The sequence below is a fragment of the Tiliqua scincoides genome, chromosome 1 (assembly GCF_035046505.1).
Source record: "Tiliqua scincoides isolate rTilSci1 chromosome 1, rTilSci1.hap2, whole genome shotgun sequence".
Classification (NCBI taxonomy): Eukaryota; Metazoa; Chordata; class Lepidosauria; order Squamata; family Scincidae; genus Tiliqua; species Tiliqua scincoides.
The window spans coordinates 224,051,684-224,123,772 of record NC_089821.1 but is presented as its reverse complement, the minus strand read 5'-3'; the positions used below and the strand labels follow the sequence as shown (position 1 = coordinate 224,123,772).

Below are 72,089 nucleotides of genomic sequence, written 5' to 3'. Positions count from 1 at the left end.
GAGGGAATGGGGAGGCAGGATGCGGATCCTGTCCATTTAGGACAGGATCCTGTCCGTTCGTGCAGGGCTCGGCGCCCTACACGAACGGCTTTACTTTACTGCTGACCTTTAGGTTGTCGGTAAAGTGAGTAGCCCCATTGCGGGGCTGCTTCCCTTACCCGAGAAGGGGACGAAAGTTCCCTTCTCCCGAGGTGCTGCCTGCCTTAGCCCGAGGTGCGCAGGATCTGGCGGCAGCTGTTCTCGGTGCTGCTGAAGCTGGGCGCCCTGGGCAGCTCAGGATTGGGCTGTCAATCAGCTCAAAATCAACTTATTTGAGTGAGTAAATTCTGAATACACATTAAGTGCTCTTTCATACAATCAGTGTCACTCAAAAATAGTAAAAGGTCTAAAGATCACCCACTCCTCCACACACATCTTTACAACACATTCATTTGTGCAGAGTTTGATCTGTGTTACACGGGGTGAAAACAAAAACAGAAATTGCAATTTCTCTAGACTAAGGGCCAAATCCTAACCAACTTTCCAGTGTCAATGCAGCCATGCCCCTGCAGTTTGTGCCGCATCCTGAGGTGGAGAAGGCAGTCACAGAGGCTTCCTCAAAGTAAGGGAACGTTTGTTCCTTACTACGTTTGTTCCCTTACTTTGGATTTGCACTGCAGCTGCATCAGTACTGGAAAGTTGGATAGGATTGGACCCTACACTAATCTCAAATAAGAGAATTTAATATTTACTCTTTGTAATTTGTGTTTTACTTGCTTTTAGACTTTTTAATATTGTAGGAAACCTTAAAAAGAAGCAATTTCTAATTTTCTCCCATAGAATCATAGCAAAAACTAAACTAAACCATAGCTTATATATCCTGCAGTGACAAATTTAGGCTGAACAATTCTCTGCACACATTCCTGGGAGTCAGCTTCACTGAATACAAGGCTTACTCCTGAATAAGATTGCTCTGTTAGAATATAAGATCACAACATATATATTATCTTGTACTTCATGAGTTTTGACCAGACATTCAAGTGATGATTGTTTGCCCAAGAAAAGGAAGAGAATTAAGAATCTATTTTTTTCAAGATCCTCTGGCAGTCTGTAATTAATCTATTACAGTGTCTTCATGACTACAACATTCCAGCATTTCTAAATTAGGATTAAATCCTATGCATACCTACTCTGAAGTGTTCAGTGCAGCTTACTCCCAGGACAGTGTATAAAGGACTGAAGCCTTACAGCGCAAGCCTATACGCATCTATTCAGAAGCAAGCCCTACTGAGTTCAATGGAACTGATTCCTAGGTAAGCATATAGGATTGCAGCCTGATTCAAGGTAGGATCCAGAACATTTTTAGTTCTTAATGTGTTGTAGGAAATGCTAAAGATATTAATCACAAAAAATTTCTAGCATTTTCAACCACCATTCATCACCATCCAATCACAGCCAATTTCTTCTTCTATATTGTCTACCTCTCTCTAAAATGCTTATATGGTAGGGCAGGACCACCAGACATGCAAAATGGTTCTCTGCTGTATCTTTAGAGAGAGAGAGAGAGACTTCTATGAACTACATAGCCTATCAAAATAATATTCAGGTGGTATTCGTATTTTCTAATGCAAAATATGTCAAATGCATTATGGCATGACTTCTTCACTCACAGACATACCACAAAATACAGAACTTTTCAGAAAACAGAAGAAATAGAATTTATTTTAACTTTTAACCAGTGACATATTTCACTGAAAGAGAAATAAAACTGTTACCTGGAGTGCTAGCCAGACTTGATCCTACACCAACAATGATTCCATGAGTGAAAAATAGTACACGTAAATCATATGCATAGGATGAACTCAGTACACCAATGATGACAATGAGAACTCCAATTATTGCCACTTTTATGGCTCCATATTTCACCAGAAGTTTTCCAGAAACAGGACCAAAGATCATAATGAAAGCATAGCTGATAGATCCAATCCAGGCTAAAAAGGACATATAGCTGTAGTCAAATGCAGGAAAATATTTACATTTGACTGTATCATCAAATCAATTAGGATGTACATCAGGGGCATAAATTATTGTAACTCTTGAGGTCTATGAAAACGTATTGACATACGAGCAGCTGACAATTATTTTTAAATACAACAGCAAATAAGTTAAGGAAAGTACTAACTCCCCCAGCTTTAGAAAAAGTCTGCAATCATGGGGGAAAGGCGAGTTATAAATGTATTAAATAAACTAAATAAAATATTAAATCAACACCAATTCCAAGTCACACTTAACATACTTCAGTAGGTTATTATCTACCTACCTACTGCGGAGTTACTTGACTTAAAAGTCTTAAGTAGGGACAGCATATAAACACCAAATGCACTGTGGAAGCCATTGACAAACATGGAAAGAACAACTGCTGCCAGTACCACAACCCAACCCCAGCCCCCGTCTGGAGGGGGAAGGTAAAAAGAAATATCATCTGTGATCTGAGATGTAGTCTCCTTTCTCAGCAATCTGCGCCTACTCATTCGTAGAATTGCACGGAGTTCAAACAGTTTACACATGACAGGGAATGATGACCTGTGAAAAAATGAATGCTTGTTGGTCTTTAACAATAGCAAGTTTTGGCATACATATCTCAAAGTTGAAAACTCTCCTTAGTATTGAAGCACAAATACTAATACACAAGTGCTTAGTATTGAAGCACTTCAGAAAATGTTGGAATTTTTACAGAGGGATTGTCTAAAGCAGTGGTTCCCAACCTTTAGGAGCTCATGCGGACCACTGAGGCAAAAATTGGAATTGTCGTGGACCACATGCAATGTCAGCTGTGGGCGGTCTGTTTTCTGCCCTCTCTGGTGGTCTCCAAGGAAACATTTCCCAAGTGAGCACTCCCCCATGAACTACCAGAGAGGGTGGAGAATGGACCACCCACAACCAGCACTGCAGTGCCTGCTGTGGACAGTCTGTTTTCCGCACTCTCTAGTGGTCCGTGAGAGAGTGCTTGCTCGGCAGTATGCTGGAAGTGATCAAAGGTGACTTTTCCTGAGACCTCGAGGACCACTCCATGGACCACAGGTTGGGAATCAGTGGTCTAAAGCTTGCATCACAGAGACAATTCACAGAAACCTAACCCTTATTTTCTGACAATAGAGCTAATTTCATGAGAATGTGCAAGTATCTCTATGAAATATTCATAAAGTTATACTGATAAAGTTTTTTTTTAAATTAACTGTTAAAGAAATGTGAAATAAAATCCAGTATCTTCACTGGCTTTGTCATTTTTAGTATTTTAGAATTGCAGTTCTATACACAATTACTTAGGAGCAAGGCTCACCAAATTCAGTGGCACTTGGTTCTGAGAAAGAATGCACAAGATTAAGGGTCCAATCCGATCCAGCACAGGAGTAGATGCACTAAATGCTATTACTTAGCAGCTGTTTTTCTTCTTCCCAAGCTACTCTTTGCAAAAATAATCTATGAATGAAATTACCAGTACACATATAAGGGCATGTTTCCACACACTTTGTAAATATATCAACCCACTTGCCTGATACAACTTGCTTGGAAAAAAAGTCCTTTATGCTTTGATTATACAGACTATAGTGTAAATGGGGAAAAAAATAGAGAAAATATCATTCCATAGAGCCATTTCTTTCCTCATGTTTCCTAAATAGTAGTTTATTTCCTTTTCATCTAGAAAAGAAAGACACAATCAACCAAGAAATAGAGTTTAACATTATTATTTTTTATACCTCCTTATTTCTTAATGTACAAAGTCTAAGAAAGATTTGTTTACAATAAGTGCTAATCACCACTTCCTTTCCTCCGGACTGGAGTAAGGAGTCTTTGTTCCAGAGGAAGACTTCTTGTTCGGGAGTAAGGGAATGGTGAATGTATCTAAGAAGGGGGAAATGAAGACAAAAATTGTACTGCCGGTTTGAGCGTCAAACTAGACATTTGTGGGAATACATTTCTGAGAGGAGTGCTCATATTCAGTCAATCTCATCTTTTAATAAAAAAAGTCATGGGATGGTTGAGGATGGGTTAACTTATTTCCTGTGGAGCCCAATCTTAACTTGTGCTGGAAACAGGCAGGCTGGTGGGCCTGTACTGTATACAGAGCAAGTTTAGGGCCGAAAGCAGCACAGCTCGAGGCACGGGGAATCGTTTCCCCTTACCCCATGTCACACTGCAGTGGCCCCAATGGGTCTGAGCCACCGCAGGAGACTTACACCGGCCCAATTCCCCCTTAGAATTGCACTCTTAGAGACTTATTTCCTGCCAATTATTCCCCCCTTCTGTAGCTGCTACTGCCCCCCCCCCAGCTCTTTGTAGCAAATAGCCATTTTAGGGGTGATTTTGGCAGGAAATGGAAAGAAAGGAAAGCAATAGCCTCCTGCTCCTTGCATGCTACGGTCCAATGAATTATTAGGCCTCCATGTCTGCTTCTGAAAGAAGCAGTGTTTCTGATTAAACACTCAGGTTGATCCTAACCCAGTATCTGAGAATGACATTTAATTGTTCTCCCTTACTGTTCTACTAGACATGTCCCAGCACAAAGCCACAGCCTTTGTCCTCTATAGATATCATCCCATCCTCTCCGTTAGAATATCTTCTCTAACTGAAGCCTGTTTTCATCAACATTCATCAATACTATTATATCTATGGTTGAAATGTACCATAAATTACAGCTGTCTTTGGCTGTAATCTTATGCATATATACTTGAAAATAAGCAACCTGGGATCTACTTCAGATGGATATGGAAAGGAGTGAGTTGCATGACTGTTTCCACACTAGGTAGTCCTTAACATCTTGTTTCTTAACACATTGCTACTTATTGCCCTTGCATAGCATACACAACCCTTACAAAGGTGTTCAATGGGGCTTACTCCCAGGAAAGTAGGCATAGGATTGCACTGTAAATGTACAAGCCAAACAATAGGACAGTAAGAGCAGATCCTTCTGCTTAATTCAATGATCCAGTAAATAGTGTGTAAATTACAGCACTGAACTTAGTTCTGATCCTCACTGAGCAACAAAATGCCTTGGAAGGCAACACTGAAACACAGTATTGCTTGTCAATATTGATATAGGTCCTTCCATGTGTTAGGGCTGTGGCAGCTGTCCTCATTTCCCTGCTACCTAAAAAGGGAAGTTGTACTTAGCCACTGTTTTAATGTGTTTGATATACAGTGAGGTGCAAAAGCAGCAAAGGGGAGAACCCCTTTGAAAACTGGCATATTTCTGATCTCCCAACAGTGAGTTGGAAATCAGGTCTTCGGTGTGATTTCAGCTACTGACCAATTTTTCTTGACTTTTACTTTGTACTGCCAGTAGTTTGTGTCTAGAGCTAATAGCGTACACAGTATTGTTTGTTCTACTTCTGGTCTTTCTGACATAAAACTTGGTACTTCAAAAGATAGCGGCCACGATTGTCAGAGCACACAGAGCACACAGTGCAGAACAGTAAATTCCACTCACAATGGGACTTTTTGTTTATGCAGCAGTCCACAGTTCAGAAACCACTAGTTTACCAACCACAGGTTGGTTTTCTAAGATTCTGAATAGAGCTAGTGTGAACGTATTTCTTAAGTAACTGTGTAAGGAGTTGTCATTGTAGAGTACATAGCAAAAAGCAGGTTGACCTGTTGACTAAGTAGCAGGGCAGCAGCAGAAACAACCCAGTTATTTTTAATGTTAGCTTTACATACAAAGAGTTCCACAAATTTTGTCCCACTCTGCCAATACTTGCTTTACACTCTACCATAATCAAGAAACTGAATGGAAGGCAGGATTATGCAGGAAGGAACAGGCTTGATTCTCAGTGGCTGAGGTTTCTTGGGATGGCAGGCTTAACCCCATTGGTGACTCTTGAGGGCACACCTTCAGCTTTCTCCCATATAAGTGAATAGCTGCTATTCATTTCTATGAGGGAAAAGTAAAGCACTGCACTGGGCCAAACTTATAGTAAAGCCCACCCACCCCATCTGGATTGCCCAGTCCACAACAACAGGGGTTCCCCAAGCAGATGCAATGCCTCCATTCAGAGATGTACCACAGCTGAAGCAGTGTTTGAATTAAAGAGGGGCCTGGGCTCCTTAGCTATTGTTCTTAGAATGCTGCAAGGGGAGTGTGATTTGGTAAAAACTGGAACAGGAAGTCAAGAAGGGTCATGATTTTCATTAAGGGCTTGTCCTACCTACCTTACAGGGCACACATACACACACCATAATTCCTCATAACAGGGTGTTCCTAGTTAATAATAAGAATGATATTTCAACACTTCCCATTAGATATTGCTTTAACTCCTTCCAAGTCACTGATCCTCTCAGCCCAACCATGAAAGCACCTGAAACATTTACATGGACTGGCACCCTTGGAGATTCCCACCCTTTTGTCTGTCACCTCTCCAACCTGCTGCTACACCTGGTGCTCCAATCTTGACTTGCTGGGAGCATGTTGGAAAAAGATTGCAGCAGTGCCCCCTTCTTCCTCCAGCACTGCTGGCTGAAGGGGCGGGGTGGAAGCTTCCACAGCTCCAGATCACTTCTCCCCAACTACTTGGTGCTTAGCAAGCAAGTAATTTGGAGCCCATCCACCTGCCCCTTCCTTGTACTTATCACTGCATGCACCCTCCCCACTCCACCTGCTTACAAGGAGCACAGACCAGGGATGCTGGATTCCCAGTATGCGCTGCACCCATTCATTTCAAACAGAAGAAGCCCAGACCAAAGGGACTGCATGGCACACGCTTCATAAGTAAAGGGAAGGGGGGGGATAGAAGCACACCCACACGTTGGTCCACCCACTCTCCATGGGAGGGATGCGCGCAGGTGTCAGAGCCCCATCCTATGCATGTATGTCTACTTAGAAGTCAGTCCCATGATAATCAATGGGGCTTACTCCCAGGAAAGTACAGATAGGACTGCAGCCACGTGTCACCACCATCATTTCTACCCTGCCATGAAGGAGAAATTGCCTCGACCCGTTGAGTCCCTCAAGCCCTTCACTGATGCGCCCATCGTCCCACTCCGCATCCTATTACCAGCGCCCTAGAGATCCTCGATTCTCACGCCCATCTATCGTAGGCCACTCCCGCAGGATGAGGTCCCATCGCCCTGGGACGCCTGGACGAGCATCTTAGCCCATGGAGTTCCCTCCCCTCTCCCGAATGAGGCTCCTTCTTCAGCCCCTTCCTTCCAGCGCGCCTGAGAGCGCAGCCAGGCTCCCCCGCCAGCGTTCTGGTCCAGCTTTAGAACGCCCGCTGCTAAGGTAGCAATCCGGGCTCCGCCCCCTCCGAACGTCGAACAGGCAGAGAAACCTTTGGGGCGAGAAGGGCGGGGAAACAGGCGGAGCCTCTAGAGGGGGCGGGGCTTCCTGGAGCACAGTGGGATGCTGATGGGGGTAAATGCAAGGGAGGGCACCAGGACGCCAGTCTCTTATTGTCTTGGGTGCTCCCTGAGGTCTCTGGTGGGCCACTGTGGTATACAGGAAGCTGGACTACCTGTCCAGCCAGGCTCTTCTTATGTTTTTATGAGCTTGTTTCTTGGTTGGACTGTGGAACTCCTTGCCACAGGATGTGGTGATGGCATCTGGCCTAGGTGCCTTTAAAAGGGGATTGGACAAAGTCCATCATGGGTTTGTGCAACCTCTTGATTTCAGAACTAGGCTACCACAGACTACCAAATGCAAGGATGCAGGTCTAATGTTGTCTTGTGAGCTCCCTGAGGCATCTGGTGGGCCACTGTGAGATACAGGAAGCTGGACGAGATCCAGCCAGGCTTTGCTTATGTTCTGCCTGTCTGCCAGTTTGCTTTGCAGTCTTTCCTTTCTACTTTACAAAAAACCAAAGGTGCAGCAACACCCCTGCATTCGTAGAGGGCCAGCTTGGGGGTGCAAAGGAGCTGGAAGGGACAATCTAAGGCGAATAGCCTTGCTTGGCTACAATCTAACCAGTGAGTTTGAAAGTGATGCCACATTTCATTTCATTACAGGTCATTTGGCTTCCTTCCTCTCCAGTGTTTTAAAAGCCATCTCTGCCCAATGTTGCATATACACAACAGGGATCAAAAGTGTACACCTCTGGGCTGGGCAGAAATGGCTTAAAGGGCAGTTGCGGGGCTTGTGGAGAACATAAGAACATAAGAACAGCCCCACTGGATCAGGCCATAGGCCCATCTAGTCCAGCTTCCTGTATCTCACAGCGGCCCACCAAATGCCCCAGGGAGCACACCAGATAACAAGAGACCTCATCCTGGTGCTCTCCCCTACATCTGGCATTCTGACTTAACCCATTCCTAAAATCAGGAGGTTGCGCATACACATCATGGCTTGTACCCCATAATGGATTTTTCCTCCAGAAACTCGTCCAATCCCCTTTTAAAGGCGTCTAGGCTAGACGCCAGCACCACATCCTGTGGCAAGGAGTTCCACAGACCGACCACGTGCTGAGTAAAGAAATATTTTCTTTTGTCTGTCCTAACCCGCCCAACACTCAATTTTAGTGGATGTCCCCTGGTTCTGGTATTATGTGAGAGTGTAAAGAGCATCTCCCTATCCACTCTGTCCATCCCCTGCATAATTTTGTATGTCTCAATCATGTCCCCCCTCAAGCGTCTCTTCTCTAGGCTGAAGAGGCCCAAACGCCGTAGCCTTTCCTCATAAGGAAGGTGCCCCAGCCCCGTAATCATCTTAGTCGCTCTCTTTTGCACCTTTTCCATTTCCACTATGTCTTTTTTGAGATGCGGCGACCAGAACTGGACACAATACTCCAGGTGTGGCCTTACCATCGATTTGTACAACGGCATTATAATACTAACCGTTTTGTTCTCAATACCCTTCCTAATGATCCCAAGCATAGAATTGGCCTTCTTCACTGCCGCCGCACATTGGGTCGACACTTTCATCGACCTGTCCACCACCACCCCAAGATCTCTCTCCTGATCTGTCACAGACAGCTCAGAACCCATCAGCCTATATCTAAAGTTTTGATTTTTTGCCCCAATGTGCATGACTTTACACTTACTGACATTGAAGCGCATCTGCCATTTTGCTGCCCATTCTGCCAGTCTGGAGAGATCCTTCTGGAGCTCCTCACAATCACTTCTGGTCTTTACCACTCGGAAAAGTTTGGTGTCGTCTGCAAACTTAGCCACTTCACTGCTCAACCCTGTCTCCAGGTCATTTATGAAGAGATCATCTGTGATGGAGTTCCTGGCTTTCTTTTCATTTTAAAGATCTTGCCTACTTTAGGAAGACTGGGAAGTTGGTTGGAATAACAGCCATGGAAGCAGGGTGACCAAATGTCCTCCTTTTCCAGGATATGTCCTCTTTTTGTAGTCTCCTATCCTGGAAAATGTCCTCCTTTTCACTGTGAGCAGGCCCCTGCAGGCAATGCTTAGTCTTCTTGTAATTAATAAATTATATGTAATAGTTTTAAATTTAATAATAAACATAGTGTTTAAATTAAGCACATGAAATCAATATATGAGTGTTTTTTAACTTTTATTTTGTTATGTTCTACATTTTTCTTGGTTGTCCTACATTTTTGGCTGCCTTGTCCTCTTTTATGGTTATGACATCTGGTCACCCTGCATGGAAGGAACGGATGGATTCCAGTGGGTATTTGGGGGATTGAATAGGGAAAGGGGATTCAAGGACTCCTGCAGGTATGAAAACAGCTTGTAGGTGATTTGGATGTTAAAAAGAGACTGTGCAAGGAAAAGGGGAATCACCCCCATACAGCATTACTACTATAACAGTGATTTCCAAACTGTTTAACACTGGGACCCATGTTTTAAAATGGTACTCTATCAGGACCCACCTAGCTTTATGACCCTACAAAATAATAATAATAATAATAAAAGTTTCACTTACCAGCCACTCAAGCCTCTGTTTTTATCCTTTTAACAGTGGTGTGGAAAGACTGCCTTCTGGAACATTTGTTGAGCCATTCTAGTGGCCTAGTGTTCCCTTTTGCTTGGCCTTTTTTAAGAACCAAGGCACATTTGCCTACTTGCAAGTAAATGCACACTTGTGTTTCACTTTCCATAGGGCTCAATACATTTCCCTGATCAACTTGTCAGTTTTTCGACCCAACAAAATTTGGATCATGATCCACTGGTGGCTCCTGACCCACAGTTTGGGAACCACTGTATTAAAATTATCTTCATGCTCCCCTCAAGATTTATTGTGGGGACTAAGAAGACAATCAAGCATGAGGACAGTGACAGCCCCACCTCCAGTCTGCAGTACTAACAACAGTGGATTAAAGGCCCACTCCTAATCAACTTTCCAGGGCCAATGCAGCCTTGCCAATGGGGCATGCACTACATTGTGCAATGGGGGGACAGTAACAGAGGCCTTTTCAAGTTAAAGGACAGTTTGTTCCCTTACCCCAGGGCTGCATTGTGGCTGCATCAGCACTGGAAAGATGGATAGTACTGGCCCCTAAATTACAGAGTTTTGATAACTTCAGTATCAGCCTGCAATATAGGGATAGTAACTAATCTGTTTACATTTGCACTCACAATTCAATTTTGAAGACATTTAAAAATTAAACACACCCCTTTACCAACAACACCGTAATAAGTCCTGATCGAGAAGGAACATCAACACCTGTCCTTATGTCTTCCACCTTTTGTGGGGGTGGAGAAGGAAACATAGGCATGCTGCTGCCCAGTAATGCCCATTTCAAGTCCTGGACTTCTTTGTTATGGGCAGCTATCATCTCTGCCTGCAGGTAGAATGGGAAAGTAGCATCAAAAGACCTAGAAGTTTTGACAGTAGATAATGGACTTGCCAGTCTTGGTTCTTTTCAGGTCTGTGGGTAGAGGGGTTACTAATCTGGATCAGTCTTGCAACAGCATGTGAGATCATATTAATGCAGACAGGTAGACTAACCAAAGAGTTGGATTAACTTAATCATAGGTCTTGTTCTCCACAAGAAGTAACACAACACAAGATTGTTACTGTTACACACAAGTAACAGTAACACAAGAAGTAGTTATGGCATCTTGACTGGATACCTTTAAGAGGGGATTGGACAAATTTCTGGAGGAGAAGTTCATTATGGGTTACAAGGTATGTGCAATTTCTTGGTTTTAGAGGCAAGGCTGCCTCTGATTGCCATATGCAGGGGAGGTCACCAGGACACAGGCTGTGTCTATAGACTTGTGTGCTCCCTGGGGCATTTGGTGGGCCACTGTGAGATACAGGAAGCTGGCCTAGATGGGCCTTTGGCCTGATCCAGTGGGGCTTTTCTTATGTTCTTAAATGCACAGAAACATAGATGGACAGCAGATGAGTGGCATGTGAACCACCTGATAAAGGGTGAGTGAACAAACTGAAAATACCAGACTAAAATCTCATCTGGAAGTTCCCTTTCATGTGTTCAAGGATCCTGTGTGCACAGACCCTAGAAGTACATAGATTTATGTGAAAACAGGTACATTTATTGATACTACGCAAAACATGGCAACAGTTACATGAAAAACCATAATCCAATAGTTATTTATAAAATGCAGTATAACAGTTTATAAATTGTAATTAATATACCATTCTGATTTTAAAGTAGCTTCGCTTTTTACTACATAATATATGGTTATTTCTGCTATTTTTAAAGTCATAATACTAAGCCAAACATTTTAGTTCTGCAATTCATAATTGTAGGTAAGCAAATACAGTTAATGGTATGAGATAGTCTACTAAAATATTTGCACTGGAGATGGTTGTTTTTATCTGTAAATTACTCTCTGATCAATTGAAGAAGTCAACAATATAATCCTAATTTCAAAATTCTGCATTTAAACAGTTTGGCCCAAGAGAATCCTCATCCCTTTCTCAGTGATTAACTGGTGCTTTTCAAATAGCAATTATCCAGTCACAAAATCAACCTGGAAAGCCAGAGTAGCACACTGGTAATTCTGCTTATTCAACAGTTGAAGTGCTGCTAACAAAAAGCAGAGAAAATGGGCCCGTCTTGCACATTTCAAGAAAAGAAGGTCTCCGTCTTTCCAAAACGTGGCAATCTTTTTTTCTTTTTCTAGAGTGCCTGAACGGGGGTGGGGTTGGCAGAACCCCATGTACAACTTGCATGTACATGCAAGAACTTACATACCTACATAAAACATGTGCTTGAACTCCTGGTGTCATAGTAGGCCAATGAGCATGACCGAACTTCTCTAAAATCTGTGAAACAATCCAAAGAATGAGTTTCTACTTTTGAAACTATCTGGATCACTGTGGTATAAGCGTCTATAGGCAAGATAAAAGAATTGACAGCACAATTCAAGAGTGTTGTTCTTACTCAGGAGCCAACAACACCAGCACAGAGGCGTGCGCCAGCCTGCCAGTGCCAGATATGCTCCCCATGCTGGCCAGCACAGGTGCCTTTGCACCAGGCAGCGCAGGGGGTGGGAGAGGGTGAAGGGAGAACAGAGAGGGGGTGATTTTGGGGTGGGGAGCGGGCGGACGAGGAGGCAGATCAGAATCGGGAGAAGGGGTGGGGTTGGCAGAGGTTGCTGCCACCATATCCTAACCCCCGCTCCTGGGCTGGGCAGCCCTACATGGGCTTTCTGGATTTGTGCTGGCTAAATAGCTGGTGCAGATCTGAGAAGCCCCATAGGGATGACTGGGGCTTTATTCAATGTAAGGGGAAATATATCCCCTTGCCCTGAGGTGACCTCCAGCCACCTCCTAACCTGCACAGAATACAGCACAGGTTGGAATTGGGCTATAAAAAATATGACATAGTCAACTTCTCCATCAATAGCATGCATATTACCAGGTCCAATGATGTTGCTGTATACATAGTAGCTCCACCATGTCATTCACAAATTTCACTTGTCTGTCTAGAATGGCCAGTATCAGAACTTCTCCTTGAAGTAGGCATGGTTCCACGCTTCCTGTGCCCCATGCAGCACAGATCCTCCATGAGTTTCACAAAGTAATTTCTGAATTTCACTCCAATAAATGCATAGAGCACAGGGTTCATACAGCAATGTAGAAAGGCCAGAGTTTCTGTCGTATATTTTGCATAGGTCGTTTCCTTTTCACTCTGACAATTTTTGCCCTCCTTTCCCATTGCGATTGTGTTTCGAAGAACCACTATGTAATACGGAACCTGACATATCAGAAAAACAATCACTATACAGGCAATCACGCGTATGGCTTTGTTTCTTTTGGAATTCTGAGCCTGCACCAAGGTTTTGACAATGAAGGTATAGCAAAAAATCATGAAGAGCAAAGGAATGAAAAATCCAGCTAAAAGTTGGACAATTAATATCAGTAACTTCCATGTTACATTGGAGTCTGCACTGGATTTGTGTTCACAAATGTATTTTGTTTTGTTGCCTGAATGGATGTAGCTTTCACTGAATATGAAAGTAGGAGTGGAGATCAAAACTGATAATACCCATACAAACAAACATATAGTTTTACTGTATTCTAGAGTCCTTGCCCGAAGCTTAAATGACTTTGTGGCTTGTACAATAGCAATGTATCGGTCCATGCTGATACAGGTCAAGAGCAGCATGCCACAATTGAAATTAATTGCATAGATACCTCTGGTGAGCTTGCATACGAAATTGCCAAAGATCCAGTTGTCTAGAGCATAGTATACTATCCAGAAAGGGAGAGTGAGAACAAACAATATGTCTACAACGGCCATATTGAAGAGGCACATGTCAGTCATGGTTTCAGACCTCTTATACAAGGCAAATGTCATAACTACAAACATATTGCCCACAAGGCCCAAAATGCATATTACTGAGTATGTAAAAGGAAGAAAGATTTTTGTAAAGTTTCTGACGTCAGCCTTGTCGCATAGTAGTTCAAGTTGCTTATAAAAATCCGTAGACATATCGTAGAAATAATCAGTGGTGGCTGGTTCTTCCTGAAAGGACAATACAATCAGTTAAAGCTTCACATTTCAGCAAATTCTGCTGTAGGCAAAGAAACATGTATGTGAAAACATTTGGTCTCCTGTAATTTTAGGTATTTGAATACATACTTGTTAAATCTCCTTGTTTCTTTTCAATGATCATTGAGTTAGAGCAGTGCTTTTCAGTGTGCGCTCCTAGGGAGCCCTGGGGCTCCCTGAGGCCCCCTCAGGAGTTCCACAAGCACACTATAAATGGCCACCATCTATCCCTTTCCATTTGCTTGTCCACCTGTCCCATCTCCCCTGTTTGTGGCTCTCTTTCCTCATTCCACTCCTGTTTTGGCTCTTCATTGACGTTGGGCTCAGCACTGCGCCACTCTGTACATGCGCTGGCACTCTGGGCGTCCACAGGACTCTGTGCATGTGCCTGTTGAGTTCCCTGAGTGTAAAGGGCTTTGGAGCCCAAGACATTTGAAAATTAATTAGAGGGTCAAAATTGTGAAGACAAGTCTTACTTGGTTTGGCTGGGTAGGCCAATACTGCCAGATTGCCAAACCATGGCAGTCTGTAACATCCCATGTGCATGTTTGATGCTTGTTCCCTGCCTTCTTCCTTAAGCATCCCCTCTCCTTCCCTTTCAGTTTTGGAAGTAACTATGGTAAGTATTAGGAATGTGATATTTTTTTTTGTTTGCCTCCTTTGTTCATAACAATCTTTTGGAGGAATACAAAAAAGATTTCAAATTTCCTAAATAAAGCAGTTAGAAAAAGTTGGTAAGTGAATGAGAAGACCTGTCGATTCCATTCTCAAGGAAGAGTCAGAACATGTCCAGCAATTCAGGACAACTCTGTTTCTTTTGAGGTGAAAATTGAAGAAATGTATTTGATTCCCCTACTCAACTTTTGGCTTTTCAAATTTTTCCACCTACCAAAACTGGTTACTTCCCTGCTAGGACAAACAAGTTCAGCATTCACTTTTAGAAAAGTAATTCCCTACATCAGTGTTTCTCAAACTGTAGATCGGGACTCACTAGGTGGGTCATGAGCCAATGTCAGGTGTATCCCCATTCATTTCAATATTTTATTTTTAGTAGACTTGATGCTACCATGGTATATGACTGCATTTGGGAAAAGTTACAGACCTGTACGTTTAACCGGCTACTGTGTATATTCTTTTAACAAATGGGACTTATTCCTGGTTAAGTGTGGGTAGGATTGCATCCTACAATTGTTAAACATTTTCCTGCTTGATTATGTCACGGTCATGAGATCACTTCCAGTGGGTCCTGACATTCTCATTCTAAAAAAGTGGGTCCCACTGCTAAATGTGTGATAACCACTGCCCTAGATCTTAGAAGAGTTAGAAGGATAAGCAGAACGGTTTAGTTTTGTTTGACAAAACTGATAAGTAGAATCAGTGACGTCATTAGGGGGTGCGGGCCGCACTGGGTGACGCGCACGGGAGGATATTACATCTGCTGTAGCCTGCACTATCCACTCTTGTTTATGCATCAATAGTTATAGGTGGGTTTTTTGGTGATAACAAAATAAAACTACTGTTTTCTGCTCTTCTCATTTTTGAAAGAAAAAAAAAATAACCCAAAATTTGCAAAAAAACCCATTTTCTAACACCTCTATGTATTGCTAATTACTGTGGATACATCTGCTGATGCAATACCACCTATATCACCTACTTAGTCCACTTTTAAAATGATTCATAATTTATAAAAATTGAATAAAATCATGAAAAATCCATGAAAAAATAAACCTCCCACCTCTAATTTTAGTACACAATGTTGCTTGCAAATATTTTATCTTGAATTTGTGGTACAAATGTAATTGTCAAAACTACACTCTTGCTTGTTCACCTGTACATTTGCTATATGGATTTTCATTTATCTATACTGCGCATATTAAGACCATCCCTTTTTATCTATGCTGTACCAAGATTTTCAATATAAGGTGTGGAAAAGGTGTGGAGGGGGGATGGAGATGACAAAGCCCCTTGCTGAGGCTGGGTCTACCTCTCATTTTACTCAATGGGTAGGCCTTTTCTCTGCTTTGAGTGCTGGAGATGGAGAAAGGGATGAATTTGCCTTACTTGCCCAGGAGTTCCAGGAGGTGGTTCCAGGAGGAGTTCCAGGAGGTGGGGCTGAATTTTTGATTTCTCCCCTGGTAGGACAGAGGTCTAGAAGGGCCCCCTTTCCTTGGTGTGCTCCTACAGACTTTAAAAGAAGTGTTCTTCAGGAACGCCTTCCCTTGTGTGAGATGCACTACCTAATGGGTAGCATGTTCCCCAACTTTCAAGGAGAGTGCAACAGCAAAGTCCTATGCATGTTTTCTCAGAAGTCCCATAGTGTACAATGGGGCTTACTCCTGGGAAAGTGTAAATAGGAGTACAACATAAGGCTGAAATCTTATACATATTTACATAGGAGTAAGTTCCATTGAACCCAAGCATTTTTTTTTTCTGAATAGACATGCATAGGGTAGAGAGCATAGTTCAGCAGTCAAAAGCTTACCGTAGTCATTTTGGTGATCTGTCTTTCTTCTGACCAGAGAAGATAACAGTGACAGAGAGTAATTACAGAGTCTCTGTAAAGAAAGGACATGGACTATGAAAGCACAACAAGCAAGCGCACAGAAATGTATCTCATACGACTTCAGCAATTTTCAACCTTTTCCATCTCATGGCACACTGAGAAGGCACTAAAATTATCAAGGCACACCATCCATTTTTTAACAATTGACAAAGCACACCGCATTGCTGAGGGCTCACATCCCCCAATGGCCCCACTAATAAATGACCCTATTTGGACAGTCCCCAAACACACAAATAGCCCATCCCACAAAAATACATCTCCCCTCCATGTGGCCATACTAGACAGTCATAAAGTACTAGACAGCCCCCCTTGTCTTAAAGAGTAGCCTTGTTGTGGACAGAACTGGCAGGTGGCTGCAGTTCTCCCTCATTTTTTTCTAGGGCTGGAAAATTGTTCTGCTACTTTTCTACCCTCTTAGCTAAGGTAAGCGGGCACATAGCCCCAAGAGGAAAAACAGAAACACTGGGGAGCACTCCAATTAGCCAAGTACCCAGGCTTTATTCAAGCCAGGCTACAATCATCCCAGAATTGCCTCATTTGCTCTGTAAACTTTCATATAGTTATGTATGTTGGTTCTGAGGAAATGACTGATTTTTTTGATGCCCAACCTCAGGGACAGCCCACCCACAAGGCAGCTGCCTTAGCAGGCAGCAGGCTGGTGGGGGTGTCCCACATGCACACCACCACCTCCACTGACCTAGCTCGGCCCCTCCTCCACTGACCTTGCTCGGCCCCAGCCTGGCCCAAGAGGTGGCCAGGATTCCATCCAAAATAGCTGCAGCAGCCATCACTGCTCCCCTCTCGCTCCCCAGGCCAACGTTTGGCCCAGCAGAAGCTGCTCCCACTGCCATAGTTTATTCTTGCCACTCACTCTTTAGACTTTGAGGAGCAAGTCAGTGGAAGGAGGAAGTGTGTGGAGAGTCACATGGGAATGGTCATAAGAACATAAGAACAGCCCCACTGGATCAGGCCATAGGCCCATCTAGTCCAGCTTCCTGTATCTCACAGCGGCCCACCAAATGCCCCAGAGAGCACACCTGATAACAAGAGACCTGCATCCTGGTGCCCTCCCTTCCACTGGCATTCTGACATAGCCCATTTCTAAAATCAGGAGGCTGCACATACACATCATGGCTTGTAACCCAGAATGGATTTTTCCTCCAGAAACTTGTCCAATCCCCTTTTAAAGCATCCAGGCCAGATGCCATCACCACATCCTGTGGCAAGGAGTTTCACAGACCAACCATACGCTGAGTAAAGAAATATTTTCTTTTGCCTGTCCTAACTCTCCCAACACTCAGTTTTAGTGGATGTCCCCTGGTTCTGGTGTTATGTGAGAGTGTAAAGAGCATCTCTCTATCCACTTTATCCTTCCCATGCATAATTTTGTATGTCCCAATCATGTCTCCCCTCAGGTGTCTCTTTTCTAGACTGAAGAGGCCAGTCCTGTAATGTCAAATTCATTTCATACAGAGGGTCAAAGTTAGCATTTACGCTGCCTTGTGTGTGGGGGTGGGGGTGGTGCTGGAAGCAACATCATTAAGCAGGAAGAGGCATCATTAAGCAGATGATGGCCAGAAATAAGCACTTTGTTCTAACACAGAAACTCATTAGCTGCAAATGACAGAAGTGAAAATGTGCAAATCTTGTTTATATTTTCAAATATCAAATATGTTTATATATGCCAAATATCAAGCTCAATTATAATAGGGGCCAGAAAAATTGCTTCCAGGGCTGCATTTGGCCTGAGGGCCTTAGGTTTGACATCCCTTGTCTAGTGGACCCCACTTGACTCTGCACACACTTTCTTTTCCTGCTTGCTCCCCAGGCTCAGTGTAGAGACTGAATGGGAAGAAGAGGCATAAGCAGAGGGCACCCCCTGTCAAAAATGGGCAGTTGTTAGGCACATCACTGCTGGCATGGTGGGGGCTTGAGCCTGCTCTGCCACCCCCAGAAATCTGGCTATCCGGACCTACCAAGGCAGGCTGTGGAAGCAGGAATTAGATGAGAAAACAGTACGCAGCTTTTCAGTCACAGCAGATATAAAGTGTTGGATCCAAAGAAAAGGTAGTCAAGAAGAATTCCACAGAGACTGATGTCTCATTGTTCCACGTAAATGTTGCGACAAAGCTGTGCAAGAGTGGGTTCTTGTTCACGTTACAGGAATCTAAAGTGCTTACAGAGCAATCCAAATACCACCACCCCAAGCAGGTGCAAGTTCCTTGCCCCAGCTCCCAAGTGTCACAAATGTACCAGAAAGCACATTCATGGCTACTTGAGAGCAGGCTAGCCCAGTGCAAAGACATGCTCTGGCCTAGCAGTGCTGGACCTGTGACCAGAGAAGGTAAGTTTGCATTGGCCAGGTAGGCCAGAAGAGGTGCGTGTTGCATGCAACAGTGGTGGGGGTGGGGAGAATCAGGAGACCTGGGAGAGGTAAGTACAAATATATCTCCCTTTCTGTAGCCTTCCTGTTGACTTATAGGTCTCCTTGGACCCACATCATTTATATAGTCAATGTAAGTCTGAGAAGAGAAAAGATGTGCTTCCTGTTTCACATCTGTGATGCAGTAGCATCAGCAAAAGGAAAGGCCAGCCTTGCTTTGTGCAAGGCCTTTTATAGGCCTTGAGCTATTGCAAGACCTTCATTCCTTCATATAAGTTCATCTTTAATATATTCATTTATGTAAACCTATGTAAATTTATTCAAATTTTAAACATAAATTAATTCCCCCCCCAGCCCCTGACACAGTGTCAGAGAGAAAGTGTGGCCCTCCTGCCAAAAACTTTGGATACCCCTGCTCTAACACAACGGTATGAAACTGGAATACTTTCTTCTACGTAATATTTAATTATACTATGGAAATTACTGTATTGTCACTGATTTTTCATACTGAAACTGTCCAAGAGCACACAGTTGATGAGTAATCTAATGCATTTCTAATCTCCAATTTAAAATAAAGATGATACCAAAGCAGAACTCAACATTCATGAGTCATAACTAAGCACTACAGAAGAGACACGTTAACTAAGCGTGACGTACCGTGGAAGTTTATTTATGTCTATTCAGAAGTAAGCCCCACTGAGTTCAATGGGGTGTACTTCCAAGTAAGTGTGCATAGGGTTGCTGTCCTAGTTATGACTAATTTTCATTGTGTTTTTGTACAGTGCAAAGTAAGACTATGCAAACATTTGCATGGAAAAGAATGAAAACACTGAATCAAAGGGAAAAAATGCAAAGAAAATTACAAGATACAGATGTAAGGCAAGAGATGAACCAAGTACACAAAATAACAAGACTAAAGTGGTGAAAAAATACCTTTCAGTGGAATTTGTTCTTTTTGTACTGGTCACAGCTAAATATAATGTGTTGTATGCAGACATTTGCTTAACTTCAATTGTTCAAAGAGAAGGATAGCCCAGTCTTAAGCTTCCCGGTGCCCAGAGGAACAGTGGCATCAAAATGACAACCCCTGTATCCTGCAGGCACTGGAAGCTGCTGGAGGTCTCCTTGGGAAGGGGACATTGTTCCCTTCCCCCAAGTAAGAGAGCAGGCTGCACAATGGGGCTTCTCAAGACTGCACTGGCTATTTTGCCAGCACAGACTTGAGAACCTCCGTGTTGAGCTTTTTAGCTTGACACAGAGGATAGGATCTGACGGAGGAGGGCTCTGATGATCCCATCACTCTCCTGGGCTGGTCCCCCTCCCACTCTGGAACACTTCTCCTCCACCCCAAAAGCCTGCACCATTGCCCAGCGGTCTCCTAGTAGTCTTGAACTCAATGCTGGCGCCAATGGCCCATAGAATTGGGCCCTAAGTCTTTCTAAGTACAGCTGGAAAATTAGAGAGGGGTAGAAAGTGTTAGAAGAACAAAAGCAATAATAATGCTAATCTATTCTGTCCAAAAATATTTATACATTACGTTTTCCTAAATTCTTCTAGCTAGAGTAGATTCTGATTCCCTTCCTATTGCCTAGTTCTGGGGTCTGCAACCTGTGTTTTTAGAGCCGCATGCGGCTCTTTCAGTGGTCTGCTGCGGCTCCCAAGTGGGGGCTGGAAGCGGGGCGCCTTCGCCGCGGCTGCCGCCCAGCCAGCCCAGCCCTGAGGGTGCCTCTCTCTGGCGCGATGTGCTGTGGGCGATGGCTGCTGGTGAGTGCGAGGTCGGGGCACCGCCCTCGCCCACAGCAGCTCCTTTGGCAGGCAGGGGCAGCGGCGCTCTCCCACACCTGCTCTCCGCGCCCCATTGCGAGCAGGCGCTGCAGGACAGGGCCGCTGGTGGCGAGTGTGGGGGCGCTTTGCAGGGACCCCTGTGGCCGGGCAGGGAGAGCTGGCAGCACTGGCGTGGCTGCGCATGGGCTCAGCGGGGAAGGGCATCAAAGGAAGGGGCAGCAGCACTCTCCCGCACCTGCTCTCCGCGCCCCACTGCAAGCAGGCGCCTGCAGGCGACCCACTGCGAGCAGGCGCGGGGGCAGCCAGGCACCTCTTCCCTGCGCCCTTCCTTCCTTCTCCCTGCAGCGGCAGGGGACTGAACGTGCGGGGGGGGGGCGCTTTGCAGGGACCCCTGTGGCCGGGCAGGGAGAGCTGGTGGCGCATGGGCTCAGCGGGGAAGGGCGGGTGAAAGTGGCAAAGGGGGTGACAGAGTGCCTCTCTGTCACCCCCTTTGCTAAACTAATTACTATGTAAAAATACAAAGGCATTTCTGAGGCAGATAAACTGCGCTCCGAAGCCTCCTCCGACCCCTCCCCGCAACTTGGAGTGCTCAGCCCGAGGTGCTCGTGCACCTCCCCTGCGCGCCCACCCTGGCACCGTTCCCCCCCCCTCCGGCACAGAGCAGGCAGGGGGATCCTTTGGCTCCATCCCTCTGAGTCTGGCAGGCTTCATTACGCCCTTTGCCTTAATGTTGCCCCCCCCCCACTGCAGAAGAGATGGGGTGACTGACCCTGGAGCTCCCTGGAGTGCGCCTGCAGGGAGTGCACACTTTCCTGGGAGTAAACCCCATTGAACTGAATGGGAAAAATAGTTTTTTCCTATTATAAAAAAAAAAAAAACCCCACAAGAAAAACCACAAATTGAAACATTTTTAGTTGTGATTGCAGTTGCAAACCAAAGAATAGTTGCTCTGAAGAGCCTATGAAAATAAATGGCACTTCCTTCTGAGTAAGGAGAATCACATGACAGGTATTCACTAAATAATAGCAGCATCATTAGCATTTTAAGGGCTGTTTAATGAGTCACTCTTTCTAGCATGAGGCCCAATACAACCAAATTAAGTTCCATTTATTTCGAAGGGAGAAAGTTCAGCGCATTCTTAACTACTGTTGCCATATACAAAAATATGGCTTCTGTGTCCTCAGTAGCCATTTTGAAAAGGCAATTTCAGCAAATGCAACTTGCTCCCTCTTGAATGACAAGTTTCACCTGCCATCACCCCTGCCAAAAATTGTTATACTGCCTTTAAACAAACAAACAAAAAGTAACAAGAAAATAGCTCTTTGTCCTGAAATCTTTTAAAAAGAAAAAGACACACAAGAAACACCAGCAAGTAGTCCCTGGGAGTGATATTATGAAAAACTGAAAAGGGACCATAGCTCTCCCCCTGCTAAATATGAGAGCCACCACTTCAATCATTCATTCATTCCATTTTTATCCTGCTTTTTTCCCAACTGGGCCCCCCAAAGTGGCTTATAAAAGCCTTTTAAAATCCATTGCATTATTTGTATTCTTTATTTTACACCGGCTTGTGCATAGGAAAGGTGGTATATAAATCTTTTAAATAAATACATCAATGAAATATACCCAAAACAGTTCAAAACCATTAAAACCAACTAAAAACAACAGACATAAAAACAATTCATAAAATTAATTTGGCTAAAAACAACTAAAAAGCAACCAGTGCAATAAGAGCAAAATATACAAAAATGGCAAACACATCCATAAAAGCCACAGAACATTCCACTACTTTAAAAGGTTATTTCAGCAGTTTTCAACTTTTGTCATCTCATGCACACTGACAAAGCACTAAAATTGTCAAGGCACGCCATCAGTTTTTTCTGACAATTGAGAAGATCTACTGTGCTGTCAGTGGGAAGCTCACATCCCCCAATGGCTCTGCTAATAAAAGACCCTCTCCAGAACTCCCATGGCACACCTGCAGACCATTCGCAGCACACCAATCTGCCTTGGCACACTGGTTGAAAATCCCTGGCTTATTTCTTTGCCCCGTTATAAACAGATTAACTCTCCTTGAATCTGGTAACCATGTTTCAGCTCTCGTGACTGATGGAATTCCAAAGCTTTGGTGGAATTGTGACCAGTTGTTGGGAAAAGTGCATCTTCCAGTAATGTCCAAATGTATGCATTAGATATTATTTTAAAGTATTACGAATACTTACATACTGCTTTTCAACCAGAGCAATTCACAAAGTGCTTTACATAATAGAATCAATCAATCGTTAAATGCATTGATGAATTCCATGTGTGGGATTCCTAACTTTCTTTCCCCAAAAGCAACCACAGGAGAAGTTGATTGAGATCACTGGGTTTCTTGTAACTCATCAGAGGTTATAAGATACAATCAGTTATGATTATGATAGGTTTCTCATGGGTTCATCAAGGAAAGATGAACATTACAGAGAGGCATTAATTTATCTGAAGCCCAGCATAGTTAGCAGACTTACCTGTGCAGCAGGATGCCTTTTGTCCTAGAGACTAGAGTTTGCAAAGAAGATATATGAGCTACCGTCCAAAGCCCCTTGCCTGAAAAACCCGTAATTCACACACGCAGAACGCAGGCACTCTGCCGCTGTTTCTTCCTCTGTCTCAAGCTGGGAAGGAACATTTTACTGAGCTAATGCGGTTATTGTGGTTTGTCAAGTCTCACCACGTGTCACTGTCAGCTCTTTCTTGGCTACCACAAAGCAAAGCAGAACTTAAAGCGCAAAAGCTGCTGTGCACTGCAGGTAGATGAAACTCTCGTGCTCTACATTGGTTTCAGCTTTTCCTATTACTGGCTTCCAGCGTGCTTCACCTCTGTGACATTTATTTAAATATTCTGTAGAGTTACAATGTCGCTAGCTCCCTTGATGTTTCTGAGAAAACAACCCACACTGTGACATACACAAGTCTTTCATGCATTTGCTTCAGCTGTTTATTTCCCAGGCTGTATAGATGCCCTTACAAACAGGGGTTGGTGTAGATTGTTTTTCTACTGCAATGCGACTTCCTGCCAGATTTGCACCTGGGTGAAGCACGTACTTGCCCCAAATCCAGCACTGATTTCCTGTTTGCCCCTCCTCCATACTTCAGATGGACTGTTTCCTTTAAAACAAACTTAGATTTAAATACCTTCTGAATCTGATGCAAAATGGGTCTCTTGGCACTTAATTTTTTTTATGCACTTAACAAACCAGCTCTTTGGAAGGATGAGTATGGCTCAGTCACCTGTTTTGTACAAATGGGCAGCTTGACCCTGTCCATATTTATTCAAACATAAGGAAATTCCACATTTGGGGGGCCACCACCAAGAAGGCCTTCCTCTGACTGCTGCCCCCCTTGTGTCCCTTCAGAGACAAAGGGTACAATCCTACCCTGCGCTGGAACAGGCAAGCAAAGAGGCTTGTGCTATTTCCAGCGCAGGATAGGGGCCCAAAGTGGCTCAGCCAAAGGCACCCTGGCCCCTATGGGTCTCCTCGGACTAGCGCCACCTCCAGATGTAGCACAAGTCCAAGGAGAGTGGAGCGGCTTGAAGCCACTCTGAACTCACCGGGAATGGGGGTTGGGATCTAGCATAACCCATGGGTCCCAGCTCTGCCTCCTGCTCCCCACCCACCCGCCCCCAGGGCAGCCCCACCACCACCCTGGAATTCCTCCCTTCTGCCTCCTCCCCACCCACCCTAGAGCCTTGCATCAGCCCAGCTGTGCCGACGCAAGGCTTGCCGCGCAAGCCGCCATGGAGGCTGGATTCAACCTCCATGTGCGCTGGCATGGCTTGCTTGTGGGGAGGCACAAACATGCTTTATGGCACATTTGCGATCCTCCTGGGCCAGCGCAAAGTACTTGCACCAGACCAAGTTCTTCTCTGGATTGCTCCCAGAGGCAGTTACTGTACCTATCTGTTGCCCAAAAGGAGCAAAAAGAAACAAATGGTCAGCATTTCCACCTTTTGACTCCAGACTAGATAGTTCTCAGAGTTGAGACACGTGATAAGAAACCCTGACAGCAACATAGCGAATTCCATTCTGACCAGATCATGAGCTATAAGTGCAGACACAGCCTCCACTTCTCCTAGACACAACACAGTCTCACCAGACGCTGAAACTTCACCACAGCTTGACTCCCACACCTTCTGGGCCCATAACCTATTGGGCTTTAAGAGAAGCTTGGGTGTTTGCCTCCCTACCAGCACAGCAGAGTAGCAGCTTAGTGGGGCAGCGCAGGAAGCAAGTAGTTCAGAAAGAAGCCACGAACACACAGTGGCGTCACTAGGGTTCGCGTCACCCCCCTGGCAGGATGCCAGTGCGTCACCCCCCATGCAGTGGGTTGGGCCCCAGATGGTGGGCATGGTGATGTACCATCACTCTGCCCCCACTGGTTTATTGGCTATACCTTTTGATAGAACACATTCTGCATTGATTGATTGATTATTGATATAAGTGATTGATATATAACGCGATGGTATTATTCCTCCAAACTGTGATTTTAGTGATTTTGGTTACTAGTGGTGTGATACACACTCCCCCCAGGGTGTCAACTTACTAACACCTTACTGCAGCAGTTCTCAAACTTTTAGCACTGGGACCCAGTTTTTAGAATGACAATCTGTCAAAGACCCACCAGAAGTGATGTCATGGTGGAAGTGACATCATCAGGCAAATTAAAATAAATAAGTATAAAAAAGTAAAACAACTAATTAAATAAGCAGAAGCCAACCGTGGTCCACCAAATGAATTTCCTCTGTAGCCTGCCTGCAATAACACCTCCCCCTCCAAAATCAGTAAGGTTTTCAGAAATTCCCAGTGCCCAGTTTAAGAACTTCTGTTTAAACCAGATCACTGTCAGGATCCACCTGGCTTTGCAAGTCTCAAAAAAGTTCACCTTATCAACTGAACCCTCTGTTTTGATCCTTTGGGAGGGGAGGGCGAAGACTGCCTCTGGAGCATTTGTTGAACTCCAGTTCCATCAGATCAGGACCATTCTGGTGGCTTCACATTCCCCTTTGCCTGGCCTGACCACCACCCAAGGCACGTTTGCTTACTCACAAGGAAACGCAACGGTGAGACTTAGTTTTGCTTTCCATAGGACTCAGTACATTCATCTGCTTAGAGGGAAGGACTTCCTTCTCATGTGTTTTTGGGGGCTGCATTCATTGGATCAGGACCATTCTGGTGTCATTGGATTGCTCTCAGTCTGCCCTTTCCAACACACTAAGGAAAGTTCACTTACTCGCAAGGAAACGCACATACAGCTCACTTTCACTTTCCATAGGGATCCATGCATTTTTTGTTCTCCAGTTTTTTGGCCATAACTTTTGATAGAAAGGAGATATTTCACTCAAGTTTTTTGCACTGCATTCTGCTCAAAACTCCGCATCCAACAGTATATAATATGGCAGGGTTACTCCTAACCACCGCAATTTTAGCACATCACCCCTCCTGTGCACGTCACCCGGTGCAGCCTGCATCCCCCGCACCCTCCTAGCAACACCACTGCAAACACAGCAGGTTCTTCCAGCAAAGAGACTTGTATTGTAAAGGAGCAGGCAGAAGAATGGTCATCAAACAAATCCATGGTCAGGTACACAGCAAGGAAAAATAATAGAAAGCAAAATCAGCAATACCCTCTAACAGCACTTCCCTTAGAAATCCACCATGAACAACCCACATCCAGTGACTGAGGCAGCCACATTATATCTTGGAGTCCACCAATCACAGTGAGGGTGACTCATAGTCTTATGACTACTTTGTGACTGGCTCCCAAGATCCTTTACTCCACATTTCCATAAGTTTACACTATCCATGTGTGTAAATCAGTGAGTGTTTTTTGAGATCATGTGACTCCAAATTATTCACACAGGGGCACATCATTCATCATTAATACAGAAGGGTTACCAAGTCTTAGTTCCCAAGCCCAGACATCAGGGCTTTTCTTGCATCATCCTGGACTTAAACAATCTTTGTCTTGAATGGGCTCAAGGTCCAACAAGCTCTCTGCACCTCTTCCACATTTCTCTCTAGTTTCTGTTGTCTGGCTCCCACTCATCATCCCCTTTGCTTCCTCCTACAGTTTCATGTTTGTTTGGAAGCAAAGTTCTGCTTGCGTATTTGTAAATAAAACATAACATAATAAAGCATAACAAAGGCATCACAGGCTTCCAGTGCTCTGAAGGAATCCAGAACCCAGGTAATGCGATATTCTGGAGCATCTCACCACTCAGTAAAGTGGGGCAAGACTACATAATGCTATTGAATGAAATGTTTTTATTTTTTGGTCAGGACTGCCATCTGTGCACACTTACTTGGAGTATATGCCAGTAATACTGCCATTGAACATGGTGGAACTTGCTCTTAAATCAATATGCACAGGATTGGGTTGAACAACTTATTACACCTTCTCCCTGAAGGTGCTAGCATGGGTGGAAGGCAGAAGTCGTCTGCAGGTTATTGTTTTAACCATCCTGGCTTGTGCTGGGCACCGCACACTCTACAAAATAAAAATGAAAAAGGAAAACATACTGTTTCCTTCTTCAATAGACTCTCTTGATTCTTAGAAGGCAGCATTTTTAGGAAAGTTATATACCACCATAACATCACAAAGAAAAATACTAAGAGGAAAATATAAATACAGGTTATGTCTCGTTATCCACTGGGGGCTCCGTTCCAGAACCCCCAGTGGATAAAAAAAATCAGTGATACCAAATCAGTGGAAAAATAGCTTTAAAGATCCACTTCCAGATTTCTTGCTCCTCTGTTGTCACCCCCCGAATGCATTGCTATAGACACTATACTGCATTCCAACAATAGAAGGGGTAAATAATGGAATCTAATGGAATTAAATTATACTTATTTAACAGCATGAAGGGGGGAAATTGGATTTTGGTGCTTTTTTCCTTGTTACAAGGCATTTAAAGATGGACCTTGGTACCAGTGGTGAGTCAGTTTAGTGGATACCAAATCAGTAACTACCGAGATCCCATCTGTATACATTTATTATAGATATTTCAGTCCCTTTAAACCTAGCCTGGGGCATTACTGGTTGAGCTGCATTCGCTTTTTTTTCTTTAAAAAGTAACTTGCAGACCATTCCTGCCTCCCATACAAAAACCACTGGCACACAAAAAATCCTCAGAATCTTTCTGCTCACACTTCTGCAGCCATCCATTAAAACTGAAGGGAAAAAATATTAGGTGAGGGAGATTCATATAAGATCATCCTAGTCTTGAAAAATGATACCACATACACATAAAGTCAGGGATCAGGGCTGCGAAGGAAGAAGGATGAAAGGGATTAGGACTGAGAGATTAAACAATTCCCAGTTAACATTAAGAACTTGGTATAGATGGGCTACTCTTATCAACATAAGTACAACTTGAACTTAAGTCTCTCAGATTCAAATACAACCTGCTAGGTTGTATCCTAAGGAGGGCAAGTGGAAGGAAGCTCACACAAAGGTCTGTATCCCCTGTACCCTCCCCAATCTGCTCCTGAAGGGCATCTAAAACAGAACTCTTTTCCTCTGGAACAGGACAGTGTGAGGCCTGAAGAGCTACGGGAGCAAGGGGAGATCAGCAAAAAAATCGCTCTGCCTTGCATGAATGGAAGCGACTTCAGTTTGTACAAGAGGCACTGAGGGTACAACCCACTGTCAAACAATATTTGTTCTTTTAAATTCATCAGCTGTAAACTGGGGTAATTTTAAAAGGAGTAATTTCTCCTGCTTCTATGGCACTGTAATGGATGGTTCTCTTACTATCTCAAAGCCCTTAAAAGAACAGGAGCCATGTCCATGAATAAATCCAGCAACTGCCAAACTATAAAGGATGAGCAGTTAATTTCTGAACAGAGACATGCTGTGGTCTGGAAGCTAGAGGTAACAGAAGATTCTGACAGAGTGCTCTTAATGAAGGTATTAACAATTCTTCATTGTAAGAAACAATACAAAATGGTTGGTGTACAGCTTACTTCACTTTGCATGTAGCTCCAGAAGCTGTTTCTCATTTCACCTAATGTGGTCATTGTGGTTGCAAAAATCTTACCACTCATCAGATTTCAGTGAAGCATTCAATCTCATCTTGCAGGCAGTATAAAGAGTAAGGAAATAGTGTGGACGAGAAAATAGGTCATTTGCTATACAACACTGAAGAATTACATTTTTTAAAAAACCACCTTCGTCCCATACCAATATGTTTCCAGAGGGTGGCTGCTCAATTCAGGGGTGGGGGATTTTTGTGTTTCCTGTTTGGAGGTTGTGTAGCTGGTTTATAGATTTATGGTAAAATCCCAAGACCAATATTTAGACAATATTGGTCTAAAGATTCTATCATACTTAGGGAATAAAAATCACTACCAGTGAGGGTGAAAGAAGGAAGCATTGGGTAAAAAGAGATTACTATAGATTGTTTTCCCAAAGTAAGCAGGAACAAAACCATCATAAAAATCCATAGACATTCAACCCCAATTATTACAATTGCGTATAAATAGGACTGTGACAGAGAAATTCATTCTTTAGCAGCCTTTGGCCATAAAGTAATATTTTCGGGTCCTGCACTTGTGTGCTTTTAACATCTACAAGACAGACAAATATTCAACAGCACATTTTCTGATACAGTTTTATTTACGGTCGTTTTACTGGATTTCTATCAAGCTTTTCAAAAGTATAATCAAAGTGGCTCACAAAATAGAAAGCTAACGAAATCCTGTCCCAATGAAATCAAAACAGATTTCAGGTTGTTGACCTTGTGCCCGACATGGCAAAAGTACCCGTCTGTTGAGAACCTGGTATCTGAAAGTAACCCCCCCAATATCATTAAAGAATAATTCCAAATAGTGCATATGAATTAACGTAACAATTCTTATACTGGCAATATGAACATATAGACCATCATACCAGAGCCTTCAATATGAAGGACATCCTCCTCCCATATGAACCTACCTGCCTGTTGAGATGTGGGTGGGGAAGATCCTCTAAAACTATGTCCCACCCACTGGGACTGGGGAGAGCCCAGGAATTCTATTCCTAGAGACATCTTTAGCTGTATAGTCTTCTGTTGGTTGATGACATTTTTATTCTATCTAGCTTTTAACTTACAGATGCTGTGTTTTATCTGCTTTTAATACTGTTGTTGCTGTTTTTTAATTGCTGCCTAAGTTTTTACATTTTTACAATTTTGTTGAATTTTTGGTAATTTGCCTTTGCCATCATTTGGATGCGCAATATACCATGTACACTTGTGTATAAGTTGATCTTGTATATAAATCAAGTGCAAGTTTGGAGCCAAAAATTCAGGTGTTTCCTCATAGATCAAGATCAGGGAAAGTTATTGCTGCCATAGAAGCAACTCCAGTAGAGCCAGAAGTTACATTTCATACAGGCTTATTCCCTCCCTTCAACTTACCATGTTGTTGTAAACATGCTGTGTGCAGCTCAGAAAACGCAGGTGGTTGCTTGTATAATGGCTCTCTGCGCCTCTCTCCTTCCTCCCCCCCCTTTAAACTGAGTTGCTCTAACCAGATTTACCATATGCATGTATGTATAAGCTGACCTAGATTTTTTGGATCAATTTTAAGACCTAAATTTCTTTACCTACATACCCGTATATACTTGTGAGTATTTTTTCCATTAAGGATTTCATCTTGCTGCATTGTTTGAGGACCTGATTTGATAGCTTGTTTCTACAATTTGCTTGTTCAACAACTACAACAAGAAAGAAAGTTCAAGAGTTAGCCATGAGGTTGGAGGCTATTATTTTGTTTTTTGTTATTTTGTATGCATGGGAAGGATAAAGTGGATAGAGAGATGCTCTTTACACTGTCACATAACACCAGAACCAGGGGACATCCACTAAAACTGTTGGGAGGGTTAGGACAGACAAAATAAAATATTTCTTTACTCAGTCTGTGGAACTCCTTGCCGCAGGATGTGGTGATGGCATCTGGCCTGGACGCCTTTAAAAGGGGATTGGACAAGTTTCTGGAGGAAAAATTCATTTCAGGTTACAAGCCATGATGTGTATGTGCAACCTCCTGATTTTAGAAATGGGCTATGTCAGAATGCCAGATGCAAGGGAGGGCACCAGGATGCAGTTCTCTTGTTATCTGGTGTACTCCCTGGGGCATTTGGTGGGCCGCTGTGAGATACAGGAAGCTGGACTAGATGGGCCTATGGCCTGATCCAGTGGGGCTGTTCTTATGTTCTTATTTTTTGGTGCCCAATTTGCACCAAAGCCTAGAACATTCCTTGCAATTTTTCAGATAGATGCAGATGTTCTCAAGGAAATCAATACTGATTGGTGGCTAACAGGTAGAAATATGCTGAGAGCCTTGTGTCTGGAGTTTTGTGCAGTAGAATTTTAAGGACTGAGTCACAGCAAAATACAGGTACAGACATTGGGAATGATCTGTGATAAAGTAGGGAGAATGGATCTGGGTCCTGGAAATTCACTAACATATAAAACAAATGAATTACTACACAGCAAACAAACGAAGTAACGGATGGGGAGAAAACAATTGATTTGAACACACCTAAAGCTAGAAGCCAGCTTCACTCCAAGAGAGAATACAACAGGACACAGATCAGTTACCCTACAACTTCTGTTTTCATATGTTCGTAATTCCCTTCCAACAATCACACTGATTGCAAGAGGAAGTACCAATTAGCAGCTTTCATTCAAATAACTATATTAAAAAATATTCACCACAAAACAGGCATCAAGTTGTAGGAAGTTTATCACACCAAAATAATGTGAAAATTAGGCCTGAGGTTTCGACAACACACTCTAGATCTATACAAGGACCACATCTATACACTGAGAAAGTGTACTGTCAAAGTACATTCTTGACAACTGAACCAATGCTTTCAGTCCAATAGTTGTCAAGACAGCAACTTGCTTCTTGCTATAAAAGTTAATACAAAAACTGGTTTTTTTTCTTAAAACCCAACATATATTTGAGTAGTCAGGAGTTTTGTTTTTCCAACAGTAAGAAATTACATTTGGAATTTAAATCTCACAAGGTGACTAAGACCTGTTAAAACTTCTATTCCCACATACACTTGTTCTTAAGCAAGTCAGACTGTGCACACATGTGGGATTTTTGATAAAATATACAGTTCACCAACTTCTATTGCAGCCTCCCCACCTTTCAATTGGAGTTTTTGTATTGTAACTATATTACATATACTCTAAAACTACAGCCCTGCATAGTTTTACAGGGATGTGAATTTCTTCAAATAAATGGTGCTTATGCACGTGAATGTGTAAGACTGAAGCCTAATTTGTACAGGAGGTGTAAGTAACATAGGAATACTTTAAATGTTTGCCTTTTTATATATTTAAGTGTAAAGCAGCATTTCCTAACCTGGGGGTTGCAACCCCCAAGTCAGGCATTCCCAAACCTTCTTTGGGACATTACCCCCTTGAGGAGGATAGGGACCTGACCTTTTTTTTTTTTTTTTTTACTTACATACATCCAGTGGCTGCAGCACTGAACCCCAGAAGTGTAGTAGTAACAGCATCTACAGGTCCCTGGTTGGATTGCAGCCCTCCTTAAGGGGATAGGATCCCAAACGAAGGTTGGGAACCATTGGTTTAAAGTGATGCAGGTGATAATATTTACAATGCCCAGAAAGAGACTAAAGATTATTTAAAATCTATTTTAAAAAACACACACACAAGATTATTTAAGTGAGAGGTTCTCATCACAGAACATTCCCAAACTTTAAAACAGTCACTCTTAGAACAGCCATTCTTTTATTCTGCATCAAGCTGTGTTTCAAAAGAAAACTCATGCTAATAGCTTTCATTAAATTAACAAAACACTAGTTTAGAGTAACAAATGTTTAAATATACAAAAATAAGTTTAGAGTTTAAGGCTCATATTCCAGCTGCAATTTTCAGAAGTACCTAGCCATACAAACGTAAGCACCCAAGTTGCAACAAGGGATCATCTTACCAGATCACATGGGGATTCATAGTTCAAACACAAAGGTCTTTTAATGCACCTCAAGTTAGATATCGTAATAGTAAGATCTTAGCTCATATCCCCAACACTGATGTAAATCAACAGCAATTAGAGAAAAATAGTTTGGAAACTTCTAATTGTAAAGAAGAGCAAGATGAAACACTGGATTTCCTTGGTTTCCTCAGCAACCCCCCCCCCCCAAGACGGTTACAGTGTGCTAAGACACACATCTGACACTGTTCTTCTGCGTCAGAGATTTATTTCCTTATGAATTATTGTAGATGAATCATCTTGATGTGTCCATTGCCTGCAACAGACATCTTCCTGGGAACCATCAATGCCTTACATGAAAGGTTTAGCTGAACTAGACAGCAACTTACACTCCAAAATTGATGTGTTTTTTTCAGTTCTTGCAAATGTGAAAACTCTCCCCATCTCCAGGTTTGTTGTTGGTTGTTTTCTTTTCTCCTTTGAAACAAAAGGCACAATTTGGGAGAGGATATTTCAGCAGCGTGATTGTCTTAAATGGAGTCTACAAAAGTCTTCGATTCATCAAATTAAGATCTTTGCCCTCTAATCATGCAACATCCTCTATGTAATCCGCATCAGCACTTAACTGAGAAATGGTGAAATCTTGTGTGGGGTCTTCAAGCTACAAGACAAAAGATGAAATGTCAGTATATTGCAGTTAAAAGTGTTCTTACCTTTTAAAAAAGCCCTTTCAATAAGATCCTGTACGTTCCAAACAGAAACTTAAACAGTAAAAGTAAAAAAAAAATATTGTTTTGCTTTTTCAAAATTATTGCAATCCTATACTATAAACAGATTTATTAAACTAAATGCAAGTAGTTTTTGTTAAAGCAGCATATAAGCTTAAAAACACCCCACCCTCCTTCAATTTCAACCAACAAATCAAAATTGCTGAAAACTTTAAAATAAATAGTTGGTTGGAGATGACTGTTGATATCCCAGACAAAGGAAACTGCTCACTAATTTTCAGAGTTTAAACTACATACAGGAAAACTTATTAATACATCAAAATAAAGAATTAAATGATATTGTTTATACCCATACAGAAAAAACTACAGAGCACTCTCACTAATTTTACTACAGTGGCTATGAGATAGGAGACCAATAATTTAGGCTGCTTTTGTTTTTCAGCTAGCAGCACTAGAGAGCAGTATGTTAATCTCCTTCTAGCACACTAGGGTCACATATGTTTTTCAGCTTCTAGCACACTCACCACACTAGCAATGTTTCCTTTGAGCTCAAAACTATTAAACATGGCAGCCTCCATGCATTTGAGTTCTATGACTTGACTCCATTTTATCATTATTAATGAATACAAACTAGAGGAATGCTAAGTGATGTCACTTCCTACTATTTTCTAGCTGAAAAACATATGGAGCCTCAGACTATACAAAATAATTCTGTTGCCTACATGGTAGGCCTGAAACAATGCTGGTATTGTCCTTTACAAAACAGGACATGGGGGAGAGCCCTGTTCTTCCATCACCTGGAGAAGATTTCAACTCCCTTCCCTCACTTTTACCACAACTGTGTAGTGCTGTGCTACTGAAATACAGGACTTCCCTGAACCCATGATATTCACTCCCACCCTAATAGTGGGTGGGAAAGAGGAGGATCAGGCCCAGATGGGAGGTGAAGATGGTAGCACGAGTCTGCTGCTGTATCCTATCATCTCTCCCTGGCGGGGCAGTCCAACATGGGCCTCTTTGAGTCTGCGCCCACTCAACAGCAGGCGCAGATCCAAGGAGACCCACTAGAGCTGCAGCACCATTACCTGGGATAAGGGAGTAAATGCTCCCTTCCACTGAGAATTCCAGTGGTTGCCCCAGCCCCACAGGATACAGCGGTGGCCAGTTTAGCACTGCTGTGGCCAACAGCAATGAGGCTGATCAGATTGGGCTGCCCAACTTCATATGTTTTTCTGTAATGCAATTTACCACTACCCTTCCATGAAGTGCTTTCATACAGCAATAACTCTACATCCAAGTCATGAAATTCTGTAGCTAAATACATTTCTATTGAGGTTTATTACATTATAGATACAATGACATGTCTATCCACACATAAAGTCATACTTTATCACTAATATTGAAGTCTTCCAATTCCACAGAAATATCATCTATTTCTTCACCAATACTGGCTTCACTTTTCTCTGATCGGTGACTGGTACTAACAAAAAAAGTTAAAAGATAGGAACAATTAATTTCTGTTCACTACTGTTCAAGAATGTTTTTTAAAGTGAAATCTCTGTGAGGAAAATCAATAAGGATTAAAATACTAGACTATCTGATACTTTAAAAAAAGGTTAGCTTTGTAGTGATATTTCCCTGTGGAATAATTTTTAGGACCAACATCAATCAACTGTGTATGATAACAGAGAGTAGCAGTTCCCAAAGTCCTATTCAGACATTGGGACAGCTGTGAGTTGTTGTGATAGCGGGCAGGAGCAGTGGGTGGTCCCGACAGCACCTCAGGAATCACAGTGCTGTGGAGACCCAAGGACTTTCCCATGTACCTAGAGGTGTCCTGCAGCCTCCGGGAGGTCCTGAAGGCTTGCAGCCGCCTCCACGATCCTCCACATGGCTGCAACGAGCTACATTCTGTTCTTGGAGCCCACTTCCGGTTTGTGTAATTGCAAAACCACATGTGACCTCCGAGAGCAGAACGGAGCTTGTTGCAGCCACACAGAGGGTTGTGGAGATGGCTGTAAGCCTTCAGGACCCCCCGGAGGCTGCAGGACACCCCCAGTTACATGGGAATGTCCCTGGGTACTCACAGCACCACAACTGCTGCAGTGCTATTTGGAGACCCATTCCTGGGCCACTCCCCTTAAGGGGAAACGACCCAGTTTTGGCTCCCAATGGTGGGTTATGACCCACACTTTAGGAACCACTGACCTAGAGAATAAAGTGCCTTTGCCCTGGACCTTTCTGCATACCACAGTGGATTAAATCCAAGGAGAATAAGTGCAATAGTTATTATACAAACAATCTTGCCCTCCCACTTGTCTCTACTGCAGCTCCCTGAGCCTCCTCCAAAAAAAGTCAAGCATTTGGGGACCCCAGGAAACAGCAAGCGGGGAGATACCTGTCAGGTTTCCAGGTATTACCCCCTCCCACCACAGCCCTCTATGCCATACCCCACACTGTTCCCACCGTTACCCCAAATGTCAGGCATCTTTATTTGGAAGTAAAATTGATTTGTATGCAATACACTTCTTATGTATACAAGGTCAATGCTGAAACCATGTCAACATATGAGACTTTCACTGACCTATAGCAAATGGCAGCATTTATATAACTATAGTTTGCTTGATAGTTGAAGGTCCGAATTCAGACAAACTGTGGTTTATTTCAGTGAACAAACCAGAATTAAACCACAATCTGAACACATGGTTTGAGGTTCGTTAAGACAAACTATGATTCTGTGTTACAGCCAAACCATGAATCTTGGCTCGATCGTCGATTTTTTCCAATGACTTTATCCTTGCAACCCTGGTGTCTGCAGAGACACTAGCTGAGATCAGCAAGGAAAGAGATACATGCTAGGCTTCAGTCAGACTAACTATGTTCTTTTTGGTTGCCTAGCAACAGCTACACTCACACATTTCCCTCTTGCTTTAAAATGCATAGGCAGGCTCTCTGCTTGACTACTTCTCCAAATAAATATGGACCGATCAAAAAGTATCTCACCCTCATAGGAACATAAGAACAGCCCCACTGGATCAGGCCATAGGCCCATCTAGTCCAGCTTCCTGTATCTCACAGCGGCCCACCAAATGCCCCAGGGAGCACACCAGATAACAAGAGACCTCATCCTGATGCCCTCCCCTACATCTGGCATTCTGACTTAACCCATTTCTAAAATCAGGAGGTTGCGCATACACATCATGGCTTGTACCCCATAATGGATTTTTCCTCCAGAAACTCGTCCAATCCCCTTTTAAAGGCGTCTAGGCTAGACGCCAGCACCACATCCTGTGGCAAGGAGTTCCACAGACCGACCACACGCTGAGTAAAGAAATATTTTCTTTTGTCTGTCCTAACCCGGCCAACACTCAATTTGAGTGGATGTCCTCTGGTTCTGGTATTATGTGAGAGTGTAAAGAGCATCTCCCTATCCACTCTGTCCATTCCCTGCATAATTTTGTATGTCTCAATCACGTCCCCCCTCAAGTGTCTCTTTTCTAGGCTGAAGAGGCCCAAACGCCGTAGCCTTTCCTCATAAGGAAGGTGCCCCAGCCCCGTAATCATCTTAGTCGCTCTCTTTTGCACCTTTTCCATTTCCACTATGTCTTTTTTGAGATGCGGCGACCAGAACTGGACACAATACTCCAGGTGTGGCCTTACCATAGATTTGTACAACGGCATTATAATACTAGTCGTTTTGTTCTCAATACCCTTCCTAATGATCCCAAGCATAGAATTGGCCTTCTTCACTGCCGCCGCACATTGGGTCAACACTTTCATCGACCCTCAAGTTGCAGCTTATAAATAAAGATCTTTTAATCCCTTTTCGGTGCAAGACACAAGGTAGGTCTGCAAGTGTTGGCTTACATGCCCCTTTTCACAGTTGAGAATTATGAAGTTTGGGATTGCACTGGCCAATTATTTGGAGGAATGACAGGAGCTTGCTTCAGCTTAAACAAATACAAATGAATATCTTGCTTTTTTGAAAGCTAGCATTCCAACAAGTTTCTAACAAGCAAGTCTATGCATGCTTACTCAGAAGTACGTCCCGGTGTGTTCAGTGGGGCTTACTTCTAATTAACTGTAAAGAATTGCAACTTTAAAAATTCAAGCTATTCTTCTCTTACCTGTTAAAGTCATCAACATATTCATCTTCATCTCCTGTTTATAAATAAAGGAATATTAGAAGACTTGAAATTACATTTTTAGCCATCTGCTAGTGAAAATAGGCCTTTAGTTTTTCTAAGGAAAAAAATGATGTTTAAGACTCAAATAGCTTTTAATGTAGTGCAAGAAGTTGCACCAAATTTAAAGCATCTTATAGAATGGTGAACACCCTACTTCAATTATGCACTGACAACTCAATTTTTATCTGAATAATTATAGAACTAATTATTCTAATCTTATGGTGATGGAAAACGAAAAGCTTACAACATGCTTTGGCTGAAGGGTTACTTGCCTAGGTCAAGTGTTCCAAGTTTAGAATTCACCATCTTTACATCTTTCAAAACTGAGTTTGCATCTGTAAAGAAATCAAATGTGTGTAACTGCTTCTTACAGAACCTTACCAGCAATATTTGCTCCAGAGAGAAGACAGAATGAAGAAATTATGCATCCTAACATTTTGATTTTAAATTACCAAATTGATTTCATATGGATATGAATAGCTCTGTTAAGTGTTTACTGTGACGTAAAGGAATTAGTATGTATGTTATATAATATATCACATTGTCATAACTGAAAAAGTAATCACTATTCACAGAAATATGTTTTTCTTCCAAAGTGGAATTCCAAGTGAATTAAAACAACATAGCTCATGTGCTGGATACTACTGGGGAGTCAAATTTGTTTCACATAGCAGGCCAAACAGTATTTATGGCATCTGCTGAAGGTTGGAAGAAAGATGTTACTTCCAGCTTTCAGCAGGTGCCATAAATGCTATTTGGCCTGCTGTGTGAAACAAATTTGAAGTGAAGACCAGAAGTAAGCACTTTGTTCATGTCTAGGAATATTAGCTGCAAATGGCAGAAGAAAAAATATGCATATCTTGATCATATTTTCAAGATATGGAAGAGCCCGATCAGAAGGATTGTCCTTTCAGTTATGCTACTTCTGCTGAGACATCACTTCACAGCTCAGCAGCTGAGAGATGTTCTGTGGATTGATGCCTCAGCAGAGGCAGCCCTCAGGTTCTTCCAGCGCTTCAGCAGTATCTCCCTCTTTCACTTCTCTTGGTCTACCTCTTCCCCCATACTGTTCCTTGCCTTCTAAGGCCTCCTTGCTCTCTCCCTCCCAATGCCCACGAGACTCTCCCCAGTAGGAGAGTCTGCATTATAATTGAGCTGCCCCAGCACTGCCCTTTCAGCAGCCCTGCTTCTGCTGAAGCATCCCTTCACAGCTCATCAGCTAATGGTGGTGCTAGAAGGACCCCATTCACAAGGGTCAGATAAAAAGCTTCTGTGGGCCTTATGTTTGACACCCCTGCACTAGAGTACCACCACCAAGTTTGATTTTGTAAAGCAAGCTTCTAACATTTAAATTATAGAAGCAATTTCTCATTCCAATCAACACAGAAAAGAGATTTGAACCATTATACTTACTGTCAGGCTCTTTTAAAGGAGGTGCTCCAGCCAAAGAACTCAACCCACTCTTCATGGGTAGTGGATCCGAAAGGGATGCAAGATTTCCTTCTCTGTTAGAGTCGTTCTTCCTTTAATAAAATACGAGTGGGGAAGATAGTCATCTTCTAGTGTTCACTAATAAGACACCCTATCTGCAAATAACCAGGGGGCAACAACTTCAGGATACCAAGATAACAATATACGATCTAGTAACATCTACTGAATATTGAATGGTGGGTTCAACAACCAGACACAGCAGGTGAAGCTCTGCATAGGTTTTTACTTCTTCCAGGACACTGAGAAAGTAGGTTGTCATCAGTACAGTTATTTACATCAAGAGATAAAGAAAGTGAAGTAAAGCCAAGCCAAAACCTAGTTTAGATTTTTATTTTCTCTGAACTGGAAATGAATCCAAATCTTGGTCACTTTTAACCTGAAGTGAACTCCTAAACACAAAGTAATGCATATGCGTCATGAAAGCAATCTTTCTCATCCTTCCTTCCAAATCTTCCCAAAAAGTTGCTCCTGTAGCTTAGAGAACAATGCAGGAGGAAAGAATTCCTGAAAACCAGACACAAGCAGATTTTGAGAGATTTTCCCCAACACAGCTTCCCATACCATCCCCAAAAATCTACCAATCCCCAGGAGTAGTTTGCAGAGGACAACAAGATTTTGCTAAAGGGGGGGGGGTAGGGAACACCATTACCAAAAGTAGGCTCGAAATTGTGAAGTAGTAACTAGTTCAACAAGAAGTGATTTTTAAGAATAAATCAGGAACTCAGATTTCAATTGAATGTTTTACTTCCCATTCATCATATTGTATTATTTTGTTCATAAAAACTAAAAAAATCAAAAATGAACAACTTATAAAATTAATATAACTGTTGAATTTTGAGAGGAAAACCAGTTTCTTTCTAAAAAAATACTACAAGCAAGGGATTTTAATATCTTAACTGGGACCTGCCACAAAATGTTCCATCTCCTCAGCCCAATTCTGCCTGCCTTCCCACCTCAACTGCATTTCTCCCTTCAATACCTCAACAATCTATGGCTCCTCAGGATCTCAAAGCATGCTCAGTCAGCATCAGGCTAGGTTCTTGGTTCTCAAACTCATCTGGAGTTTGAGACCTGAGATAAGTGTATGTGGGGGAGGGGCTAAGGCACCAACGTGATCCCAGGATTGCATTACTGCCAGGGATGGGAAGGTGTTTTGTTTTTTTAAAAACTTACCTGCAGCCAGTGCATGAATCCTGGGGGGTCCGGAGAGGCCTCTGCAGGGCTCCCTGCACCTCTGAACACCTTAAAAAGAAAAATACAAACAAAAGGGTGCCTCTGGTTTTTATCGCAAAACCAGAAGTGCCTGGGTTTTTCTTTTCTTTTCTTAGATGTTTAGAGGTGTGTGGAACCCTGCAGAAGATTCCCTGGACTCCTAGCATCCCTCAGGAGTCCTGCGCTGGCTACAGGTAAGTAAAAATAATCCCTTCCCATCCCTGGCAGCAACACAATCCTGGGGATCGCATTGCTGCCTTCCCCCACCCCTTAAGGGACAAGACAGAGCTTCTCAGACTAGGCTAGGCTCCTCGTCTGCGGTTAGGCTAGGTTAGTGTTGTTTTTTTTCATGTTCACATTTTCCTTTACAAGCTAGCTTACCTACCCTTCTTTGTACCTAGGGATTCCCCCAAATATATACAAAGCACTTCTTCCGTGGGTGGCCCTATTTTGCATGCAAACTAATAAGTATTGAACTATCTAGCCTGCTATTAGTATACATTGAATTTGCATGAAATGCATCTAAACTGGTTTTAAATGTCTGAATCCCCACTCCAACAGAGAATATCCCTTCAAACTGTAGAAAGTCACTGTCAACAATTATTTCATTTTCAAGGAAAAAGTTTTAAATTAGATCTTGCACATTAGAACTGCAATGTGAAACCCACCACACACTGGAGCTTCACACATTGTGTTGGATATAACTTCTAGAGCATCATTCTGCTTCTGGCGCAGTTTAACTAGGCACATCATAAGGCTTTTAGAGAGAGGGCACTCAGAGGCTTTGCTAGATGCACACAGCTTAATATGTGACTTTGGGCCTAATCCTATCCAATTTTCCAGCGCTGGTGCAGTCATGCCAATGAGGCATGCACTGCATCCTGCAGTAGGAGAACAGTCATAGAGCATTTGTTCCCTTTCCTCAGGGCTGCATTACGACTGCACTGGCACTGGAATGTTGGATAGGATTGGGCCCTTATACTACTTCTAAGAGTGCCAATATTCTGGCATTGCTCGCCTTCACATACATAATTTCATTATGATTGAATGCCTCTGCATATTTACATTATACACAGAGAGAATGTGAACATGTCAGAATTACATTACATTTCTTGTAAGTAGAAAAAATATTTTCCAATTTCTGAAAAAGTTATGCTTTTTCAGTGGCCTCCAAATGTAGTGAAACACTTGAAGGAGATTGTGGTAATAATCTCTAAATAGCCTAGAAAACTATACCTATTGTTTTTACATAAAGGATAAGCTCAAAAGCTATTTTATTTATTGGAAGCTACAGAACTTCAACACACTCCACCCTAATATTTGACAAATTATTGTTGGCATTATCTTCTTCTGAAACCCCTTTACTCTTAGACGGGCTTCTTGAGTCAATGGAGAAAAAAAGCCTACGCTATCTGTTTATAAATATTTGGTGGCCCTTAAGAAATATAATACTATAATATCAGAGCAGTGGTTCTCAAACGTTTTGCACCAGGACCCACTTTTTAGAATGAGAATTTGTCGGAACCCACTTGAAGTGATGTCATGACCAGAAGGGACATCATCAAGCAGGAAAATTTTTGACAATCCCGCCCACACTTAACCTACCCCTTAGGTTGCAATCCCACCCACACTTACCCAGGAGTAAGTCCAACTGACTATCATTGTTAAAAGCATGTACAGAGTACCTGTTAAAAGTACAGATCTGTGACATTTCCCCAAATGCAGTCACACAACATAATCTAATATATTAAAAATAAAATATTTAAATGAATGGGGACACAACCAGAATTGGCTCATGGCCCACATAGTGGGTTCTGACCTACAGGTTGAGAAACAGAGCAAAATGGAATGCAGAGCTGGACCATCCTATTTTGTATAGCCAATGAAAAGTGGTCTTAACACACATATCTATGGTTCTTATGATTAAATGAGCAACTTTTTTTAGGGTTTACTGGTCACCACAATGTCTTTATAGTAAGAGGCCAGGTTCAAGAACCTAAATGCTGGCACGGTAATTCACAAAATGCAGCATTTACACATATGATGTGGTTTTGTCACATGATACGATTTGGGGGGGGGGAGTTATTAATTGTATAAATGTTATAATGGACAATCATTGACATATGCTGGTGCCAATGTCCTTTTGAATTATTTACCCGTTTCATGGAATTTAACAATGGGACACTGACAATGGACACTGCTGCCCCCCTGCCGCCCCCCCACCTTAGGGGGAAAGAGTCCAGGACCCTCATGCATTGCGATCCCCCCGTTTGAGAAGCCCTGGTTTACAGTATAGATTGGTGGAATCTTTCTGTATTTTTATATATCTTATCTATAGCAAATGCATGCATATATTTTCATTTTCTTCTTTTTTCTGTTTTGTTTGTGCTTGTTACTTTGTTTCAGTGTATTTTTTTCTTCTCTTTCACTAAAAAGTTAAAAGGTTAAAGGAAATGTTTATTTAGAAGTAAGCTTAACTTACCAGCCATATGATTGTTCTTGTTTTGGTATAGGATCATCAAAGAAGGAATCTCCCTCTGCATCATCTCCATCTACTGCTAGACTATTCTTTTCTTTGGTATCTTTGTTTGGTTGAGAAATTGGTCTTGTTTCATTGGGTAAGAAATGAATGCTGTGTTTGCTCTTTGCTTCTCCAGATGAGAGACTTGTATTGCTATGACTGTTTTCTGTAACCTTAAACAAAACATACATTCCCTTAGCAAAATTATTTGTTTCCCTTGACATACAATCCACTTTTAAATATAGATTTACGCTATTACATCATTTGTGAAATTACTCAATATATCTGTTGCAATAAATTGAAATCTCAATAAAAGAATTTTGGTAAAGTTCAGTTGAAAAGGGGGTTTGATACTGTTTTTAACTTATAGTTCTCAACTAAGACAGTCACACACAAAAGCCAAATAAATTATACATTACAATCATAAGTACATTTTCTTGGAGGGCAATTCATAAATCTTAAAAACAAATAAAACAAAACTTCCATCTCATGAAAGTCCACAACAATATACAAATGTAATCTAGAAAATAAATAAAATGCAGAAATAATTAAGAAGGCATTCAAAAGTTCAACCTACCAAATATTTTAAAATTGATCTAAGGGCACAATCCTAACCAGGTCTACTCAGAAGTCAGTCCTATTGCGTTCAGTGGGACTTACTCCCAGGAACCTGAGGTTAGGATTGCAGCCTAAACCTTCTAAGTCAGTGGTTCTCACACATCTCTCACACATTTAGTTCTCACACAGTGGTTCTCACACATTTAGCATTAGGACCCACTTTTTAGAAAAGAATCCTGTTGGGACCCACTGTAAGTGATGTCATGACCAGAAATTATATCATTGAGCAGGGAAATTTTTAACAATCCTAGGCGGCAATCCTACCTACACTTACCCAGGAGTAAGTCCTATTTACTATCATTGTTAAAAGTATAAACATAGTAGTCTGTTAAAAGTACAGGTCTGTAACTTTTCCCCAAATGCAGTCACATGCTATGGTAGCATCAAGTCTAATATATTCAAAATAAATTATTGAAATGAATGGGGACCCACCTGAAATTGGCTCATGACCCACCTAGTAGGTCCCGACCCACAGTTTGAGAAACACTGTTCTAAACAATATGGCCAGGTAAATAATTTTATGTCCACATACCTTTAGATTTGCAATCATAGCAAGTACTTTTACACAAGAACAAACATGAATTGGGCAAGAGTACGGTCTGTTGCTCTCCCTTCCACAGCAATTTCAAGTAGTAGAAGAGACAACAGCCAGAAACCACTCTTATATCAGTGGAGAAGCCCTATCTCATTTGCACCCAATAAAGTGAATTGTAGTCCACTCTAATAAATTTGTTTTACCACATCATTCTGTGATTTTTTCAAAATCCCTGCAACTGTCATGTGCTGCGAGATTGTAATTTTGCTGCCAGCAGCCATTTTTACGAGGGATATTTATACTGGGTCTACTGCAACTAAGAACAGTAGCAGCCCCCCCCCCCCCCCCAAAAAAAAGACTTGACAATTTTCTGTTTTTAAATTGTTTGTAAATCTTTGTGCAAGATCTTGGCCTTAAGGACAGTATACAAATAAATTTTAGCACCTAACACATCTCAGCTGTTTCAGTTTTTAACTAGTAAGAAAACTCCACTGTATTTTTCACATTTTTATACTGCCCTTCCTCCAAAGAGCTCAGGGCCATGTAGACAGCTTCTCCCCTCCTTTTGTCCTCACAACAACCCGGTGAGGCTGAGAGAAAGTGACTGGCCCAAGGTCACCCAGGAAGCTTCATGGCTGAGGGGGGATTTGAGCCTGGATCTTCCAGATCTAAGTGCACCTCCCAAACCACTACACCACACTGGCTCTACCACAAGTTAGAGGCAGAGATGCACTTTACCTAGAACAGTAGTATTTTCTACATTACTCTGTCATCTTCTGCTATCTAGGTTACTAGAGTTAGTAGATTTGGTAGGTAACTGGGAACTGGAATTTCAACTAGATTTTGAAGACTAGTGCAAATTAACAAATTACAGGAAAAGGGTAGACATGCTATAAGGGTGACAACAAAACCTATGTCTTTCCACAGAGATTCACATATTGAAAAAGTTGCAGAACGAAGCTGGGACCACCATTCTTTATTCTTCTGCTGTTACATAACAAAGGTATTTCTTACTTTCTGTATGCATATGTATATAAGAATCTCATCAGAGACAGGAAACTAAACAAGTCTTTGAGAGAAGGTTTTGTTTTTTTTAAAGTGAAATGTTCAAAGTTATTTGGGCTTTACAAAAGTTTATACAGGTTGAGTCTCATTATTCACGAGGATTCCGTTCCCAGAACTCAGTGAATGGCAAAAATCGTACTATAGCAAATCAATTTAAAAAACAGGTGCTTTTAAAAGAACCTTGCTGACCTTTGTGATGTTAAGATAAATTAAGATGACAATCCAACAATTAGTCTCTCTCCAGGCCCTTAGAAAGGATTATCTTTCTTTCAAGTGTTCAGGGGGAAGGGAGGGGTTCGCTTGGAGAGAGAATGACTGATGGATCCTCAACTGGCTGCCCTGTCTCCAACACTTGTAAAGGACTGTTTTCCTTTAATTTAAAGGGCCCTTCTCATCATGCTGAGATAAAAAATCTCTACAACAGTAAGGAAAGCATTTTAAAGGGGTCCATTTTCCCCCTTCTCCTGGGATCAGCTCATTCCTTCTCATTTGCAGTGGCCATTCGTGTTGAGTCAAATTCGTGTATAAAAAATTCGTGTATAACAAGGTTGGACCTGTATTCTCTTCCAAAAACAAAAAACAAAAACTGTTCTCTTGAAATTTTCTTCTTGCTCCCATCTTGAGGATATATACGACTACATCTAGAGTGCAAACAATACAACTGCCATTTACGATACATTACGCTGAACCGCCCCATTAGGCTGAACCTTAGCCATTAAAATTTAACTCACAGCCCAATCCTATGCATGTCTACTTAGGAGTAAGTCCTATTCGAGTGAATGGGGCTGACTCCCAGGAAAGTGTGGATAGGATTGGGCAGTAAGGCAAGAGTCATGATCATGGCAGAGCTGTATGTTCAAGCCCCAATCTGTCAGTGTTATATCTTTCTTAAGCCCTCTCCAAGAGCTCTTCTCCCAGTCAGACTCACTTTTGGTATAAACCTTTCAGGGACAGGGAACAATTTACTTACTTAGCTATATAAACCACTTACAGCCCAATCCTGAGCTACCCGGGGCGCCTAGGCTCGGCGGCACCGAAAAGGGCCGCCGCCGAATCCTACACCTCCCGAGCTACCGCGGGAGGCGCCACTGGAGAAGGGAATTTTGTCCCCTTCCCCCAGGTAAGGTAAGCAGCCCCACAAAGGGTAAAGGCACTCAGCAATGGGTAAAGGCGTGCAGCCCTACACGAGCGCCCTGGATCCTGTGGAGTGGAGCTCCGCAGATCCTCCTCCCTCCCCCCGGCACGCCTCCAGCCCGCCCCCTCCCCATGTCATACCTCCCCAACACGCCTCCCACCTGCCCTCTCTCCACCCCCACTGGCCTCTCCCCTCCCCGGAACACCTCCTCCCCGTCCCTGCCCCCACCTACCGTTCCACAGCTCAGTGGTCCAGGAGACTGCCAAGCCGCACGACTGCCCCACGCTAGCCCAGCTCTAGCCGGCACTGGGCTAACATGGGTGGGAGCCCGACGGTGAGCCTCGCAAATGTGCCTTATGGCACGTTTGCGACTGTGCTCGGCAGCACGGAACTGTGCCACCGAGCACAGGATTGGGCTCTTAGTAGTTCACAAAACAGTATAAAAATATTATTAATAAATAACAAAAATAACATTAGGAAACAGGCAAAGAGGAAGTTCTGTCTTCCTTACATGTTCATTTTGTTCTTAAAATTCAAAACAAAATTAAAACCAAACAAAAAACCACCATTTTATTGCAACAAACCCAATTTTAAACAACCAGATCATCTGCTATCACATCTAGTGTGGTTCTAAGAAACTTTCCAGGAAATACTTAGGCTTGAACAACAGAAAAAAACAGACAACAGAAAGATCTCAAAACAAAAGCAATGTTACATATGCCTAGCAATCATCACACCCCCCTCAAGTCAAACAATTAAAGGGTTTCACTATGGTCCTAGATACAAGATTGATCACCCATTCATTGATTTTTCTCAAAAAAAAAAAAAAAAAAGGTGAAATGCTGGCCAGGCAGCCACTGTCAGATATGAATTTGTATTTTTTTTCCTTGTTCAAGAAACATACACTTAAGATAGTTGTAACAGTAACAGTCACCTAATTATTTAACTACACCTAGACACACCAGAGCTAGACAGCTGCCACAGCTCTTCCATTCCAGGGGAAACAACCGTTGTGGGTGGTGGAGTTTCAGTGGCAAACAAACACAAGAGAATTAGAAGTCTCTGTCTTCCTGCACCGGTTGCCTGCTTCAAAACAGAACCCTCAGTAACTATACTGTATTTTTTGTTTAAAAAGCTGAAAAAGAAGAATCCTGAAACATACAGTTCTGCTCCAAGAACCCCAGCTATTTCAATTCTGGCTTATCATAGTCACCATGGATTTAGTTTGAACAAGTAATTCATATGCACAAACATCCTTTTTATGATCAGTAGCCACTATCAAATAAAACCAATTTTATATTCATACCTAGTACCTCTAGCAATTCAATATAAGTATGTGTTTCAAGTAGGTAATAAACAAATTACAGGAGTTTACGAAGAACTCAATCCCCAAGAGAAGATGGTCTGGCAACCTTAGAACATTTCACCCAAAATGTACTATATGCAAAGGATATTCCATTGTCACTGCAAAAATTAGATTTTAAAAGTTCTATGTTTCAGTCACTCAGAACTGATCAAAATAAAATGTCAGCTGAAACCTGACTGGATACTTGTGCAGTACTGAACCATGACTGAAAGTGACAACAAATTACATATTTAAATTAGTAGCACCCAATCCCAGCTTGCACTTGACTTGGACAGTTACCTTCCTTCCTCTCCTTTCTCAAAGAATTAGTAGCCCTTAAAGTAAGAGAGGAAGAGGCAAAGAAACCTGTGTCATTTCATAGAATCAACAAGTTGGGAGGGACCTAACAGGTCATCTAGTCCAAGTCCCTGCCTTAGGCAGGAAATCCTCTTAGAGCATCTCCAACAGGTGCATGTTGAGCCTCTGCTTGAATATCCCTAGTGAGGGAGAGTCTACCACCTCTCTCAGCAATCTGTTCCACTGCCAAACTGCCCTGACCATCAGGAATTTTTTCCTGATGTCTAACCAAAATCTCCTCTCTTGCAGTTTGTACCCACTGGTTCTAATTCTACTTTCAAATGGCAGCACTCAGTTCTGGCTAGCAGCATGCTTGAAAACCTTGTGCTGTATTTCCTAGCCACATTAACCAATGTTTCCAGATTTTTTTTTCCTGGAAAAAATATAATCTGTACAACACATTTAAAGGATAACGAGATAGAAAATCATCCTCTGGCTGTCTGAGTTCCTGTCTGAGCAATATATAAAAGTGGAGCCTCTCTCCTCAAAGTAAAGGCTTCAAGCCTTTTTCTAGTCCAGTGTTTCTCAACCAGTGTAAGGGGACCACCAGTAGTACTTGAGCTGGTGATACTCGCAGGACCCCTAGTCCCCTGTCACTCAGCCATGAGACCAGGAATGTGATGCAACAAACAGTGGTAGGAGGCTTGGTTTAGCGAATAGAGCTCCAAAGCATACTTTTCCATGCCCAAAAAAGTGCCCCCATCCACCCTGAGCCTCTTACTGGTGTTTGTTGATTCACATCTGGCCTCCCAACCCAGAAGTAACTGGTGATAATGTCATCACTAGTTACTTCTGCTGGTACTTCAAATAGATTGACCATGTGAAGTGGTACAGCGGAGGACAAACACTGCTCTAATCTTCTCTGCCTATGGAGACAACTGTTGCTAGAGAAGGATTCCAAATAGGCACAGTGGAGCTGAGATCCACAGTCTTTCATTAATAATCTTGTGTGTATTGATAATCAAAAACTGACAGTGCACAGTGAAACTACTGAGCTAACCTGTGTCAGCTTACCTGTTTATAACTTCTTTAAATTAATGTGACATTTTGATACAGAGCTTCTAAATGGAAAGGATCCTTGCTCCCCATGTTATAGAACTCCAGAAAAGAGGGAAGTCAATCAGCTAGCCATTTCATAAATATTCATTAAAATATGCTTATTAATGCATATAAAATTGCAAATGTTATGAGTCCATGTTACTACTACATATACGTGTATTTAATTCAACAAAATGACCTTGAGTCAGTTGCATTGATTTTTAGTGCAAGCTGCTCTCTCCTACATTATCGAAGAACCTGCTAGGTTCTTCTTCTCATGCATTTTACCTGCTCAGTCGTGTCCAAGCACTTTTTCTGCTTACGATGTCCTTTATACCTTGGTATCTGAGCATAAGAATAAAATAACGGCACAAAACATGAAAACCAATTATATGGAAGTTATATGTGAATTTAGACTCTCGAGAAATGAAGTTAATGCAAAAATTCTAAAATCTTGTTTACATTTTGTCTATTAAATTGCATTTTCAGTACACTTGACCAGTGGAAGATTTCATAACATGACAGTGCCAATCAAAATAACATTTATTTTAAAAAATTATCACTGGCTTCATATAAAACCATCACACAGCATATTTTTCTTAAAATGCTAGCAATGGGATAAATCAACAACTTTCACAGGCAATTCAATCTAATATCTACACTATCAAAGCATTTCACGTTCTACCATACTTTTACAAGCAAATTAATTTTATTGTACCTGTGTATCTATGACAACAGTATTCACACCTGACAGTGAAACAACTGTTCTGAATATGTCTTTTACTAACAGGTGCTGGATCATCAACCTGCTCTGAATGAGGTGGCACTGGCTCTGTAGGAGTAACTATATAGCCTGGGTGTCCTATAGGATGAGCAGCGGCTCTTGGGTCAGCAAGTGGCAGCTGTCACCAGGAGGGCCTTTGCCCAACTATGCCAGCTGTGACTGTACCTGTGCCATTCTGACCTGGCCACAGTAGTCCATGCCCTGGCAATATCGGGATTAGACTATTGCAACATGCTCTACCTGGGGCTTCCCTAGAAGATGCCCCAGAAACTGCAGCTGGTACAGAATGCAGTTGCCAGTGTGGTCACGGAAGCTTGACAATTTGACTCTGTTAAACTACTGCTTTCGTGGCTACATTGCCTGCTGATTCATTCCCAGGCCCAATTCATGGTACTGGTTTTAATCTTTAAAGCCCTTTACAGCAGTTCCCAAACTTACTGCTGCCGATGCCCTCAGAACCCAGAAATGAGAGGTGGCAATAGCATCACTGGTCACTCGCTTCTGAGTTTGGAGGTTGTTGCAAACCTCCAAACAGTGGTAAGAGAGTCAGAGTAGCATAGCTTTTCACAGCAAATGGTTTTCATGTGCTGCAGCTCTGTCTGCCACGCTGAGCATTCTGCCACTGCTTGGAGGCTTACACCACGGTCTCCCTGTCAGGGTAGCAGACAGCCCAGAATACCACAAGTGGGTATTGCCTCAGTGCCCCAGGGCAGCTATTTTCAAACACTGTTCCATGGCACACTGGTGTGCCACAGGACTTTGGGTCATTTATCAGTAGGGCAATTGGGGGATTTGAGTCCCCTACCAGCAGCATGATGTGCCTTATCAATAATCAAAAAACTGATGGTGTGCCTTGACAATTCTAATGCCTTGTCAGTGTGCCATGAGATGAGAAAGATTGAAAATTACTGCCCCAGGGTGTTGCAATGCACACTTTGGGAACCACCGACTTAAAAGTTTGGGGCCAGAGTATCTAAAGGACCACTTTTTCTCATATAGGTTGGCTTGTCCCCTAAGACTGAAGATCATGTTTGTGTGCTCCCCCTGATTGAAGCGGGGTTGGAGGCAATGGCAAGAGGAAGAGCCTTCTCAGTGGTAGCTCTCCAAATGTGAAATTCCAAGGTGAATTACAATCAGTTCCTCACCGAACTCTTTCCAATATGGCTTGAAAACATTTTTAATTCAAATGGCTTTTGGTGGTGGGAGAGCTGAGAATATTGGGGGGCCCGCAGGACTATCTGCTGCTTTTATACTTTAATCTTCTGTTTTTTAGTCCACTGTAAATTTAAATATTGTTATGTATGTTTTAATCTTGCTGTAAACTGCCTTGAGCGCCAGGCTTGTAGCCTTGGGAAGGCAGTATAGAAATCTTCTAAATAAATAACTATGGGCACAATCCTAACCTGCGCTGGAGCAGGCAAGCCAAAAGGCTTGTGCTGCATCCAGCGTGGGATTGCAGCAGGCAGCAGCTCAGCCACGGGCAAGGGGAAGCGCTTCCCCTTACCCGTGGGTAAGGGCTGCGCGCCCCTATGGGTCTCTTCGGACCCGCGCCACCTCCGGAGGTGGTGCAAGTCCGAGGAGAGCGGAGTGGCTCGAAGCCGCTCCACTCACCCCAGGGACAGGGGTTGGGATCCAGCATAACTGCCAGGTCCCAGCCCTGCCCCCGGCTCCCTGCGCGCCCGCCCACGGGCCCGCCCTTCCCCTGCCCAGTAACGCCCCCTCCTGCCCCCTCCCCACGCCTACCTTTGCCACTTGCGCCAGCACAAGCGGTGGCGCAGGAGCTGCAGTGGCGCATCTGGATGCGCCGAGGCAGCTCCTGCCTAAGGAGGCGCAAATGTGCTTTACAGCACGTTTGCGACTCCTCAGGGGTTCCTATACTGGCATAAGTACCAGTTAGGATTGCTCCCTAAGTCTTCTAAGAATAGGTGAAATCATTCAACTACTATTAAATAGGGTTTTACTTCTTTACTGAAAATATAGCAACATTTTCAGCCCAATCCTAAGTGGACAAAAGTCCCCTTACCCTGAAACCTCCAGCAACCAAAATTCCAAAATGTGATGCAACATAGCTGGCAACCTTGCATCACTATGTGGGGAGTTGAATTGGGCTGCTCATTTAATAGGATATTTAGGGCGCAATCTTAACTCCTTATGTCAGTGCTTTCCAGCACTGGCACAGGAGTACCAAAGGGACATGTGCTGCATCCTGCAGTTGAGTGTCACTCACGGAGGCCTCCTCAAAGTAAGGGAATGTTTGCTTCCTTATCTTGGAGCTGCATTGTAGTGCTGGAAAGCACTGACATAAGGGGTTAGGATTGCACCCTTAATAGCTTAAACTCTGTAGTATCTATCACTACAGAATCTTGCACTCTCTTGTGTTGGCAAGCAACTTGTTCTGTAGGATGTACACCAAAACAGAAACTGTTTTCAGTGAAACTACAGTTAATCTGCATATTTAAGAAAAAATTTTCACACTATTTGAATAAAATATTTTTATCATTTATTGTGAAAAACCACTGCAATTAATGCTGTTTTAGCAGAGCACACATTTCTTTATTTTAAATGGTTTATCAACGTCTTATTTCAATCTCTCTTATCACAGACAAAACTGTAGCATCAGCAACTCCCTTTTGGACCATCAAAATTTTTTAGCAATGATTTTCAAACTGTATTTGTTTGGTATCCTTCAGAAATATAGTATATAGAAGTTCAACAAAAATAAAAATAGGTTTCATACTACCTGCACTATAAAAATCAAAAAAATAATATTTCAGCTCTTCTGTGGCAATGCCTACATCACAACTAAAAAAGCCACTGCTAGATTTTTTTTTCTGAAGATGTTGCACTAGGGACTCTCACAATTCATGCATTCCCCAATAAGCTTCCCAATATCATATTAATCCCTACAAGTATTAGGACCCCTTAAAAAATCCTGCTATCGGGCAAGAAAATTGGGAAACATTTTATCATCTCTCTCAACTTTGGAAATATACTGCCACCTTGCTTTCAATGTTTTCTACAACAGCTAATTGGGAAAAAAAGAGTGAAGGCACTGTCAAGATATTAACTGTCATTAAATGGTATCCATGCTTTCCCACACAGAGTTAACCCATTTTTGCCCAGGCCACATGTGTACACATTTGATTCCTGTTGCATATATGTAACGTTGGGCAGAAATGGCTTAAGAAGAGGTTACCGTATTTTTCGCTCCATAAGACGCACTTTTTCCCCCCCAAAAAGTGGGGGGAAAAGTGTGTGCGTCTTATGGAGCGAATACTGGGGGCAAGGTCCTCATTTGCACAGGCGCCACAGGGGGAGGGCAGGCGGAGAACAAAGGGGGCAAGGTCCTCATTTGCACAGGCGCCACAGGGGGAGGGCAGGCTTACTTTAAAAGTAAGTTTTCCTCCTCTAAAAACTAGGTGCGTCTTATGGAGCGAAAAATACGGTAATTCATTCAACAGTTTCCACCTCCTCCCATGTAATGGCTGTGGAAATAACTGAGAGAATGGAACTGCACATGAGTAATTCTTTAAACCGAAACTCTTCAAAACCACAACAAATAGACAACAGACACTTTAAAGGCTCTGAGAACCTTCATTGCTTTGAGTGCCCAGCAGAGAAAGAAAGCAGGGTAACAATCTTGTAAACAAGCAAACCTAACCTGTCTTCGGACAGCATCACAGGTCTTTAATCTGTTTACATTTGAAGTGCAATATGAGCTAATAACACGTTGGCTACAGTAACCTAGTCTGTCTTCTGCCATGCATACACATTTGTTTCTGGGTAGAATGAAGGACTTTATTAACAGGAAGGCAGGCATGCCTGTTCCATAGAACAGAGTGTGGATGAACTACACTCTTAGGGTTCAACTTCATGGGTTAGGCAAGTGCTGCCAGTCTGATGTTTATACCTGTTCCTGCAGATCTGCTTTAAAGTCTTACAAATTTATTGTCAACACAGTATTTTTGGTGATGTTGTAGCTAATTTTAACTTTGCCCTGTTAGCCACCTTGAGTAGCTCCTAATGGGCGGGGAAAATATGGGATATAAATTTTTCAAATAAATAACCACACACACACTCCTCTGTCTCACAAGCAGCTCAATCTAGTTAAGAGCTGTGATGAATGCCCTAGTTTTTTCAATGTCATCACCAATTTTGGATAGTTCTAGCCCCCCCCCTCCAGCTATTTTCAAGCCTACTTGCGTTATTCTTTCCTCCTTGCAATTAGCCTACTCCCTCTATTTTTGTTTACTTCCTCCTCCTTTTGGGTTTTGATACATTTTTTATATTTTGACACTTTGCTTGCCTAGTTCATTGTGTACTGGTAAATGAGTGGGTTTTCCTATCTCTAAACTTGTTCGTTATCACTACTGTGATTTGGTTTTAAAACATAAGAAGCTAGTTTATGTGCTCTCCTGAGAAGGGGAGGTGTTTCTCAGACATTCTGCCAAGTGGGGGATGCTGCCAACAGATATTTCCCAGTCTCTCCCCCCCCCCCCATTTAGCTGATAACCCAGTAAATCCATGAAGTGAAGGCAAGAAGGGGGTCAGCCAAGTGCTAACCACTAGGCATTACTCCTTTTGGTCAGTCTCCAACTTCCCACCTATTCTCCTCTATCTTCTCAGTGTAGACATTAAATATCTAGATATTGATTAAATAAAGATTTTTTTTCTATAATAACAGCAGGCACTTTGCCCACAACACCTTCTTCCCCACAAAGACATATGCAGGTTTCTCACCAGTTTGTGCTAGTTCCATTTTGTTACTTACAGACAGATTTCTCAACTGGATAGCCAGATGACATTTCATCTCGCAACTCCTCTACTGCCCAGAAGAGGTACAAGAACCCTACAAACTTGCACTTGTGCATCAGCTTTTTCTCCCCAGCAGATGTGAAAAAACTGGGCTAAATTTTGGAAACAAAACGGTGGACTAAATAAGATCTTTACTGATCCAGTAAATACCTTATGTTCACCTCTAGTGCTCCAAGATTAGCAAAGAATTCCTAGCCCATGAAGCCTAACCCTGTTAACCAAGCCCATACAGAAATATTTAGCATTTGATAACACAGTCAGTATTCCCCATGATATTTCACTTTACATCAGAACATAATGTACACGTATAGCATTCTGAATCAAATTAACAAGACAAGCAATAACTTAATTGAGAAACATGTTGTGGTATTTTGGAACTGGTGTTTAGGAAAGAAATAAGCACAGACGTTACTAAGAAATAAGATACCAAAACATAATTTTTCAACCCATACTTACAATTTCTAAACAATTATGTTAACGCTTAAATCAATAGAGATCTCCTCAAATCTATCTCTTATCCCAAACTGTCTGCTACCAAAGTGAGGACTCTACATATTTCACAGGTACCATATATTTATTGGTTTATCAGGCATCTCCCCTTGGTAACTTCAATATTTTTTCTTAATCATTTGCGAAAAATTGCAAGATTCCAACAGCTAGTATTGCCAGACATTTCCGCATATATCCAATCAATTAAATCAGACCTCTACTGCCATATCTACTCATGGATAGAAAAACTCATTTTTCCCCCCTACCTAGGTGGCCAGTAAGAATGGTACTGAGAATACACACCTGCGTTGACTATACAAACATCCTGCTCTATCTAAAAAAAAAAACAGAAGGATACTACTCCTTAAAGCCCAATATCCCTATATTCTAATTCTATGGTCAGACAAGACCAAGAGCCACCCCTATCCTATCCCCTGCCAAGCTATAATATGCACACGCTGCATACTATGATGGTGGGGAGGTGGGAGAGGCAACCTGAAAGCAAACAGGTCAAAAACTTTGCCACCTCCATGTACAACTGTAAGCCAACTTGAGGTCTCTTCGGACAAACGCCACACATTTTGTGGTTGTGTAGCCAACCTGCTCATCATTTCCGGCAGCACTGATTCCAGCAGGCGTTTGAATAATTGCTCAAGTCTCCAGTGCATGATTCCCAAACTGGTGGGACTTGACCTACCAACCAGGGAAGCACTTGACCCTGTCAGGGGCAGAAATGTGGTTTACTTACAGAGGCGAGTGCTGGCCTCCAGGGAGGAGGATGTGGGGAGCCCCACAGAAGCTAAAAAGCTAAGAATTGTGATCGGAACCCACTTCCAGTTTCACAATCACAACCAGAAGTGGGTTCCAACTGCAATTTTTAGCTTTTTAGAGCCTTGAGGAGCCCCAAGGAGATGTCCACAAGGCTACACCACATCTCCCAGAAGCCGGTGCTCGCTTCTGTAAGTTAAAAAAAAAAACCTTCTGTCCCTGGTAGCGGCACAATCCTGGGGATCATTGCGCTGCCATTGCTCCACAAAGACTTACTGTCGTCCCAAAGTCTGAGCAGGACTTTGGGAACCAAAGCTCTAGTGCAGTGGTTCTCAAACCAGTTTGTGCAAAGTTTCCCCCATCCCTTTAAGGGGCAGGGGAAGGGGAGAGGCAGGGAAGTGATCCCCAGGATCGTGTCCCTACAGGGGTGTTGAAGGGGGGGTGCTTTCACATACTTTATGTAGGTAGCGCTGCAGTAGGCTGCAGGAGGAGCAGGGAGCCCTGAGCAGCCCTCTGCAGTGCTCCCCAGGCCTTGGAACGTTCACTAGAAGTGGGCGCAAAGTACCTCCTGCAAAACGGAAGTGCTTTGCGCCTGCTTTTACTGATGATTCCAAGCCTTGAGGAGCGCTCCCCACATCTCCTACAGCCCTACCTACATTAAGTGAAAGCACCCCTCCTTTCGCTCCCTTAGTGTCGCTGCCCTAATCCCTCCCCCACAAAGACTTACAGAGGGAGTAAAGCTCCCTCAACATTAGAGAAACACTGCTCTAGCGTATTATTTGGTAGCTGCTGTTAAGTTGCTAATATAAATATTCTTCCCATGTAAAAAAAAAATTTAAAACTTTGTCAACACTAAGTAGAAAATTTGAAAGATTTCACAAATTTCATTATACTTAATTTTACTGTTGCTCTGACTTACCTTACTTGGCGATGGGTGTATGTTACATCTTCCATCTAATGTTTTTGGAGGAGAAAGTATACTATCAGTTATCACTGGTGCTACCTAAATGAAAATGCCATTAAGGAAGACACACATTGTAAAATTTCATTAGAATACAAAACACCTAAATGCATTATTAATGTTTATAGAGCATTATTTGTCTGCATGGTACTTTACATAGTGTAAGGTAAAAGAGAGAAAAGACTCAATCTCAAAGGTTCAACACCTAAAAGTGTAACAGCCCAATCCTAACTTGCACTGGAACAGGAAGGCCAGCACAGATCCGAGTAGAATGCAGCAGCTGGGACCAGGTCCTGCCCCACCTCCTGATCCCCACCCACTCTGGGAAATGCCAACCACCTGCCCCCTGCCTTGGAATGCCTCCCTCCCACCTCCTCCCTGCCCTCCCCACACCCTGCCAGACCCCTGTGCTGGACAAACTCAGCCGGCGCAACTCATCCATCTTCCGGGGCCCGCAGCAGTGCGGGGAGGCCAGTGCATGTCTGTATGCCAGCCTAACTCCTGTCCAAGTGGTGCAAAGTGCTTTATGGCACTTTTGCAATATTCTTGGGCTGGCGCAAGGAACCTGTGCCAGCCCAAGTGGTCATTAGAATTGAGCCCTAATGTAAATGCAAATGCCTTCCCTCCAAATGTAGCAATGTAAAAACACTAACAGAAACCATTATTTTTCAAAAACTGCCCTCCAAAAGTCTATTTAAATTACACACATCGAGAAAAATGGTTAAGATAATTAAAATAGTATGCATTTTAATAATCCTTACTTCTGCAGTGTTAGAAACTTCTTTCTTCTGCTGACATCTTCTGACCACTTCCAGTAGTAACGGCCCATCAACTGTAGCTTCAGCTTCTATAATTCCCAAATCTTGAGCTAAGTTCTCTCGAGCCTCAAGTCCATTTAACTATATACGGTATAAAAATATGCACTACAAGTCAATAACACAATAAATACTATTAAACTGCTCTCTCTTAAAGATTACTAGCAAAATAGCTGACAAATATTTTGACCCAAGTGTGCATAGGCATCCAAGCTATCTGCTCCAAGCAGTACAAAAAGAAAAAAACTCCCCCTACCTTACATACTCACAACCCTATGTAATATATTTCTCCTTTCAAGCTGCCATTATTCTAATCATTTGACTTTTATAACTGATTCCTTATAATTTTCTGCTACCAACTGTATCAGTAAAGATGCTGCTGAATTTTGCAAGTCCTTAGCTCCAAATACAATTCATATGAGCTCAAGCTTTTTGCTTGCCTGCAAACTGTTTCTATACAAAGAGTTTCCTAGTGTTTTAGTTTGATACTAAAAGATTAGATACTGTCAGTTGTGTCTAAGAGCAAGAGAACCAGAAAGCAAAATAAAGAAAACAAAAAGCCATCACCCACAATGACATCATGGTACATGGGAACAGCCACTGAAACACTTGGCCATAACCTTCTTGCCATGTAGACTAATATGGGTGTGAACACTAAGGGCCCAATCCTATGCCAGGGTAGTGCAGGTGGCCCATGCACTGCCCCAGCAATGGCTGTCATGCAAGTGCCATTAAGGCTCTTCGCCACTGGTTGATAATATGCGGCACTGGCAGAGAGACCACTCAGCACTGGGCCTCTGCACTGGCAGGATGCTGGAGAAGAGTGCAGGCTGGTATGTGTCCCTGCCAGCTGGTGAGAAGGCTCTTCAGGGTGGGGGAGGAAGGCAGGTCAGAGCATGAATTGGGCCCAGGATGAAGGGGGGGGGAGATACTAGCATAGGCTGCCACCAAAACCTGTCCCCTCTCCTGAGCTACAAAACCTGTTATGGGTCTCCTAGGTTCTGCACCAGCTAAGTAGCTGGCGCGTATCTGATTAGTCCCATCAGGGCCACTGGAGGTCTACACAGGGTAAGGTTTCCTCACCAATGTTTCCTTACCTTGGGAAGATCTCCAGTGGCTGCTCTGGCCCTGCAGGACACAGTAGCGGCCATTTTGGTACTGCTGTAACGCACAGCGCCAGGGAAACAGAGAATTTAACTGCCCAAGGACTGGGTCCCTTGGGAGGTTGCACCACCTGTCTCCCAGGATGAACGTGATGGCATGGGGAGGATCAACATGGCCCCTACCATCGGCCAGGGAATGGAACAGCTACAAGGAACTCACAACCATCTTCTCCCTGCTTAACTGCCAGTAGCCCCCAGATTAAAGAAGTAATTGGAAGCTTCACACAGAGAAATGAATAGCACCCAAAATGTTTTTTATTACTATTGTAAGTCTCCCACCCAGATTATTTGGATGAAGAGGAATGGTATAAAACTATAAACAGATATGTTGTGAGCAGTTGCATACCTCCCACAAACTTCTCTGCGGCAAAAGCCCCAGGCACCAGCTGCTAGGATCCCGCTGAAGCCTCTCTGAGGCTCCCGATGGGGCAGAAACTGTGCTTCTGGTTTTCCGGAAGCACAATTTAAACCTCACAGAGATTTTCCTGATGCAGCTGGAGGTTGTGTGAGGCTCCCTGAGCCTCAGGCGAGGGGGGGGGATGATTTCTATGTGGGGGGGCAGCAATAGCCAGCATGGGGTGTCATCGCGGAGCTTTACCCCGGGTGCGGGGCTGCGGAGGTCCACAGCTGGTTGTGAGCTGCCTTTAGTGCCTCCTTAGCAGGAAAGGTAAGGCAGGATACAGATATTTTCAATAACGAACACATACACCCCTTTACAATAATACCCTCAGGGTAATGATAATATGAAACATATGCATTAGCAGCTGGGTTAAACAAAAAGCAAGTTTTTTTTCTATTGGTTCTAATAAACTAATACAACATCCAATGTTAAATGTCTGAAATAAAAATGAAGTATGCTTACTGTACTAGATTCAGGCTGAAAGACAGCCAAAGTAAAATCAAGATTGAAGAACTGAAGAAATTCAGCAACAAGACCAGCAACCAGCCGACCTAAGAAAAAAAATTTAAGAGAAGTGTACTATATTCAACTCTCCTATATCTTATACTGCATTAACAAGGTGTAATTTTGCCAGCTAAATATATTTTGGGTTGAAACAGTTTATAGCATTACTATGAGACAAAACTAATGTGACAAAATAAAAGGACGATTTTAAAATTCAGGTTCCAAAACAGATTGTTTTACATTATATGAAGTGCATTTTTAAAGCACCATTAATGAACTTTAGCAACACCCTACAGCTGGGCATCCAGCTGTATGACTTTCATAGCATATGACAAAGTTATTTAAATTATACAATCATCTTATTTTTTTATAATCCTTAGCTGGTGCAGCTTAGTGTCTAGGAGACTGAGTTGTGAACAGTAAAGCTTCTAGTTTTAAATCTTACATCTGCCATGAACTTTCTAGGTGGTCTTAGGCAAATGCCTATTCTCTCACCCACACCCTACATCTGCAACATGGGAATAATACTTGATCTTCTAACCTGTACAGTTACCCAGCAAGAGCAATATATTATTATTATTATTATTATTATTATACTTTATTTTTTACCCCGCCTTCCTCCCCAAAGGTACTCTATATATAAAGTGCTTTGACCACTCCAAAAGTTGTTCATAAATATTGTGTATTTTTACAACTATGAAGGGATAGAGTTATACCAGGTACCCGAGTTATAGACATCGGAGTTACAAACAGCTGCATTTCACACAAGTGCAGTCCATCTGTTATGATTCTTTGCACAGATGTGCTAGTGCTGTGTTGGCAAGAGCCAATTATTTCAACCTGCGTGTATTCCAGCTTCTGGACAGTTCTCAGGAATGGAACCAGTGTGTATGTTGGGGGATTAACATTATGTTGATACATAAACAATTCTACATGCAGTGACCTGAACGCCTTAATGAACTAGTCCTTTAAATGTCTGCCTATTAAGGAGTTCATGAGGAAGTACAGGCCACATTTAAAAAGTAATGCAAACAGGAAACTCAGATGAAATGCAAGCAGCCCTAATCATGACTACACAATGATTTTAAAGTAGAATGAAGAAAGGATGGGCAATAGCTAGTGATATTACATTTCAGGGTTGGGAAGGAGATGGAGACTCAACTAAAATGGGTGGAGGAAAACATAAAAAAGATCAGTGACTTTTACACTGATTGAAACAGTGTGAATTAATCAGGTGACTGGCTTTGAAATAAACAAACCTTCTCATTAAACCCATACTAAACCCTGCTAACTGAGCATAGAGACACTTTTCCAAATGGCGCTCTTCTTATATTTAGCAGGGGGAGAGTAATAATCTCTCTTCTACTTCAGCACAGTGTCTTTTCCATCAGTTGTTTGCTGGCTCTTCTTCTGCAGCTTTATGGATTGTGAGCCCTTTTGGGAGAGGGAACAATTTATTTATCTGGTTTGTAAATTGCTTTGTGCACATTTTTGTTGAAAAGTGGTATATAAATATTCTTGATAACCACAACAGTTGTTATTAAGACAACAGTTGTAGATCTTTGTCAATGTCTATAAGGTCAGAGTTAGATGGAAAGGGAAGAAGCAGAATATACTTGAGGAAGACTGGAGAGTATATTTTAAAATATATAAAGCCTAGATACCAGTGGTTCACAAAGTCCTACTCTGACTTTGGAAACCCTGTAAGTCTTTGCATGGGCGGGGGAGGGGGGAGCAACATGACCACCACAATCGCACTGTTGTCAGGCAGGGAATGTTTTTTTTTAAGCCCTGGCTCACTATGGCTCTCTGGAGTTTCTGGGGAGCCTCTGCTCCTCCCTTGCAGCCCTACCTGAAGCTTCAAAATGTTGTAAAAAGAAGAAAAAAGAGTCACTTCTGGTTTTTGTCCTGAAAAAGGTCGGTTTTTTTCTTTTTACAACATTTCCAAGCCTCAGGTAGGGCTGCAAGGGAGGAGCAGAAGCTCCCCAGAAACTCCAGAGAGCCATAGTGAGCCAGGGCTTAAAAAAAAACACTCCCTGCCCAGCAGCAGCACAATTGTGGTGATCCGTTACTGCCGATTTCTGGGCCATTCCCTTAAAGGGGAATGGCCCTTTTCTGGTTCTCCTGGTGGATTGTGACCACCTGTTTGGGAATCACTGCTCTATACTATAATATGAAATTCAGACTTGTACTCACTGAAATTTGATTACTGATTTCTAACCAAAGGTTTTGAACTTTATCTTGGTTGTTTTTGCTGGCTTGTTTGGCTGGTTGTTTAACTGGTTTACCAAATTAAAGTTACACACAGATGAACTGGCACTGTCACACAGACACAGTATGTCCTTCAGTAGGGCTTTCATACAGATACAACAGTGCTGGACTCGCAAGAACCAGATGTGTCAATGTAAATATGTTTCAATTTCAGTACAAACTATTGGAACCTAACCTGTACTTAAGCAGAAAACTTAACGCAATGATTTAAGAAATTTTAGGGGGCAATCCTAACCAACTTTCCAGCATTGACATAACTGTGCAAATGTGGTGTGCACTGTATCCTGCAGTGAGAGCTAGTCAAGGGGGGGGCCTCCTCAAGGTAAGGGCATGTTTGTTACCTTACCATGGGCCTGCATTGTGGCTAGGTCAGTCCTGGAATATTGGTTAGGACTGTGCCCTTAGTCTTCCAAGTATTTTATATGTTAGTCTTTACAACAAAGCCACTGAAACGATGTTACTATTATTCCAATTTTCATATGAAGAGAGTGATTTGCCCAAGAACAAACGATGGATCCTAGGAAATGAAAGTCTTACTTCTGCCAAGGTCCAAAAACTGCTTTTTATCCACTGGATCTCATAAGTTCTCACTGAGGCTGCAATCCAATCCACACTTCCCTGGGAATAAGCCCCTTTGGCTATAATGGGACATACTTCTGTGCAGACAGGCATAGGATTGGGCTCTGAGTCTCCTTCACAATGCTACCATCAGTTATTTAGGAAACATAAGAACATAAGAACAGCCCCACTGGATCAGGCCATAGGCCCATCTAGTCCAGCTTCCTTTATCTCACAGCGGCCCACCAAATGCCCCAGGGAGTACACCAGATAACAAGAGACCTGCATCCTGGTGCCCTCCCTTGCATCTGATATAGCCCATTTCTAAAATCAGGAGGTTGCACATAGACATCATGTCTTGTAACCCGTAATGGATTTTTCCTCCAGAAACCTGTCCAATCCCCTTTTAAAGGTATCTAGGCCAGATGCCATCACCACATCCTGCGGCAAGGAGTTCCACAGAGCAACCACACACTGAGTAAAGATCTTGTATCTTTAACAAACAGAGACAAAGCTTACCATCTTTTGTATTTAAAAACTTTTTCAAGCTTTCATTTATCAGAGGAGTTTTATTCTGCCAAAAAATGAGAGAAAAATTAGATTTTCCTTCACTCCAAATTAATATAATTGTTCAGGGTTTAGAAACAGAGGGCAGCTACTGATAGTTCTAAGATGTTTAACCTGTGCATCCTTATGCTAAAGCTGTCCCAATGACACATGCTACCACAATATGAAACACTCTATCCAGTTTTTGTGCTGCTGTATATTCTTCAGAAATAGTGGTTCTGAAAGCAAGCTTATGGAATGCCTTAGGTGAAAGCCTTATGAAAGCAGTAGCACCATTTTTCTTTGTGGGATGAAACTGAACTATTCCAACTTCCTTCTGTCATGAAGGACGTGCTACAGTTTCATGAAATAATATTCAGTTTTGGGGAAAACATTCTGCTTCCCTTGGGATTCTCAGCTATGCAGTAAGCAGTCAGTGATGCCTCCTCCCATCTTTCAGCATGCTGCCCTAACCCTAGAGCTTGGATGAGAATAAGCTCCTCAGCCGAGGTTGTCTACTTTGAGGAGATTTGAATAGTTAGTCAGAATTATTTGAGGAATGTCTAACCCACCTATTCATTCAAAAAGAGCTCAAGATGGCTTATATAAAATCAATTTTTAAAAAAATTCACAGGATAACGTAAGCACAAGAATTTATTAAAGCAGCAATGTTTCAATATTAAATTTAAAGAGATATCCACCAAGCAAAAACTCACTCATCAAAAGGCCTGCTGAAACAGGCTAAGGTTGCAATTCCATACACACTGCCCAAAGAGAAAAGCATACTGAACACAGTAGAATTTATTTCTAAACAAACATATACTACATTATGCTGTTGGAGATGCTCAAACAAAACCAGTCTGGAAAAGAGTTCTTGAGAACCTGAAATGCCAGTTTATGACATAAACATAAAAGTTTTACCCCACTGTGGCATTTGGATTCAAAACAGATTAGATTCAAGAATCTCCAATTGCACCCACTAAGAATGCTGCTCCAGAGCTAAGATATTGATGCAACTAATCCTACAATAATATGAAACTCTTTATTTCAGCTCCTTACCTCCACTTTTTCTTGCTCTTCTAGTGCCAGAAATACTGCTGCTCGCAGTTCTGCCTGTAGAGATAGTATTTGCACACGCTAATACCATTTTGCCACTTCAAATGATAGGAACACTACATACGAAGGCAAAGAGTACACCAAAGTGCTAAACTCATCACAATGGAGATTTTCATATTTCTCCTGCTTGTCCAGCTTGTACTTCTGTGACAGATTTCTGATCTTATAAGGCAGGGGTCTTCATCCTTTTTTTGTACCACAATCCCAATGAATGAATGAATGAAATATGGTATGAAACTGGGGACCCATCACTGATCCTCCACCCCCCCGAACCTATCCTCCACTCCCTGCCTCCATAATGCTTTCCATAATGCTATATTTTGTTATAACTAAATATTCTTATTAGAGAAAACAGGAAAAAAATTATTAGTGAAAGCTATTTTAGCACAATTGCCAAGAATCTGAGCAGAATTGGGACACAATGAAAGGATACAGCAGATGCCCCCCCTTTACGTGGTGGTGCTCTATCCAGTGATCTTCAACCTTTTTCATTCCCACAAGTAGCCACAACCCCACAACTTAGGTTTTGCAAACCCACTGAAGTCCCAATCCCAAGGTTGAAGAACACTGCTATAAGGGGGAAAAGTCTATTATAAATAGTGTTAGTCACATTACTTTGTGTATACAGATGTTACAGACAACATCCAAGTCTCCGATGAGAAAGTTACTCTACCAACACTATCAAGTAAGGAGTAAGAGCGATTTTCTTAGACTTCCAGAGTACAAAAAAGGATTGACTTGATCCCAGGAACAGAGAACAGTGTCTATGTGGCCTGACACTTGTGTATAAAAATATACATACATACTACCGTGTCAGTCTAGAACAGTGGTTTTCAACCACTGTGCCACGGCACACTGGTGTGCTGTGAAGCTGCCTCAGGTGCGCCACGGGGCCAAGGACTGAGGCGGCAGCAGCGGAGGGAGCAGTGGCGGCGGTGGCGGCAGCAACAGCTACGCGCGGTTGGAGCCTCTCGTGGCAGCCCCTCGCGGCCAGTTAGAGCCTCTTGCGGCAGCAGGAAAAAAAGGGGCAGCCCGCAGAACTCGCTGATTGGGAGAGAAGCCTGAAAGAGCTCCTAGCAGGCAGGAATGTGGGGCTAGCAGTGAGAGCTACGAGGGAGTGAGGGCGAGCCTGAAGGTAGAAGCTGATAGGAGCCAGAAGCAGCTGGCTGGAAAAGGATCCCTGAGAGACCCTTTTCCTTGCCTGCAACACCCCAAAGTGACCCTGCCTGCATTTCCTCCACTGGCAGAGCTTTGGCAGTAAGGGTGCTGGGCCACAACCCTGTCCACACTTACCTAGGAGTAAGCCCCATTGACTATAATGGGGCTTACTTCTGAGTACCCGTACAAGGCTTGGTTGCACTCTTTCTTGAATACATGAGCAGGCAAGTGATGCTTTTCTCTTCCCCCACCCCACCTCCTCCCCTCCTGCACACACATTCCCCCCTCATAACTGCAGTTAACCCCTCACTTTCTGCCCTCTCCTCTCCTCTCCTCCCCTCCCTCTTCCCCACCTTCCAAAGTCCAGAGTCAGTTGCCTCCCATTCTCTCTCTCTCTCTCCCCCCCCCCAACCCCAGTGAAGCCTGGTGTGGAATAACCACACTTTCCTAAGAGTAAGCCCCATTGAACAAAATGGAACTTACTTCTGAGTAGACCTGGTTAGGATTGTGCCCTCAATGTATTAGGCTGCAATCCTAACCACATTTTTCTAAGTCCAATTGAACAAATGTGCCTTTACAACTTAAGTGCCTTGTCAGTGTGCCGTGAGCTGAAAAAGGTTGAAAATGGCTGGTCTAGAAAGACAAATAAGAGATATGAGGATTATGCGGATCATAAACAAAGGACCCTAGAGGACACTTATTCTACAAAACAAGTGGGGGGGGGAGGAGAGGTTCCAAGTTTGTACTGGGACCAGAGAAGTTAAGCCCGATTACTGTTTAGCAGAGTTGTCATTTGCTCATCTCCTGTGAAACAGCCAGTTTAGAGCTTTCAACAAGACAAGCAGTTAAAGACAACAAAAATCTATAGGACAGACTCATTTTCTATAGGCTCCATCTGTTGGAACTTTTAATTTCCATAGTCAGACACAAACTTGTCCAAGTTCAAAAAATTGTCTTCTTCAGCCTCTCACTCATTTTTCTATTTTGTGTGCAGAACACACCTTTGTCACTGTTCTCCCTACACAACTAAGAGTACAATCCTAACCAGTTCAGCTAAATGAATGTGTGCTGTCTCCAGGGAGTCACAAACATGCCATAAAGCACATTCATACTACCTTGATTGTCAGGTCCATGAGAGAGGAGTAAGGGGGTAATTTGTACACAGGCCCAGGGTCAAAAAGGGGACCCAGGAACCAGAAGAAGGGACCCAGAAATTTCCTGGAATCTTACATTTTCTGAACCCACCCAGACTCACTTCCAACATGGGATGCTGGGGATGCTACTGAGGGCATGCGACAGTAGTTGCACCTGCAAGCCATGTCCACCAGGCCAAGAAATGCATACATGACACTCCTTAACAGTGTCAAATTCAGGAGGAAACTGGCCTGCTACAGTAGCTCTTTGGCTGTGGATCTACTTACCATGAAGAAGTGTAGGCACTCAGGGACACAGCTGCAGGACTACAGCTGCTGCAGAAATATGTTTTGTACATACAGGACACTTTCTATAATAGTGCAAGTCTAAATGGAATGATGCTAATTTTCTGCAATGTTTTCTATATTTAAAAGATTTCAGTGAGATTTAGGAGTATGTTTAGTTTCAGTATTACTGTATCTTGCTCAGTGGTTCAAGTAGGACTTTGCGACCACAGAAAGTCTTCGTGGGGGTGGGGGAATGGCAGCAACGCAATTCCCAGGATTGCGCCACAGCCTGAGCCAGAGAGGAGTTGTTTCGACTCACAACAGGAAGCAATGGCATCTGGGGGGGAGGGGTGGGAAGCCCTGTGGGTGCCTCCACTGTGCTCCACAAGCCTGTAGACCAGCCATTTTCAACCACTGTGCTATGGCACACATGTGTGCCATGAGTGGTCCACAGGTGTGCCACAGGAATTTGAGGGAACATCATTTATTACTCCCCACCCACCCCACGCCACCGCCTTTCCCTGCTCCCAATGAGTGGGGAGAAGTGAGACTGGGGGGGGGGGGTGACAGCCACAAAAGTTTTTGGAGCCCAGGTCTACTTGCCTGCACAGCATTGGCAGCTACACCAGTGGTTCCCAAACTGGTGGGTCGTGACGGGTGGCGTAGCTAAAGGGGGGCGGAGCAGCAGCACAGACCTGAGCACTGTGTTGCTGCCATTGCCCACCCTGCCCCTTAAGGGGCCAGGGAGAAGTGCTTCCCTGGCTGGTGGGTCATTCTCGGCAGGGGGCATTCCTGTACGGCTCCATTTTGTCCTCCTGTTGGGAATGGCTCCAAAGGGAGGGGCTGCTTGCCTGCCCCACTGAGGCCCCCTGCCAGACCAGCTGCTCCGCCCCCTCCAGCTACGCCACCCATCACGACCCACCAGCCAGGGAAGCACTTCTCCCTGGCCCCTTAAGGGGCAGGGTGGGCAATGGCAGCAACACAGTGCTCAGGTCTGTGCTGCTGCTCCGCCCCCCTTTAGCTACGCCACCCGTCACGACCCACCAGTTTGGGAACCACTGGTGTAGCTGCCAATGCTGTGCAGGCAAGTAGACCTGGGCTCCAAAAACTTTTGTGGCTGTCACCCCCCCCCCCCGGTCTCACTTCTCCCCACTCATTGGGAGCAGGGAAAGGTGGTGGGTGGGGAGGCAGGCAAATCTTCCCACCCGTCCTGGGCACCAGCGACTGCCAGCAGCCACCCCCCCCCGCCCTCGCCAGGGCTCCACTCGCGCGCTTCCAGTTCGAGAGCGCGCGAGGCACTGAAGCTGCGGTTGCCCCGCCCTGAGGGAGGGAGTGACAGTTGGGACCGTTAGAGGCGTTGGGGGCCACTCGCTCTCTCAGGAGGGCCGCAGCAGTAGCAGCAGCACCCCCGCGCCACGCGACTCCCCCCATCACCAGAGCGCCTCCGGACTCCCCCGCCCCGCTCCGTAGGCCCTCGGACCGCCCTGCTCACCTTGATCTTATTGAGCACCCCGCTGGTCTCCAGCGTCTGCACGAGGAGATCCCTCAGCTCTGTGTCCTCCTCCGTCGCCGTCGCCATCTTAGTTCTCCCTGACAACCGCCTAAACTGAGCTCGCGCCCGGTCGAGCGCCGCACATTCGTCACTCCGCGAGGGGGCGGGGCCTTGGCCGCGGGGGGCGGGGCGAGAGCACGCGAACCCTCAGCCCGGCCGCCCTCGTTGCTACCCAACTTGGAAAAGGAGGCGGAGTCAGGGCCGCCCATTGACGCGCGCTTCGAGGCGCGTGGAATGTGCGAATACGAATCGAACGTTGGCGAAGCGCCCTGTGATTGGCCAGGGAGCGCGGGAGGCGGGAGGTTTAGAAAGAGGAAATAGCCCTGCAGAGCCTTGCTGTTTAGAACGTTTAGTCCCTGCAGTGGGCTGCTGGTCAGAATCAGACGCGAGGGCTGTTCAGTACTGCTTGGGGTAGTTGGCTGTGCACATCATGCCTTCAGCCACACAACATTATAGGATTTGAATTGCTGTAGCTTCTGTCTACTTTGTTATGGGTTTAGGCTGCAATCCTATCCACACCTTCTTACTTCTGAGTAGACATGCATAGGTTTGGGCTCTAAGACAGCAGTGGTTCTCAAACTTTCTAGCACCAGGACCCACTTTTTAGAATGACTGTCTGCCAGGACCCACCAGAAGTGATGTCATGAACCTCAAAGTGATGTCATGGCTGGACATGACCTCATTAAGCAGGAAAAAATTTTTGACCCCCCCCCATACAACAAATCCAAATCTAATCAATTAATTAAGAGCCCAATCCTGGGCTCGGCATATCAGCTCATCACTGGCGCACACTGTTGCAAATGTGCCATAAGGCACGTTTGTGGGCCCTACCGCCAGGCAAGCACAGGTGGTAGCCCAGCGCTGGCCAGCACCAGGTTACCACCAGGTGGGCACCCAATCTCCGCTGCTCGGCAGTCTTGTGGACCTACGAGCAGAGAGGTAAGCGGGGATGTGGGGGGGAGGCAGGAACGAGGTAGTACAGGGAGGCGGGTGCTGCTGCAGCCACACACCTCAGGCAGCTCCGGATTGGGCTGCCAGTAAATTACAAAGTTTACCATAAGCATAAGTTTAAAAATGTATTTAAAATAAAGAAGAACCTTCCTAACCCTCCCAAACAGTTGCTGATCTGTTTAAAAAAGAATCTCCAACATCCCAAAGGCTGCAATCCTATCCACACTTATGTGGGAGCCCCATTGACGATCATCATTAAAAGCATATACATAGTAGCCCACTAGTTAGTGGGTTCCGACACACAATTTGAGAAACACTGGAGAGTGATAATAGCTTTGGATGCAGTCCTAACCCATTTTCCAGCACTGGCATAGCTGTGCCAGTGGGGCATATGATGCATCCTGCAGTTGCGGAGCAGACACAGAGGCCTCCTCAAAGTATAGCAATGTTTGTTCCCTTACCTCGAAGTTGCATTACCCTTATGAAGGTGCTGGAAATTATTATTTATTTTTATTAGTTTATTAATTTGTACCCCGCCTTTTTACCCAATGGGCACACAAGGCAGCTAACAAACAATTTAAAAATACAACATGAAAAACAGTTAAAAACAATTTACAATGATTACAATGATTGATTACAAAGCAGGTTAGGATTGTGCCCTTGCTTCTCCCTTCCTGCTTGAATTCTTAACGCTAGCTAACAATTGTAGAATGGATATTACTGCATTGTTATTTTCAGAAAGAATTAAACAAAGAGCGATTCATAGGTTAAGACAGAAGTGGGGAAAGCAAAGAAATGAGTAAGTTGCTCTTTTGCTTTCCCTGCTGCTTCAGTGACATGAGAGTCTCATGGAGCTCTGGGGATCATCTAAGGTTTGTGGATCTCACTCTTGAATACAGTCTGTGGACTTCTACTTCTTATTCTTTCATGGAATATTTGAACCAGCTTTAAACTGGAACTGCTTTCCCAGTAGATTCATGCAAATGGGATATATTGTAACCACTGGAGAAGTTAAGTGAGCACAGAATCCTAGTGTACATGCATGGACGTACAGTTTTAAACTCCAAACCAATGAATAAACCCTTGAAATCCTTGAAAGCGTGGAAGGGCTACAAAATTCCATTGGATTTAGAACCAAGTAAATGCATTTAGGACCATTCAGAAAAAAAATAATTCAAAACTAAGCATTATATCCAACAGTTCAATCCTATGCACATTTCCTCAGAAGCAAGTCTCACTGCATTCAGTGAAGGCTACTCCCTTGTAACTGTTTGGGATTGTAGCTTTACAGTGCAATCCTATGCATATTTACTGAGAAGTAATCTAAATTCAGTAGAACTTTCAAATTCATGATGTATATGTGCAACCTCCTGATCTTAGAAGTAGGCTGTCTCTGAATGCCAAATGAAAGGTAGGGCACCGGGATGCAGGTCTCCTGTTGTCTTGTGTGCTCCCTGAGGCATCTGGTGGGCCACTGTGAGATACAAGAAGCTGGACTAGATGGGCCTTTGACCTGATCCAGCGGGGCTCTTTTTATGTTCTTATGATAAAGTGGGGTATAAATTTGTAAATACATAAATACCTTCAAAAATGATTTAGGGCACAATCCTAATCTGTTTTCCAGCACCAAATAAGGACAATGCAACTCCGAGGTAAGGGAACAGACATTGCCTTGCTTTGAGGAGGCCTCCGTGAGTGCCACCCAACTGCAGGATGTAGCACATACCCCATTGGCACAGCTATGTCGGTGTTGGTCAGTTGGTCAGGATTTGAGTCTTAATCTGGTTCTTGCACTTGTGCTGAAAATTGTTTAAAGCAGCAATAAATCAAAGAAAAGGAGGGTTGTAAAAGCAACAAAATCCCGAGGGTCTACAAATCTTCATTCTGAAAAAAATCAATTGATCCTGATGACTTTGACTTTTTCAAGTGAATGAGCAAACCTCTGAACTTGTATAGAACTGGCCTCCTTAAAATTCTTTGGTATGAATAGAACTTGTTTTCTAAATCTTCACTATCCTTTTGAAATGTGTAGCTGCCTGAATATAGATTTTCAACAACACAGCCATTTAAGAGAGAGAAACCACATATCCAGCATGGCCACTTTTGTTGATTTTAAACAAAAGTCTGTTGTTAACAAAAGCGTATACTATATGTTCACCTCTGCATGGTGGCCCTGCCGCATAGTGATTCTATGCAGTATTAGTTGTGCTTAAATCCACTGAAAGTTGCATAGGGCTGCAAATGTGCAAAGCTGATCTATATAATTTTTTTTTGTTTCCAGTGCAGATAAAAGGATGAGTTTAGTGTGTGTTGTTTCCAGAATCATGCTGCAGGTGGCACTAAACTTCCCTATTTACAGTACTATCACCTGTCCATGTAACTTTAATGTGGCTAAAAAGATTTTTCAAGAAAAGGTGGCTGACACTGTGTTTGTAAGCTAATAAACATGTGCTGTGAGTATGTTAGTGTTTCATTGGTGCTTGCTGCAATAAACTTGTAATGGTTGAAAGGAGAGTATGGTAAAGGGGGGGGTGGTCCTGGTGCCAGTCCCTCCATTCTTTTCCCTGATCTGCTCCATGCCAGGTCCAAAATCAATAGATTCCACTGCCACCATAAGGAAAAACTAGGCAGAGAGAGACCATCTTCAAATCCTGTCTCTCTGTTACTTAGAGAATTCCCCCAAATCTATCCAATAGTGAGAAGGTCAGGATTGAAGAAATCAGTGCCACTGAGTCAGTGGCAAGACTCTGGCGAAGGTCAAACAAACACAGACTGGTAAATAATTAAAATGTAGGAAAGAGTTACAAGATAAGATGGAGATGGATGATACAAGGAGGAAATAATCAAACAAGCAGGTTTGGAAAATGGCTTGGGTGTCAGCATTGCCCAGATACAGATCTTATGAAAAATACAAGATGGTGATTACTTGCAGACTTAAAAGCAAAATAATTTCT

The 72,089-nt window shown here is 43.1% G+C and overlaps 2 protein-coding genes across 3 annotated transcripts; both read right to left on the bottom strand.

Moving 5' to 3' along the window:
* Nucleotides 1-12,812: 12,812 nt before the first annotated feature.
* On the bottom strand, nucleotides 12,813-16,398 carry CCR6 (C-C motif chemokine receptor 6). Its single transcript, XM_066622896.1, has 2 exons — nucleotides 16,390-16,398; nucleotides 12,813-13,880 (listed from the first exon to the last, which is right to left on the bottom strand). The coding sequence occupies exons 1-2, from the start codon at nucleotides 16,396-16,398 to the stop codon at nucleotides 12,813-12,815; spliced, it is 1,077 nt and encodes a 358-aa protein (XP_066478993.1).
* Nucleotides 16,399-32,410: 16,012 nt separating this feature from the next.
* CEP43 (centrosomal protein 43) lies at nucleotides 32,411-68,217 on the bottom strand. 2 transcript variants are annotated; one of them, XM_066611371.1, is made up of 13 exons: nucleotides 68,125-68,217; nucleotides 63,997-64,050; nucleotides 62,911-62,965; nucleotides 59,521-59,609; nucleotides 57,442-57,579; nucleotides 56,639-56,722; nucleotides 49,152-49,208; nucleotides 42,732-42,943; nucleotides 38,960-39,069; nucleotides 37,819-37,881; nucleotides 37,487-37,520; nucleotides 34,746-34,839; nucleotides 32,411-33,292 (listed from the first exon to the last, which is right to left on the bottom strand). In XM_066611371.1, the coding sequence occupies exons 1-13, from the start codon at nucleotides 68,209-68,211 to the stop codon at nucleotides 33,218-33,220; spliced, it is 1,152 nt and encodes a 383-aa protein (XP_066467468.1). In that variant the 5' UTR covers nucleotides 68,212-68,217; the 3' UTR covers nucleotides 32,411-33,217. The 2 variants fall into 2 exon arrangements, with proteins under 2 accessions (XP_066467468.1, XP_066467469.1); XM_066611372.1 differs by lacking the exon at nucleotides 49,152-49,208.
* Between the last annotated feature and the right edge of the window lie 3,872 nt (nucleotides 68,218-72,089).

Excerpts from the sequence above, each read along its gene's own strand:
- CEP43 (XM_066611371.1), bottom strand. The coding sequence starts at position 68,211 with ATGGCGACGGCGACGGAGGAGGACACAGAGCTGAGGGATCTCCTCGTG. Across the intron at positions 42,944-49,151 it reads GCTTGGACACGACTGAGCAG|GTTACAGAAAACAGTCATAG; the intron begins GTAAAATGCATG and ends GTTTTGTTTAAG. Across the intron at positions 37,882-38,959 it reads TCCTTTAAAAGAGCCTGACA|ATGCAAACTCAGTTTTGAAA; the intron begins GTAAGTATAATG and ends ATTTCTTTACAG.